Raw genomic sequence first — 72,089 nt, 5'->3', positions numbered from 1 at the left:
AAAGGTGGTGAAACAAGTGTGCAAAGATAAGCTTGAAAGGGGTAAGTGTTTACTTTTGAAGCACAGTAGCAAAATAGCCACTTTCTTGGGTTCAAACAACCTTTTAACAGCTCAAATTAGGCTCCAAGGGACCTCAGCCCAAAGATATGCAACTTTGATGAAGGATGTCTAGGCAAACTAGAAGTGTTTTTCTACTTCTATGCACAAAAGGGCAAGAGAGAGAGAACTCTAGAGAGAGAGGCAGAGATTTTGCTCACAAAATTGTAGAGAGAGAGAGAGATTTTAGAGAGAGAGGCTCCCAAACTTTGTAACCCCCCAATATATGAGATATGGCCTTCATATATAGCAAAAATGAGAGCCTTGGTCAAAATATCTGATTATAGAGACAGCTGGATCATTTGGAAGACAGTTGGAGCAAAATATCTTCAAATTCTGAGCTTTCTGGACATTTCTGGCCGACCGGCCATCTTGGTGGCCAACCTGCTACTTTTTTGCCCGACCAGCTACTAATTTTGGCCAATAAGGGTCACTTTTGGCCGACCTATGGCCGGCAAGCTCCAATTGTGGCCTGCACCCTCCTACAGAGGCCGACAGCAAAAACTAGTCCTTGTCCTTGACTTCAACCAGGCATAACTCCTTCATCTAGGCTCCTTTTCAGGTCATTCTTGAGCCTAAACTGTAGCCCCAGAAGTCTTCTTTCCAATGGTGCAGGATAACATCAAAATTCCAAGTGTCCTAAGAGATATCCCTCTTTTAGTGAAGACTGCTCAGTTTCGGTCTGATCGGATTGATGCCTAACTTCAACCAGCCATATCTCCCTCATCTGGCCTTGGCTTTAGGAGATTCTTAAGTGCAAAATGAAGCCCCAGAAGTCCACTTTCCAACGGTAGTGGTCTCATAGCTGAAATCCAAGTGTACAAATGGATAGGCCCGATTTAGCGAGAGCTGCTTGACTCTCTCTTAACAATTCATGCCCAACTTCTCTCCCAACTTGCTTTCTTCTCTCCTCTCCTCTTTTCTTCAAATTCAAACCCCTAACCAAGATGCTTTGAAATATTTTTCAAAAATTTCACCTCTCTTTCATTCATTTCCACTTTGCCCTTGCTCGGTTTACCGAAAAGTGCAACATTTTAACGAAATACGAGTCTCGGAACATCGTAGGAACTTTTTTCAAAAATGTTTTGAAAGAGAGGGTTTTAAGGTCTAAAATATTTTTGGTCAAAATCATTTTGGTCCAAAAATGGGGTGTGAGGTTAGGATTTAGAGCTCTCTTTGCCGAAGAAATCGAACCTTTGCACTGCACACCTTTCATCACCAAGTAAACAATTAGTAGCGCCCAAGTCTTAAGGGCAGTAAAAAAATGGGGTGTACAGCATCTAACAATTTTAACACCTTTTTTTTTTTACTACCTCTTTCATATTGAGATTAAGCCTCTGTTGCATTTCACGAGAAGATTTGGCATCCTTCTCTAGATGTATAGGATGCATGCACACAGAGGAATCTATCCCTCTCAAATCAGCCACCAACCACCCTATAGCACTTCAATGTGCCACGAGAACACTCATTAATTGATTTTCTTGCTCTACAATTAAGTCAGATGCAATTATGACTGGTAAAGTGTCCTGAGGCCCTAAAAATGCATACTTAGGTGTGGCTGGGATTGGCTTCAACTCAAGTGTAGGCGGTGTGACTAAGGATGGTACGGCGGGATCTCTTTAGTCTTGGTTTTCATTCAATCTCATCAACAATCTTTTTCAGAAATTCATCTTCTAGCAATTTTTTTTTTAAAACTTTTTCAATGATTGCTGGCTATGCAGAAATGACAGCTAAAATTCGACCATGTTCATGTAAGACAATCTCAATTTTATTTCTTCCCAGCTCATACAACAATTCCTTATGATCGGTGAGCAAACATGCCAAATTCCCAATTGCCTTTCTACTTAAAGCATCTATAACTATATTTGCCTTTCGCGGATGGTAAAAAATATGCAAGTCATAGTCTTTAATCAGTTCCAACCATCTTCTTTATCTCATATTCAGTTCTTTCTGAGTGAAGAAATATTTCAGACTCTTGTGGTCCTTGTACACTTCACAAGTTGTTCCATACATATAATGGTGCTAGATTTTCAGTGCGAACACTACAGGTGCAAGTTCAAGGTCATGGGTCGGATAATTCTTCTCGTGAGGTCGAAGTTGTCGAGAAACATAGGCAACTACCTTACCGTTTTGCATTAGCACACACCCCAATCCTTTATGTGAAACATCACTATAGATTTGGAATCCATCTGGAGTCACTAATCTAGTTTTCAATTCTTGGAAGGCAGACTCTCTTTGGTCATTCCAATCAAACGGTGCATTTTCTGTGTTATATGAGTCAATGGCATAGAAAGTTTAGAGAAGTATTTCACAAGTCTTCTGTATTAACTGGCAAGCCCTAGAATGCTTTTAACTTTTGTCACAGTAGTCGGTCTTGGCTAATTCAAAATAGCTTCTATTTTCTATGGATCAACTGATATACCAACTTTGTTGATTACATGTCCCAGAAAAGTCACACATTCAAGCCAAAATTCACATTTGGACAGTTTGGTGTACAATTTTTTTTCTCTCAAGGTTTGCAATGCGGCTCTCAAATGATTTTCATTCTCTTCCCTGCTTTTAGAATAAATCAGTCTATTATCAATAAACATAACAAAAAATTCATCCAAATTTGGTTTGAAAACCCTATTCATTAGGTCCATGAAGGCGGCAGGTGCGTTGGTTACCCCAAACGGCATTACCAAAAATTCATAGTGCCCCGTATCTAGTTTGGTATGCAATTTTCTCTATGTCTTCTGCCTTAACTTTTAACTGGTGATACCCGGACCTAAGGTCAATTATAGAAAATACTTGGGCTCCTTCGAGTTGATCAATCAAGTCATCTATTCGGGGTAGTGGATATTTGTTCTTCACAGTTACTTTGTTCAATTCTTTATAATCTATACGTAACCTTAAGGTTCCGTCCTTCTTCTTGACAAACAAAATTGAAGCACCCTAAGGTGAAGTGCTCAGCCGAATAAACTTCTTGTCTAATAGTTCTTGAAGTTGAATTTTGAATTCTTTCAATTCAGAGGTTGACATTCGGTATGGGGTTTTGAAAATTGGTTGTGTTCCGGGTACCACTTCAATAGTAAATTCGATTTCCCTATTAATCAAATCACCGGGTAGGTCATTTGGAAACACATCGGGAAATTCATTGACTACAAGAATGTTCTCTACATTAGTGCTATATGTGGGCACAGTCAATACACAACACAAATAACCCCGACACCCATTTTTCAATAGTTTATTAGCTTTCATTGAAGAGATCAAATACGGGGGAGGAAGTACCCCATTCCTAGCAAACACAAACTCAGGCACTCCCAGTGGCCAAAACGCAATAGATTTAGCAACACAATCAATAATAGCATGATACTTGGTCAACCAATCCATACCCAAGATGCAATCAAAATGATCAACAACTATAGGCCTCAAGTCAACATATAACAATACATCACCAATCATAATGTCACACGCAGGATATACATATGCACACAATGTAGAATCCCCAGATGGTGTTGATATAGATAACAAATAATTCATTCGTTCTAGAGGTCTAGTTAGTTTTCGTGAGAAAGCATGTGACACAAACGAGTGGGTAGAATCTATCAAAACATATGCATATTGGGTACAGATAAGAAGTATACTTGACACCACAGACTCGGTGTTCTGGATATCACCAGGTACAAGTGCGAATACAGAACCTTGCCTTAAGGTTTCTTTCGCAGTGTTAGCTCTCGTATTTGTTCTTGGTGCAGAAGCGGATCTGGCTGAACTTGTGGCAAGGCGGTTGGCATTTTCGAACCCGATCGGACAATCTTTCATCATGTGGGCCACACCGAAAACAAGCACCCGTTGCATGGTAACATACACCCTTATGCTTCCTTCCACACTCTGAACATGCAGGTGCAAATCCACTACTTTGACTTGAACTACTAGTCGATCCCGTATTTTGCTTCTTGTTCATCGAGAATGAACGACCCTTTCTGAAATTGAACCCAGATCTTTTGCCTCTCAATTTGATTTTTGGAGCTTTGTTCTGTTTCATTGCTACCAAGTTAGCTTTAGTCATTAAAGCTCGGCCAAGCACATCCATACACATAGGCAATTTTAACACACCAATCTGATCAAATACATTCAGGTTAAGGCCTTCTTCAAACTTTTGAGCTTTCTTATAGTATAAATCTACCATGTGTGGAGCAAATCGGGCTAACTCAGTAAATTTGGCTTCATATTCAGCTACAAACATGTTGCCTTGCTTCAATTGTTCGAATTCTGACGCTTTTCTGTCTTAGAAGCACTAAGGGAAATACTTCTCATAAAAGATTTCTTTGAATTGACTCCATGTCATAGCCATATTGTTGTTTCGTATCAACATCCACTAATGTTGAGCTTCTTTTTTCAGAGTGTAGGTTACTAGAAAAACCTTTTAAGTTTCAGAGCACGAAAATACTTCAAATAATTTCTCCATTTCTAGCATCCACGTTTTATCCTTCAATGGTTTAATGCCACCCAGAAATGTCAGTGGTTTCATTTTGTTGAATGTGTAAGTCAAACTGATAATGTCATTGTTCATTGACTCAAATTGTACCGGAAAAGGTGGACAAGATAATGGTTGTTGTCTTTGTTTTTGTCTTAGGGATTCGGTTAAGGCCTCAAGCATTCTTTCCATTCGGTCCATTCGAGCATCGGAGGACTCAGTTACATCATCACTTCTTGTTCTCTCCATTTTCTATAAGTAAACAAACGATAATAAAAATAGGCAAATAAATCTTTTCACAATGTTCATAGTGTTCAGTTTCATTCATTTCATGTTACACATATTCAGATATGTTCACATGATTAATACACACACTCATACATGCTGATGCAATGTCCCTATTTCTTTTCTAGAACATCCTATAGCTCATGTGGACTAGTGTGTGGTATAACATGTGCTCTGATGCCACTCTATCACAACCTAAACCCACCCCTATTGGTTTAGCATCGTAACCGGCCAGTAATCCTGGGATTATCGAAGGCCTTTGAAATAGATTAGCAAAATAAAGGGGCTAGCAGAAGCAAATAATAATATACAATGTCCATAGAGCTATGCAGACGTATATGGGATAGAAATTTTAAACTTATATACATATACGTGATGTCATATATATACACTAATCCATCGTCACCTTCATATACAGATTAAACAAAATGGGACTTAGCCCAATATACAGAGTATGAAAAAGCTTGTTTGGACATAAACAAAACAAAATGAAAATCTTAAACTTAATTCACAAATTCGACCACTCGAAGTATTTCGGGAACCTCCTCGAAAGGTACATAGGTTGGTTTACACAAAATAGATCCGGGCAGCAATTTAGGCCTGATCACGTGCCTGATCATCTACATATATAAATAATATAGTGAGCTGGGGCCTAGTAAATAATAACAGAGTAAAGGTTTTATGAATGATGTCCATAATAGATTCAGAAATCAGAATTCAGAATTCAGATTAGAAACAGATTCATATACATATTCAGATTTTGCATATAGCTATATGTGGTACATCCAATGACACTAACAAATGACTCATGATTACATGAGATAGTACATATGACCCATAAAGGGACCAGATAACCCATAAAAGGGACATATACAAAGCAGACATACGGTTATGCATAACCAACCCTGGTACCAGGTACAGATAACAAATATCACGTGATGGTAAGAATGCCACAAATATATTTCAGAAAATTGGACATTCATTCATGAATTACAAAATAGCATTTCAAAAAATAGATCATATCATATCAGTCGGAAAATACTTATAGTCAAACATAGCTTTATAGAGTTATTACTTACAGGTGGCTCCAAACGCAGAACAAACGAATTAGACAGATTTGATGGTCTATGACGCGTGACCTACACAAATACATAACAGATACTCATTGAACACACATCTCACAGATGCTTAACTTAACATTCTTCTTTCTTAGTGTGTGTTTCTAACTCTTATCCTCATTATTGCGTCTTAATTATAGCTTAGGAATGCCTATGATGCAATGACGATGTCAAAATATACTTGAAAGCACTTTGCCAAATTTTGGAAAAATAGGGCGGTTCGTTCGAGCAACAGCTCGAGCGCAACTTCTGTCGCTCGAGCGGACCCCTTGGTCTGCAAAAGTACTGAGAGCTCTCATTTTACGCTCTAGCCAACTTTTGGTCGTTCAATACAAGACTGAAAACAAATGGTGCCTACTTGAGCGCAGCTTTTGCTGCTCAAGCTAAGGTTCATGTTTGCAAAGCTTCTGGGAGCTTGTATTCTTCGCTCAAGCGAAGCTTTCACCGCTTGAGCGAAGAGTGCGAATTCTGGAATTTCTCTATTGCTCTCCAAGCTTTCAAAACTCATTTAATGCAACAGAAACACACTCTTTTGGGCCCAAAACTTAAGGAAAACACTTGTGCCTCATAATTAATCATGAATTGAAAACCATTTTGCAAAATTAAGTCCAAAAGCATTGTCAATTTTCCAAAATTAAACTTGAAATTATACATATATTACATGCATGTATTGACATAAATTCAAAACTTCCAAAACATGTAGAAATGAAGTGTTTTCATGTAAAATCATGGCGAGCCCTCAAAATTTAGCAACAGTATACACTTGCATGTAAGAATTTGTGGAAAATGAAACTTAAAAGCTATGTATTATGCATGCAATGCATGAATGATCTTCCATTCCATAATTTTAGTCTAATTAAAGTGTGTAATCACTAAATTCCCTTGAATCTCATGCAAATGTTTCTATACAACTCATGAATTCTTCTCCTACAATGAATAAGCACAAGAATTATGGATTATGATCTTACCTAGAGTTCAAATTCAAGATGTAAAAGCTTAATTCTCTTTGTTTCTTCCCAAATCTCTTTTTCTTTCAATGTTGGCTTCAAACTCTCTCTTCTCTCTCTCTTTCTCTCCCCTTAAGTTTGTATGCTCAAGAGGATGAAGAAGTGTAAGTGTAAGGATGATTCTAGAGTTCCATTAGCCTTATATAGGTTAGATTAAATTAAGTTAATTAAGTGTAATTTATTCTAATTATTTCGTTCCAAATCAAATTTCAATTAAGCATACCATAAAATTCTAAAAATTCCAAATAACACATTGGCCAAGTCAATTTCATGTTCGAATGCTAACAAGGCCTTAAATTTGCATACCGAAACAGAATTTTCGATAGATATTTCTACAATGAACAAATATAAACACAAAACATGCACTTAATGCACAACTAACTCATAATTTCATCTTTGTTACTTACTAGGCATTCTTAATCATGGTTTATTAGTTAATCACGGATCGGGGTTATTACATCAAATTAAATATTTTCTATGCAAAATTGTTTGTTTTGAATTTTTCATAAATATTGTTTATTTTAGGTTGAGATTATTGCCATGGATCATTTAAAAATCTCTTTTTATTCGAAAATCACTATTTTTGGAAAGGGATTTTTAGCTGTAACTCCTTCATAAAGCCTGTTTTTCTTGAAAAAGGACAAACTCTAATATTTTGGCTCATAAACTCCTCCAAAATAAAGAAATCTTGTAAGAAGGTCAAAAAATTTTAGATTTATATTTTGTGTGACTAATTTACCCTTCACACACACACACACACACACACACACACACTCTCTCTCTCTCTCTCTCTCTATCTATCTATCTCTCTATCTTTCTCTTCATTCTCTTCCAGAGTCTGTCTCAACTTTCTTTCTCTCTCTCTCACTCTCTCTCTATCTCTCTATTTTTCTCTTCATTCTCTTCCTCTGTCTGTCTCAACTTTCTCTCTCTCTCTCTCTCTCTCTCAGCTCTTTTTATTTCTATCTCTCTCTAAGAGCTCTCTCTACTATCACCACCACCACCACTACCACTATCCACGACTACGACCACTGCCGTTTCCACCACCTCCACCATCTCCACCATCACAGTCTCAACCACCGGCTTTGTTCGTCACCACCTCCACCACTACCACCAACGCCATTCAATGCCACTATACCACCAGCAAGCACCATCATCATCTTTCATCTCCAAGACCATAGATCTGAGATTGACGACCTCATATTTGAGATCTATAATCTCAAATCTATATTCTCTCTCTCTCTTTCTCTTTGTCTCCTCATAATACTCTGTTTTCAGACAACAAAATTTTACTTTGGTTTAAACAAGATTTGAGGCAATATATGTGCTCTCTCTATCTTTCTATTTCTCTATCTTTTTTCCCTCTCTCTCTCTCTCTTTCTCTCTCTCTCTATATATATATATAAATTTTTATTTTACTGCATTTTTTTGTTATTATCAGTTTGAATATTGAATTTGAGATCTCAAATGAAAATGTTATTTTAGTACGTTCAGTTAACGTCACCAATTCAATGTTTTGACTGATTTCTCATTTAATAGCTATATGAATAATGATAATAATTATAGTAATTGTTACTCCATGTGTTATATATTTGAGCTTTCCATCTCATTTGTTTGTGAATATTGGTTGCATGGAAGGTGGTAGAAAAGAGGTGGTAAATAGTGTACAGGTTTAGGTAGAGAGTCAGTTTTGAGGATAATGTATTAATGTGTTGTTGTGGTACCCACGTAGGGAGTTAAGGTGCCCAATTGCCCTATCTTGAGCTTATCGCCAAACGAATGTAGGAAAAATGTTTTAGGGTGTCCACTGGTCGTGTCGTATAATAGTCGACAAAAGTAGAAAAATGGATGATTTTAGGTGCCCACCACTTGCCGTATTAATAGCCGGCAAATGTGGGGATAGTTTTAGTTATTAATCCATACGTATATGTAGGATGGGACTCCTACGAGGGATGCATGGCATATTTACCCCCCTCTTTGGTGTTGAGAAGAGTTTTCTAGGGAATGGAAATGCATCTCTTTTCTTACTCCTATTACTTTTGAAGTTAAACTTTTCATTGTGTTGGGTTGTGATAGTGCCATGTAAATTGTTCAAATAACTAGATACTCTGTTAAATGTATCTCTACTAGGCATATAGCTCATCCCTATCTAACATTTCAGGAATTGATGAAGTACCACCTCCTCCGTGAAATGAAGCATACTCATTTGGTTTTGATTGGAGTGCCAAGGCTCATGGATGCATAGATATGGAAGCTTAGGGCTTGTGTGTTTGGGACCATGAGTCCATCATTGTTATAACAAGGACAAGCCTTGAACTTTTGTAAGCCATTAAGGCAATTTCTTTTGTTTATCCTCTAATTTGTTGAACTTTGTCATTTATGTGAATTGTATTTAATATGTCAAATACAAAATTGTAACTGCAAGCCATAGTTCAATAAGAAAGAGGATCTTTTGATGTGGATTATGTATTGATGGATGTTGTGTCATTAAATAATTTGAGGACGTTACAATTTGGTATCAAAGCTAGCCGGGTTTGAATACCTTGGGCTCTTGGGAAGTGACGTATGTCACCATAGGTTTAATAGTCTAGGATGGGACGCTTACGTGCTTTGCATGCTCAATGTGTTTATGTGGTTATGTGGGTATGGGGTTAAGCTTCTAGGATATGACTAGTGTCCATTGCATTCATTGAAATCCATTTGGAAAGGCACCTGATCAATGCATTTTCCACTTGGAGGTCCTTGAGCGCCATGGGACTAGTTGGTATCCTAGGAGAGTGACTCGTATGTGCTCTATGTGACTATGTGTTTATGTGATTTTCCTTATGTAGAAGTAGATACATGCATAAGCATATGTCTAAACTGTGTGTAGTGTATTAGATCTTTAGCGGAGTATTTAATTATGAGAGGTGAGTCTTGAATTTAATTTTATCTCTATTCCTTATAGGATGTCTGGGCGTGTTAGAGGCCGTGGCAGACCTCGTTGGGAAGGCCGAAATATTCTAACCCAACCAGAGATCCCTCCACAAGAAGAATGATTGGGTTAGAACAATGTAGTTGCTCCATCGGCCTAAGATGCAATGGGGGCTTTGGCCTAGGAGATGGTAGGGGCTCTTAGAGAGTCCATGGAAATACTGAGAGCCGAGCAAGCAGCTAGGATAGTCGAAAGAGAAACTCAAGCCTCCTCTTTGAAAAATGAATTCTTTCGTTCAAATCCTGCCAAGCTCAGTGGTGGGCCTAACCTTATGAAAGCTGATGAGTGGTTGGAGCAAATTGCCAAATCATTTGAGATTTTGGATATTTGTGAGGATGAGTTACAGGTAGCGTTAGCAACTTACCAATTGAAAGGAGAGATCGTGCAATGGTGGAAATATGTCAAAAATCATGATGAACACACTTGGGAGGCACTCACGCACGCCTTACAAGAGAAATTTCTCCCTTCTACTGCTAGGGAACGATTGACGAGACAATTTGAAGAACTATTGCAGCTCGATACACTTGTGGCAGAGTTTGAAGCCACATTTACAAGCTTATCCTGCTTTGCACCTGAGTTGGTAGCAGCTGAAGAACGCCGATGCTTAGAATTTGAGCAGAGGTTGAGACCAAAAATTTTAATGAAGGTAGTGGGTAATATGATTAGGGATTATGACCGACTTGTGTAAGCCGCTACTCATGTAAAAATCGTGGTGGAGGCGGAGGAAGCTAGACAAAGATCCAAGAGGCTGGGGTATCAGGAGTTTAGAGGCAATTCGGGGTCTTCAAAAAAGACTAGGAGTTCATCGTCCTATCAGTCATCACCATAACAAGTTAAGTTTTCCGATTCAATGACGATTGGTAGTTTAGGGAAGACGGGTCAAACTGGTGGTGCTTGTTTTATATGTGGCCAACTGGATCATAAAGCTTCAAAGTGTGGTATGAGAGTAGGGGCTCAAACACAATTAGCTCGTTCTCATATCCCACCCCAACCTAGGGCCCAAACACCGTCTTGTTAGTAGTGCGGTCAACCAGGGCATTTAAAGAAGTTTTGTCCACAGCAAGCAGGGTCAGCCGGAGTATCAGGATCTCGCTAGTCAGGAGGTTTTCAGACGGACCAAGGGCAAAAACAGTCTCATCAACCAGCCCAATAAGGTCAGTCATCTAGGGCAGTACACGGGTCTACATCTTTACAATCTATACAACATGCTTGTGTTTCGAGAGGCGATTTGAGAGAACAGAGGTCACAGGGAAGGGTGTATGCTATCACCACATCAGAGTAGTCTTCAGGACCATCTGTTGTGAGAGGTACATATCTTATCTTCAATACCTGGGCCAGTTTGTTGATAGATATTGAGGCATCTCATTCATTCATACCAACCGCATTTGCATCCTTGTTGGGGTTAGAAAGTAAACGACTAGAGTCTCTGCTTATAGTAAAATCACCTGTTGGGAGTAAAGTTGTCTTGAATCGGGGATGTCTTGAGTGTATAATTGAAGTCGCTGGTCGACAACTTCCTTTGAATTTTGTATTGTTAGATATGTCAGGCTTTGATGTTTTCCTCGGCATGGACTGGTTGTCCTCTTACCGAGCTATCATTGACTAATATCGTAGGAAAGTTATAGTATGTACATCGGGTGGTGACTGTTTTTCGTTTCTGGGGGATAGGATTGATAGATTCCTACCGTCGTTGTATCACCCATGTGGGCGAGGCGAATTTAGCTCTCTTTTGGCAGCATTTTTAGACGATGGGAGTGGTAAGGTTTGAAATGGGTTTCCTAGAGTAGTTTATGAGTACTGAGATGTCTTTCTCGAGGATCTCACTGAATTACCTTCTCTTTGGGAGGTTGAATTTTCCATAGACTTGGTGCCGGTACAACACCTATCTCCATGTTGCCATACAAATTTGTGGTAACTGAGTTGGTTGTTCTGAAGGAACAGTTACAAGAATTGCTAAATAAGGGCTTCATATGCCCCAACACCTCACTGTGGGGAGCTTCAACTCTGTTTACTAAAAAGAAAGATGGCTTGTTGAGATTGTGTATAGATTATTGCAAAGTGAATCAAGTTACGGTTAAGAATAAATATCCCTTACCTAGAATAGATGATCTTTTTGACCAATTTAAGGGTTCACGTTGTTTTTCAAAAATAGATCTGAGGTCGGGTTACCATCAGATGCGAGTTAGGGAGGAGGATATTCCCAAGACAACCTTTTGTACTAGATACGTCATTATGAGTTCCTCATTATGCCATTTGGTTTGACCAATGCACTAGCTACATTTATGGACTTGGTGAACTGAATTTTCCAGGAGTTTCTTGACAAATTTGTAGTCGTCTTTTGTAGACGACATTCTCATCTACTTGCCTTCCGAGAAGGAGCATGAGGGATACCTCCACACTATCTTACAACTCCTTAGGGAACATCGTTTGTATGCAAAATATGAAAAGTGTGAGTTTTGGCTCCCAGAAGTGAAGTTTTTTGGCCATGTAGTCTCTGGGGATAGGGTTACAGTGGATTCCTCAAAAATCGAAGTTGTATAGAATTCAGAGCAACCTAAAAATGCCTCTAAAATTCATAGTTTCCTAGGCCTAACTGGTTATTATCGCCGGTTTGTTTGAAATTTCTCTTCCATAGAATCACCTCTAACTAGGTTAACTCGTAAGGGAGTAAAGTTTGTTTGGAGTGACGCTTGTGAGAAATCCTTCCAGGAAATAAGGCTTACGTTGACTACTACTCCTATTCTCATTATTCTAGAACGTGGCTTGGGGTATACGATGTATTGTGAAGCTTCTAAGGAAGGATTAGGGTGTGTTTTGATGCAGGTGGGTAGGGTGGTAGCATACAGTTCTCGAAAATTAAAAACTTATGAGAGAAATTACCTGACGCATGACCTAGAGCTTGTCGCTGTTGTTTTTGCTTTGAAACTTTGGAGACATTATCTATATGGTCAGAAATTTGAAGTATTCTCCGACCATAAGAGTCTTAAATACTTATTTTCTCAAAAAGATTTGAACTTGCGTCAGCGGAGATGGATTGAGTTTTGGAGGATTACGACTTTGAATTACACTATCATCTCGGAAAAGCCAATGTTGTGGCTGATGCTTTAAGTAGAAAATCTGTAAATGACATAACTAGTCTAACAGTGAGGGAATGGAAGATGATGGGGATATTATTGAATTTGACTTAGAACTTCATGAGCCTTCTGAGCTGGTTACTCTGTTCATCGTCGTTGCATGACCTACACTTGTTACACGAGTTGTGGAAGCACAATAGGGTGACCTAAAAGTGGAGACTATTCGGGAGAGAATCTCCAAGGGAAAGAAGAGAAGGGTTTGAATATTTATGCCAACGAAAGTGTTCGTTATTTTGACCAGTTGTTTGTACCTAAACCTATGAGAGATGAAGTTCTTCAGAAATGCCACAACTTACGTCTTGCACATCCGAGAGGCACCAAAATGTACCATGACTTGAGCTGTCAGTTTCGGTGGAGGGGTATGAAGAAGGATGTAGCTTCATTTGTGACTAAGTGCCTAACCTGCCAATAAGTCAAAGCCAAACATCAAAGACCTGTGGGATTATTACAACCTCTTCCAATTGCCGAGTGGAAGTGAAAACATGTCAACATGGACTTTGTTACAAGCCTCCCATAGGTTAGGATCATAACTGGCCAGTAATCATGAGATTACGTACGACCTCAGAAAGAAATCAAATCATATTTAATAATAGGGATGAGCTGTGCATATATGGCATAACAAAAACATTTCATTTATATATAATAACTCACGTAACAGATAGTTATGGAGTTCTTGTTTCAATTCAAGGACCACTCAAACGTTTCTTAAGATACAACTTAAAGCTTACAATATTTATATATATGGTCAAGCGACCAACAAAAGGAAACAGGAAGTCAAAAGATTAAAAGACCAAAAGCCTCATTCGTAAGGTGTTTGGGGCTGACTTCACAAAATCTGGCATTTCTCACAGCTCCCCTAGGGCTGGGATTGGACATCCCACTATTCACCTATATATATATATATAAATGTAGAGTGACCTAACGCTCAGTAAATAATACCAAAGTAAAGGGGTTGAGTGAATGAGCCACTTTTTAACAGATAAGCATATACATATCAATAAGAATTTTGTATCGGAACGACCTTGGGTCCAAAGTATGGCAGAACGACCTTAGATCTAATAGATAGCAGATATACGGTACAGTTTCAATCATTTCCAACAGAACAACCTTGGACCCAATAGTTAACAGAACTACCTCAGGTCCAACAATTAACAAATACATAGATCAGATTCAATCATCTTTTATGGAACGACCTTGGATCTAATCATTTACAATAGTATAATGGCCATTCAATCATTTCATATTAGTCAATTAGACTTATCAAAAATTTAGAACGACCTTGGGTCCACCTTATGAAATATACAAAATGACCTTAGGCCCAATTCAGATACACTGAACGACCTCGGGCCCATTATTCAATGCTACATAATGACCTTGGGTCCACAATTTGATTATACAGATAGATCTTGGGTCCATTGTTCATATTCATATCACATTATTCACTTGTATGGATATCGAATTGTTTAGACAGATGGAAACTCATTCACACTTGCAAAATCATAGTTTTAGAAAAGCTTACCGTATATGGACAATTAGAAACTAGAGTATAACGAAAATATGTATAGTAAGATATTACTCACAGTGTTCGGTTGGTTGATTCGTTGTGGTCGCTCCTACACAATTCATACACAATTCGGATCACAATGTTATTCCATCTGTTCCTAAACTTGTTTAATTTTCTTTGGATTTTTTTTTAATTCTTTAATTCATTTAGAATGCCCAATGTATGCCTAAGAATACTAAAAAATGAAAGAGAATGGAAATCGAAATAGAATATGGCATTTCAAAAGTTCTTGAAACAAGACAGTTTGCTCGAATGTAACATTGGTGGCTCGAGCGGACTATTTGGTCTGCAAAAGTACTGGATGGTCTCAATCTAGGCTCGACGTTCGCTCGAGCCAACAATTAATATCAAAGAAGGTCGCTCGAGCATTAACTCGATCACTCGAGCCAACCTTCAATGCCAACAAAAATATTGAGAGCTCGTAATGCGCGCTCGAGCCACCATGTGGTCACTCGAGCGGTCTGTCAAATTTTTGGAATTTTCATAATTCTATTTGAGCTTCAAAACACATATTCAAAGGGTGTAACTTGCATGATATGTTCTATACTTTAGCTATACCACTACAAACATGAATATATCAACCAATTTACAAGAATTGAAGCTCAAACATGAATAATTCACCATGCATGTCTTATTTTGACCCAAATTCTTTTCCAACACTTTAAATACATGACATTCACCCTCAAGGCTTTTTGAATCATGCATGCATGTGCAATATAGCTTCTAATTTCACCTTAAATGGTATGAATGATGCTAAAAAACATGAAACTTTACAAAATCATGCATTCATGTATGAAATTGACTTCAATTCCTTCATTCTAGTTCATTTCTTATACTTATTCACAACTTCCTCTTGAATTCACAAACTAAATGTCAAGCCCCCAACCCGCCCCTAAAAGTTTGGGCATGACCTATACGGAAACGGACACATACACTAGCATACATAGTATACGGGGCCTTAACGGAAGCATTAGAACTAAAATAATATACCAAACTCCATTGAGCTACCTCTAATATGCCAGGATTACATGCATCAAGAACATTAGAACGAGCAGTTACAAGCCAAAATTATACATTAAGTGTCAGTTACATACATACGTATACAGTCCCAACCCTAAGGAAGGGCAATTACAAAAACATTTAAGTCATGTTCAATCAACCTTAATGAGTAGTTAAAATACAAGTTAACATCTTAGCGAAGCTTCACAAAAATGAGTAATCTCGTCGAATGCCCGGACTCAGAAAGGTTGACAAAAAGAATGGACGTCCTGGGTTAGGGCTGACCTCCTGGTTGGTTACCTACAGAAACAGACATATAAAAAAAAAGGGTGAGCCAAGCTCAGTGAATAGTAATACATAACTAAAGTAATGCCTAACTTGAATCATAGTAAAAGAATACATATAGATTCGTAGCTTGTCGACACTTATTGATCCACAAATCATGTCTAAAATACTTTGGAAAGAGATGTGAACATAAACATGAACTAAATGCAACTTCCTAAATGATTTTGAAAATGGATCCCCGCTCGAGCGTCCATTTTGCCGCTCGAGCGGACTGTATAATTTAATAAAAATGCTGGGAGGTTGATTTTTACGCTCGAGCGGGAATTCCTCCGCTCGAGCAGACAGCGAAATGTCTGAAAACTGCTGAGAGGTTAATTTTCACGCTCGAGCGGACCGTGCAATTTCTGAAATTTTAAAATTCTAATTAAAGTTCCAACCTGATATTCAAAGCTTCAAACATGTACTTTCGTATACTAATACAACATTCATATAGCGAGTCTAAATCTGTACTTATTCATAATGGTCTTCGAACTTATCTTGGGACATATTGGCTTGGACATAATATTTTGGCTTAAAGCCCTTGTCTAGTGTGGCACAAACTCTTAATCATGGTGGCACGAAGCCCGTAAACATAGTGGCGCAAGGCCCTTGAATAAATTGGCATGGAGCCCTTGAATCATTTGGCATTAAGCCCTTGTAAATTGACATTGAGCCCTTGTAAAGTGGCATTGAGCCCTTGAATCATTTGACATTAAACTCTTGTACATTCTTGTATGAACTCAAGAGGTGTCTCACACGGGTTCTAGCGGTGACTCACATTGTAGCACTCAATCTCGTGTAGCACTTTGTTTCATATCGTAGTTACTTATACCGTATGGCCAAAGGCCCATAATTTTAAAGAATGGAATCACTTCATCTTCCCCATTTCTTTGTATACCCATATCAAAACATGAACATAATTACATATCGTCTGTGAACAAGATGCTAATGACAATCATTAGCTATACATATGAAACATATAATGGTACTACTACTCATAGTGGTGTTGAGATGACGTGCTACTTCCTCCCGGAGTGTGTCCTGTACACAATCAAAACTTGCATATTAGTTCTTCTTTTTCCTTGGTAAATTAGGTCCTGATTCGTTACGCTTCCAGTGAATTTATAACTATCTTAAGATCATCAAAACATAATCTAAAAATAGCAGAGGGTCGAGCACACAAAACAGAACAAATAATTTTTCTTCTTCTCCGCTCGAGCGGCCGTGACTCTGCTCGGGCGGTTGTGCCCCTGTTTTGGCAGTTCGAAGTTTAACCAAAAAAACCAGCAATACCAACACATTTTACATGCAAAACAAGGAGGAATTTATGCAATACATTGACCTAACCTTACTATAACATGAATTATCATCTAAACCACACAAAGTGAACATGTTAGAAGCTTCATCACTTTTGCAATGTCCTTATATTCATAAAACATAACATCTTGTATATATATACCTTCATGGGGTTAGCATAAAACTAAAGATTGAAGTGTAACTTTCACATAACACCTAAATTAGGTGACAAAACAGCCAATTGATAAGAAACCTCTTTTAATCAACCATAATTCATACATAATACAAACCCTAAGTTGTCAAAACAAGAAATCATCCTTCCTTGAGTCCAAGTGAAGGTTAAATGGGTTGGATGGAGCTTACCTTGATTTAAATCCCACAACTTCCCTCAATTTGGCAATCCCTTTTGTTGAATTTCGTTTCCCCCAATTCTTCTTCTCCACACTCTCTATTTCCTCTCCCAGGAGATGTTGAATGGAGAAGTTCTTAAGTCTTAACTCAATAATATACATAGAGACATATATAGTCATATATAAAGAAAACATATATAAGGGCATATAAGACAAAATCCAATCGTTTAATCATTCCGAAATTGAAATTTTGTGGCCATGCTTAATATTACATAAAAATTATGCTGATCACATATATAAAATCAATATCAGATAATTAAGCCCCTAAGGCTTCCAATTTCTGATTCAAATATTCTAGGTGTAACAGATACGATTCTTGGAGAACAGATAGACATCCTTAACTATGGATTTCACTTACATACCCTTAATTTCTCTTGGAATTTTACAATAAACGTTTAAAAGCATAAAACAAGAACTGAAAATATATCAGAAAACATGTACGAGGGTCAGGTTATTACACTAAATGACTTAATTTCATAAATTGAAGTTCAAATGCTTACCTAAAGCCTTCAATTACAACAATTCTTGCAAGAACTTGAGTTAATCTTCACAATCCTTTAAGCCTTAAAGCTCAATTCTCCAAATTCACACACCTCTCACTCTTCTAAGCTATCTCAGTAGATTTTGTTGAAGGAGAGCTCAAATATTTGAGCCTAAGCACCATTTAATCATAGATATAGTAGGTGATTAATGTAGACTAATTAAACAAGGACTAAGCTAATCAATTATAACTTATATTAATTGATTTAAATCTAATTAATTAAGTCTAAATCAAATTTTATCAAACCTCACAGTAGGCTCTAAAAATTATGCCCATCACAATGGTCTAACCAATTTCGGTTTCTGTCACCTCTACGGCACTCAATTTTAGATTATAGCTGATATTGTGATAGATATTTCTACAATCAATAGATAGGCATCCAAAAATCACAATAAACTCATAACTAGGATTCAAATTCACATATAACACATAAACACATGTATAATTAGAGATTATAAACATAACACGGAACAAGGTTGTCACATTGAACAACAATTACTAAAAGTGTATCTAGGATTTGAGTAAAGCGAATTAAATCAAAGCCAAGTCTGGGAGAAGCTTGCAACCAAGGCATTCTCGCCTTTTTGTTTGCTTTCTGTTTGATAATCAAACTATCAGGGTACAAATCTTGTTCTTATTTAATTTCAGTATTAGCTTTTAATTCATGTTTTCCTTAGATGATCATGATTAGGGTGTTAGTTTAGTTCAAAGCATCGTGTAGGATAGCTATCTTACATGTTTTAGTTTCTTTCTTTTTTCCTTTTTTTTTTTTTGCATGTTTTAATTATTTATATGTTAGGATTAGTTTAATCTTCATGTAATGTAGCCCAGTTCATGCATCACTAATATTTCAGCATGTTAGATTTGTATATGTTAGTTGCTTTTTGTACATTAAAACATGATAGTACCCTTAAATTGGTCTTAAGTTTGTATTTTGTATGATTAGTAGCATATTTAGGATCATATGTACTATTTTATTCATATTTTGCATGGTTGGACGCTTTGTAGTGTAATCGGGGTAAGTTTCCTCCTCTTCATAGCATGACTACTTGTTTGATACATTGTTTGTTAAATAATGCAAGTTATATGCTTTTCGTGCTCAATTGATTGTTTTGGATGATTTTTTGAATATTGCTTGATATGGGTTATGTTTGTAGTCATGTGTGTAGAAAGCTAATTTTATGGAAAAGATATGGCTATATTCATTTAATCCAAATTAATTGGTATTTTCTTTATTCAAATCACCTAGTTTTATGTTTAGTAAACACTACTATAAATGGCACTTTTGGTGACTAAATTTTTAGTCGCCAAAAGTCAATATTTAGTCGCCGAAAGTTTTTGCTGACTAAATTATTTGATTGCCTGCTTAGTCGTTGAACATTTGTTAGGAAAAGTAAACGGCGACTAAATGTTTTTTAGTAGCCAAAAGTCATCTAGTCGCCAAAAGTTTTCAAATAAAATTAATTTTAGTTTTCAGTGACTAAAACTTTTAGCCATGGATAAATTTTAGTTACAATAGTATTACATTTAGGAACCAAAGAATTTAGTTGCCAAAAAAATTATTTTTCATTTTATTTTATTTTTTGCTACAATCCATTTAGTTGCCAAAAAAAAAATATTTTTTATCTTATTTTTTTTAGCTACTAAACTATTGAGTCGCCTAAAGTCTCATTTATTTTTGATTACTAAATATTTAGTTGCCAAAAAAAAATTATTTTCATCTTATTTTTTTTAGCTACTAAACTATTTAATCGCCTAAAGTCTTATTTATTTTTAGCTGCTAAATCTTTAATCCCCAAAAATCCTTGGTTTCTTTCTAGCTACCAAATATTTAGTCGCTAAAAATATTGATTTTCTTTTTGACTAGCAATTGGTTAGTCCCATACAACTTCACTTTTTTTTTTTTTTTTAGCTACTAAATGTTTAGTCACCAAAACTTTATTTAGTTTTTTTTATTATTATTAAGTTCTACACAACTTGTATTTATTTCGTGCAACCTGCACCCTGTATTCTATATAAACAAAACAATACATATACTTGTTTCTATTTCACTTTCAACCATCCAAAAATTTCTTTTAATGTCAAATTCCATACAAACCAAATATAATCCAACCTAAAATAATAATTCCATAAAAACAAAGAATCATACCAAAACCATGTTCTCTGTACACAAAAAACAAATATCCACTAGTAATCTATACCATGCCAATAGTAATATGTTTCATGCCAAAAGTAATCTCGACCTCGGATCTAAAGTCTTTGCGTCTCTACCTCTCGTTGTGCTGCAGCATTTGATCTAGAATCGGAGGAAAAGGGTTTTGGGCTAACCCCAAATCCTCTTAAATATCCCTTCTTCCCAAACACCTCTCTTGATATTTCCTCTTGCATCATAGGTGTTCCAGACTGGGAAGACTCATCCCACACCCTCGCCTGAAATCTCCCTGACAGATATAAATATACTAGTAAGATGGCTGCACGCAAGGCACGTCATCTCATGGCTATTGTTGGTGCCCATTATTTGAAATAATAATAATAATAATAATAATAATAATAATAATAATAATAATAATAAAAAAAAATAAAAAAATAAGAAACACAACTATTAAAATTGTTTTCTCATAATTGTTTGTTGTTATTTTTACTAATTTCTTAGTTAAATTCCAAGGGGCTTAACCTTCAATCAAAAGAATATAAAGAAAAAAGGGAAGAAGAAAATTAGGTGACAATCGTAATTTGTAACGAAGTTTTGAGACCGAAGTTTTGAGACCTCCTTGCTCTCTAGAAAGACCTGTTACTCCCTAGTAATTGGCACAACACCAAGGTGGTCTATAAAGAATTGCTCAGATTCCCGAAGATCTACAGGAGACAAAATTAGAGGTCATTCATTCATTCTTAAGGACTATTTCACCTCACACAAAACATTCTTATAAAGTATGATAGTTAATAAAAAAAAATTGAAAATTGCAAAACTAAAATGATAGGATCAAAATTTATCATAACAAAGAATTAAATATTTGTATACAAGTTCAAGTGAAGGTAATATGCTTGATGAAACAAATCAAACATGTAGATATAGATGGCCAAAAACAAAAACAAAAAAATTGGGAAAACTTTTTTTTGCTAAACAATAAAATCATAAAGCATTTACCTTTGTTTGGAACCCCTTTCAATTCCAGAATCTACAGAGACCTTGCTTATTTTAACCGCTTTGCTATATCCATTGGGGAAGCATTCCACAGTCTGTAATAACTTGGTTACTTCATGTCTGGACATTTGTATCAAAACAAGCAGGCAAACAGTAGAACTAAATAAAATTTTACACATTTACTTTTCAAGGTAAGGCAAAGAATACAACCACAATTGAAAATCAACAGAACATATTTTCGATCAACCTGGAATTTTTTTGGGTGTAATTATTAGATCACGTGATTGCACTAACTATAAAAATTTTATTCTAAGAAATCCCCATTTGCTTATAGAAGAATTAATTATAATGATAAACAAAATAAGCAACCTGATAGAGCATAAAGAAAGTAGTTGCCTACCATTCTTCCTTACCAATAAGAAGTGAGCCACATATTAATAATTGTAAATATCAAGCAGAAAAGGAAAAGAAAATAAATTAGATCACTAACAAAAATATGAGACTTGAAAAAGAAAGATGAAGGAAGTAGAGATATGAGTGAGTGAGGAGACATGCCACGATCTAGCGTTGTTACGTTACAAAATTGTCGAAGAAGCTCCGTGAAATGAAATGTTTGTTTATGTACTATAGGGGCAACTTTTGTTGCAATGAAAAAGTGAAAGGAATGGAATACCTATTTCATACATCCCAAACAAAATGGCAATTCAGCCATGTTAGTTGAATAGGAATGACTATTCAGTATTTTTTTTGCTAACCAAATAGTGGAATGATCATTTCATTCCAACATTTATTACCAAGAACAGTACACCACCTAGAAACAAAGACAATAAATGAATATACACAAGCATATCATTCATAGTGATTTATTTGATCTATAGTTCTAAGGAACTCATATGCAAGGAATTCAAGTTTAAAGCATTTAAAATAACAATGTGCAAATATAGAAGAAATTATAAGAATGCCTGCCATTAATTCAGTATATGAGAAAAACAAATTTACAAAACACTCCAACAATCTCTCTGGAACTTCTTTGAAACACTCCAATTTAGAAAATGTTGTGAATTTACCAAATGTTGACCATTAAACCAATAAAGTGTGGTAAGAATTCTTATTCCATAAACCTATATTTATTATTTGTTTTTGCAAATCCATAGTAGACACCACACCAATATAGAGAAGTCATCTGATTAGGCCAAAACTTGTAGTATTGTTGCCATCTGATTTTTTTTATATCTTTTTTATAGCAATTTTAGCACCCAAAAAAAAAAAAAAAAAAAAAAACCAGAACACTACACGACACGACACAACACAACATCAATTGCTTAACCCTTACCTTTACAGAGAAATCAAAACTCCCTTCTCTATTGTTCTCCTGCAAAGAAAATAAAATCATAAAAGCAGTAGGAGAGAATTTTAGCAAGAACGACACAAACAAAAAGGAAAGCAATTTCCAAGTCCATCAAGAGAAGGTAGAGACAATACAAATATATGGGCATATGATAAACAACAAAAAGAAAAAAAAGTCAAAAACACACTTTGAAAGTTAGTACTTTATGTACCGTAGATAGAATGATGCAGCTATTGTAGGTATGACTACGCAAAATACCACCAAATCTACCAAATTCGCTTGAACCGAGCCATTCAAAAGTCAAGAGATTCTATAAAACAAATTTCAGTCAAATGCACTAAAAAACATAAATTTTCTATCAATATTGACACCAAAACCAAAACTCTTTGATGTTTTGAAACACTCAAATATAGGATATGCATCCCCAAGAGCCAATTTGTTACACAAACACATAAAAATAAACTTGTAACCAAGTCCAAAATTTTAGAAAAAACTGATTCAGAAAAGTTAATATGGAGATATGCTTCAAGAGAACTTGAGAAATGGAGTTAAAAATGGTTAAATGTAAGTTTGCAATCATGGGAATAAAGAATTTTTTTTGTGAAAACTTTCATATAACAAAAAACAAATCTTACATTTATGACAAAATTCTAGATGCAAATGTATGAAAATAACTATGATTTCCCCCTCCCCCCCCCCTCAGTAAACTTAGGTATTGTTGTGATATTCTATAGGTTTGGCTAAAAATTGCTTTAAGGGGAGCTCTGTTTACTTGTACTAAATGCATGTGTTACACACACACGTACAAAAAAGAGTATAACCTCTACTTTTTCAACTATCCCTCCATTAATGTAATCAACAAAGCTTCGGGTACAAGTCAATCATCATAAGTAGAAGAAACAACAAAGCTAGTGTAGATCAAGTATGCACCTTTGAAAGTCCAATTTTTTGGTTGGTTAGCATGGAAAAGCAAAGTTAAGACTGCTGATTATCTTCAAAGGATAGGTGTTCTTCAAAGAAATGTCCTAATCCTTTGTGTTTTTTGTAAAAACGAAGATGAATCTATGAGCCATGTACTTTTGCATTGTCCCTTTGCTTGGAGAGTATGGGCTTCAATGTTAAATTGGTGGGATGTACAAGGGGCTTTGCTAGGTACAATTGAAAGTCTATTTTATTGGTAGGAGGGCAATAGGTTTCTTGAAAAAGGAAAGGAAAATTTGGAGGGCTAAACCATTGGCTGTTTTGTGGTCTTTATGGAAGATGAGAAATGAGTGTGTGTTTAATGCTTGTATCCCCAACTTGGTTGAATTGTGTGAGTTGATGAAGATTAGAATTACTCTTTGACTGAATTCAGATTACAAGGAGGTTGTGTAAAAGGAAGTAGAATAGAATGTATGTTGTGTGTGTACTCATAGAAAAAAAAAAGAAAAAAAGAAGAAGAGGTTGTTTATATGTTTATTAATAATTTAAATCATTGAATCAACTTGGAAAACGATCCCAAATCCTTACTCAAATCCATAATCCTTTAAAAATTACCCAAAAAATTAAGTGCATGAATTAGATTTATTTTAAAAGTGGCCTACATGACACTAAGTTTGAGTTTGATTTGCACTAAACATTTTATATTCTTTATCAGCCTAAAACAAACAGAGTCAAAATCTCCAAATATGTAGCTATCTAAAGCTTGGGGATGATCCTAGGTATATTTGGGTTTTTCAAAGCTGGACCTATTTCTTTGTTGAAAGGAGGGAGTAGTAGGCAAGTAGAGGAAAAGGGCTTGGCTATTGGCACCTTGTTATGTTTGATGTGGCTTATGTAGGCCAAGTGTAATCGACAACCTTTGTTGGGTGGAACAACCTCTCTTTAAATTAGAGAGTAAGTTTTTGTTTCTTGTATGGTTGGTTTCAGGGAATTGTGGAACCAATCATGAATTTTGCAGACACTTTGTGGAACCAATCATGAATAAGAGATCTTTTTGTTGTTTTGCTCTATAGTGGTAAATAGGTATACCCTCTTGGTGATTTGTTAATAGATTTTACTTGTCAAAAAGAAAAAAGTAAGACCCACTACTGCTGCTATATATAGTCTATGAAGTGAAAATGAATTAGACAAACACTAGGGGCAGTTAAATAGAACTACAATTTTAGTAATGAGAAAAAATCATTGTTAAATTAGTGCTGGAGTTAATATCAAGAATCGAAAGAAAATTTTGTATAATTAAACTACAATCCATTTTGTTTGTTTAATATATCTTCACCTTGAAATTCAAAAACCCTAAATCATTTCAAAGAATAAATCACCTCATCTATCACACCAATAATTAGTTCAAAAAACCCTAAATCTAGAACAAAAATCAAAACTCATGTACTCATTTCACAGAAATCAAATCCTACAACATCAACATAAAAAAACCCAGAGTTAGAGTGAAATGGGGAAATAGAGGGAGAGAGAGAGAGAGAGAGAGAGAGAGAGAGAGAGACTTGAATGTCGACGGGAGCCGAGGAAGTGAAGAGCGACAGTGACTGACTGACGATGAGGGACTATGAGAGAGGGAGAGCAAGACTCTTTTTGGTGTTTGGTCACTCCTGTTTGGTGTATGTATCTGTGATATAGAGAAATAAAAAAAAAAACTAAAACTAAAATTAAACATAAAACTCAAATTGGGCGGTAATATTTCGTGTTTCCATAAAAAAAAAAAAATTGAGTTTTATTGCTGGCTAAAGTATTTTTTAATTACCGAAAATATATATTTGCTGACCCAATCAAATAGTCGCCATAGATTTAAAGTAAAATTATACTATTTATTTGACTACTAAATTTATTTTAGTCGTCAAAAATTAGTATATAACGACTAAATATTTTTTGGTCATCAAAAATGTATATTTGCCGACCAAATTAGGTGGGCGCCAAAGATTTAAAGTAAAATGATGCTAGTGATTTGGCTATTAAATTTATTTTAGTCGGCAAAAATTAGTATACCAGGACTAAAACAAATTTTAGTAGCCTAACACCTAAATTAACTCTGACCAATATTTTTTTTAGTTGCCTATTGTGGCATATGTAGCGACTAAATTTTTTTTAGTTGCCAATAGTTAATATACAGCTACTAAAAAAATTTAGTAGCTAAAACCTTATACAACGCCGACCAACGCAATTTTTAGTCGCCTATTGTATAACTTTTGGCGACTAAATTCCTTTTAGTCGGGCAAAGTGTAAATCAGAGTTAATAATGAATTTTGTGGAATAATTCAATCATTTAAATCTCATAGAATAAAAGGTTATTAGTGGCCAAACAATTGATTGGGCTAGAGGGGGTGCATCACGTAATGACCTTCCCCTCTTGTAGAATAATTTGGTTATGATGGATCGGTCCTTTGTTTAGTTTTAATTTTTAAAGGTTTCTCAATTTTTCAAAAAAATTAAGTGACGACTCTATTAATGTGGGAAATCAAGTTGGTACAACATAGTATGGAAACACGTCTAATACCCAAAAAGGCACGATGTCCATAGTTGATGACTCTGTTGGGGAGTAAGAGAACTTGACTTGAAAATTTTTATTTTATGATATTTAATTGGCTAATTGTTCATTGCATTTGCATCATTGTGAGCTTGATTTAAACAGCTTCGTTGCTCAATATCCTGAATGGCTTGCCACTCGCCGGGCTATGTTGATGTCAATAAGCAAGCATCAGACTTTGGCTATCCTATACCATTTGATCATCCCCTTGGACATTCAAGGCGGTTTCTAGAGGTATATAGGCAATCATAGCTGATGTACCCTTTGACTAAACCTACCTCTTTGCATATAGTAAGCTATAGAACTTTCCAAATTAGGACAGGAAACTTAACAAATTCAAGATTATTTAACGTCCATTTTGTATGATTTAGTGAAACCCTAGATCTACTTTTGTATGATCTACGGTTTGTTTTTAAAGCTCGGTTGCGCTCCACTTGCACTTCGGTGATAGTTCTACTTGCAAAGACTCTGCACACTTAGCAACGCTAAAATATAAAATCTTAAACTAAAAATTAAAATAAGAATGTAACTTTAGATTAATTAGTTTCGCCAAAGTCCCTTGGCAACGACACCAAAATTTGATGGGTTATTTCACACACCAAAAATAAACACTAAACTGTATCAAATTCCTTAGAATAATGGTAAGTTTAAGTATCAATCCACAGGGACAAAAGGGAAATGAAACTAATTTAATTGTTAAATTCCTAAATTAATTTTGATAAAAAGATTGAGGGATATTATGATTAAACGAGAATTAAATGAAATTGAGAAAATTGAATTGACAATTAAAATTAGAGTTTGAGATACTAATTTTTGGGAAAATCCTAGGGCAAAAAATTCACTACTAACTACATAAATAAGACTTAACATCGGCCATCAATTGCACTCCGGTTTAAACTATCCAATATTTCACAACTACAAGTTTGAAACATTGATCAAGAGGATTGTTGTGTTCAACGTACAGGCACGAGTCATCTCAAGTAGCACGAGGCGTTTGCTCTAAACTATAGTAGCAGCACGACCCGTCTCTCGTAGCATGACTCGTCTCATACTTTGAACATGAACACAAAAAAAACTAATGTATGCCAAGCATTAAACAATCACAGGGAGTAAAACACTTGAAGATATGAAAATGAAAATTATTATAAACTTCTAAAAGATCCATACATTTATTCAAATCGTTTCACAATCAATGCTTAAGAAAAATCCCTTTACATGGCTATGGTTTCATCAAAACCCTAAAAAGATGAGCCTAGCCACTCATTGAGGAGTGGGAAGAAGAGGAGGAAGAAGAACCCTTCATGAAAATTTCCTTTGAAGCTTGAAAATCACCTTTTCCCAAACCCTAGCCTCTTCTCTCTCTTCGAATTTTTCAGAACCCTAATCCAACCTATTTTCTATCTTTTTATACCTCTGCTGTCTTTTAAATAGGTTTAAAATAGCGGCACGATTTTTGAGGTATGGCTACACGTGCGGAAAGGGTTCCGCCCTTGCGAAAAAACTCTCCGCACGTGCGGGAAGCTTGGGCCCTATTTGGCTGCGAGGTAAAGGTTGCACGTTCGGGAACAGGCCTTCGCACATGGGGAAGCAATTTTCTCTGCATTTTTGCTCATTTGTTGCTCCTACTGTGTACTAACCTGATTAACATTAATCAAACATAAAATGTATAGTTTGATAAGTAAGTAAAGTTAAGAGATCCTAATTAACGGCCTCAATGTTGTATAATTCAGCCTTAATCAGGCAACTCTAACCTCCATAGACATTGGATGCAAATTTTGTGCTTATTGTGCGACACTTATGTGGTATTATGTAACAACTGAAATAACAGAGTTGAGGTTTTGGTGAATCAATAGTCATACAGTTTGAGTAGAGTTGATTTTCTATAGACAGTAGCGTAGACACCTGTAGACTCGACTTTCTTTGCACCCCATTTCGGAGAGCTCGAATTGGTCTTACAGTTCGGACTTCTGTCACGGTTCTAAATCTAATCTCATAAAGTGCAATGTGAAACTGATAAACACCAAAGAGTCCAATCTAGCAAATCATTTTGGAAAATTGATTTTAAATCAAATAATGCCAAAATTGGACTGTTTTGCCAGATTACAGAATCGCCACCTAAATATTTTATTTTAGGGAAATTTAGGAAACCCTGACTCGTGCCAAAGGCCACGTGTCCGTCATTACCAAAGTTGCCTCAGCTCGGGAACTTGGGTACGAGAGGGGAAGGTCTTGAAATGAGCACCCCTGCTCGCTCAATCAAAGATCGGCCTCTACTATCATGATATATTGTTTTATAAACCTCGTGTGTTCTTATTCCAGTTATTAGCTAACTTTATTATGTGACGCACACAAGCAAGTATAGACTAAAATTGCAAGAATTGGAACGAATTCACTTCATGTTTGGTTTTGAAAATGGTTTGAATTTGCCACCCTCAAGTGGGCTTAAAACATGATTTGCCACTTCGCAAAGTGGGCTTAAAACTCATACTCGTTGAATTGTTCCAATTCAAGCAATCAAGCCTTAATCTACAGGCATTCATGCAGTTAATCATTTAAGCAAATAACCTCATGGCAAGCATGCGAAACATGGTAATATAGCAATCACACTCATGCAAGCATGCTAAAGCATAAAAGCTTACCGAGTACTCCAAGCCAAAAAAAAAGCTATTTAGAAAGAATGCATGATCCTAACTATGTTAAATGACTAATGCAACACATGCAATAATGCGACTAAATAGGCTTGGCTACTTAATTATGGTATTTGCAACACTTTGATTGCATGCTTTGAAACACGTATTCAAATAAGTATTGAATTGACAATGCAGTTTGAATGATGCGCTGAGCTTCAGTACATGCAAGACAAATGAATGGATGCAAACATGCAAGCATAAGGTATGCTAATCGAAACATGATCCCTAATTTAACCATCGAAAGCAATTAAATAAAAGGGAGAAAGACGTGGGGTTGGAAGACATGCACACACGCACGCATACTTATTACAACATTACGCCCTCTCGAAGGAGGGTCCGAATGAATAAGCTAAGCTACACTAAGCTAAGCTAATTATTACAAAAAGAATTAATTAACTATTCTAGTTAACTAATTATAACAACACAATTGAATAACTAGCTATGCTAATCTAATTAAAGCAATTAAACTAATTAACTATCTAAGCTAATTAAATAATTACAATACCTGAAGGAATGAATTAGCTATTTCTAACTAATTAAACAAAAGCAAGTAAATGGCCTCAAAGGCGAGGGACGCATGCATGCTCAATTGCTTCCTCCCGAAAATGCCCTTGCCTTGCCATCGGATGCGTCTGTTTGCACTCGCTTTGATCACTGAAAATTGTACCAATTTCCAGATTGTTTCTGCTCCAACACTGGAACACTTTTGCACTGAAATTCATTGGTGGCCGGTCGGCCACAAAAAGTGGCTGTCGGCCACCTTAACTGGTCGGTCGGCTAGTTTAAGTGGCCGGTCGGCCACCCCCATTTTCTGGACTTCTGATTTTTCTACAACAGAGAGTAACAGAGGCAAAACAAAGCACTTTCAAGGAATGTGTGTACTGCTACACTCCTTATCATTTCTCAAGCTCAAAGGAGTGTAGCTCTTGGCTCTCAAGCGATCAACCAAGCATTCTCAATGTATGATGGCTAGAGAACCAAGCTTGTACAAGGTCAATGAATGCACAAATAAGACCAAAACAACCACTACCCTATCATGCATGATCAAGGGTGACGATGACCAAGAAAAGTGGCACGTTTCATCACTTTGAGTATGAAACGTCCCATTTTTCTTGTGTTTGGATTAACGTCCGATCCAAACACATGCAATGCAACACAACATGCTTATCTTGTTCATGTTTTACTTGTCCAATTTTATTTACTCATTTTACATTATTGATTAGTCCTTTAACCGGCTAAGTCCAAGGAGAGTGTCCTCTAATGAGAGAGGGGTCAACCAAAGGATGACTTAAGACATGAGAGAGATCATGCCGTTGGTTAGTAGAAACCCTCAAAAAAGGATTAAAACCATTAAGTACAAGTCTCAATCTCAAGCTGAAACACAACCTTAAGGCTAACCAACCCCAAAGAAAATGGAAAAGTGAAGAAATGAGGGAGGTGGCAGATATTTCAGTGCTGAAATGACATGCAAAATGATACTACAACATGCAAGCAACTCATGCACAACATGTTTAAAAGCCAAAAGCATCAAACTAGTGAAGATCACAACATTATAAGCATGCAACACAAAGCTCAACTGACCAAACCAGCTTTGGACAGAGTTAAAACATGCCAAAATAGTGGCTAAAACATGTTGAGATTGAAGCACAAAAGGCTAGAAAAACATGCTCACATGGTAGCTCGCAAATAAGACTCAAGACACAACTCTTAAAAGCAATGAAAGAGTGAAACAAATGAACATGTGACAGAGCTATATATGCTGAAATTACATGTTAAAAGATGCTACAACATGCAACCATCTCATGCAAAACATGTTAGAGGCCTTAAAACAATGAGCTAGTGAAGGCCATTTGCACTACAACTATACAAAAACAAAGCCCACATGACCAAGACAGCCCAAAACAGAGCTAAATCATGCCAAATCAAAGGCAAATACATGCTGAAAATAAGCTAAGTTAAGGCGCAAAAAACATGCTATCATGTGATGCTAACTAGACATGCAAGTGAGACACAAGGAGGGGAGGCCAACTTCTCCATTTTTGGACTTCAAAACATGATTTTTACCACTGAAATAACTCTGAATTTCAGTGGTTTAAAGGCCCAAAAATTTTGGTTTGAAAGCCTAGAAAGATGGCACAAAATGCTATACAAGCTAAGGAACAAAAAGAGGAGACAACCCCCAAACTCAAAAAGGCCTTAAACCACCATTTTTAGGGCTGAAAAATAGAGGTTTTACAGTTGAAAACCAGCTCAAAAACAATGCAAAAGATAGTAACACAAGTTGTGCAAGACAAGTTCTAAAGATGAGTCTTATACCTCTTGAAGCACAAGACAATTTCATGCACAAATTCAAGCTCAAAACCCTTTCTAAAGCTCAAAGGAGGCTCCAAGAGAGGTTCAAGCAACCTCAGCCCAAAGATGAACCACTTTGGTTAAGGGTTGATAGGTTAAAGTTGGAAGTATACAAGCTTCTCAGCACAAAAGCTCAAATGAGAGAAATCTAGAGAGAGAGGATTATAGAGAGAGAGATTTTAGAGAGAGAGGCTCCCAAACTTTCTAACCTTGAAAACAATAGAGAATGGCCTCTATATATAGAAATACAAGAGCTCAAGTCAAAAATGTCAATTCAGAAATATCTGGAGCAGTGTGGGAGACAACTGAAGGATAATATCTGGAAAATTTGAGCTTTTTTCACAAATGGCTGACGGCCAGAAGTAGTGGCTGGTCGTCCACTTGTGGTGGTCGGTCGGCCACTGATGGTGGCCAGTCGGCCACCAAAAATATGCTTCTAGGCCTGATTTCAAATTGGAATATCTCCTTCATCTGGACTCCTTTGTAGGTCATTCTTGGGCCTAAATTGAAGCCCCGTAAATCTTCTTTACAATGGTGGCAGCCTCACATCAAAATTCCAAGTGTGTTAAGAGATATTCCTATTTTAGTGAAGACTGCTCAGTTTCGGTCCAACCAGATTGATGCCTAACTTCAACCAGCCATATCTTCTTCATCTGGCCTCGGCTTGAGGAGATTCTTGAATGTAAAATGAAGACCTGGAAGTCTACTTTCCAACTATGGTGGTGTCATAGTTGAAATCCAAGTGTACAAATGGATAGGCCCGATTTAGCGAGGGCTGCTTGACTTTCTCTTAACGATTCATGCCTAACTTCTTCCCTAACTAGGTTTCTTCCCTCTCCTCCAATTTTCTTCAACTCCAAACCACTAAATAAGGTGTTTTGGAATATTTTTCAAAAATTTCACATCTTTTTCATGCATTTCTACTTTGTCCTTGCTCGGTTTATCGAAAAGCACAACATTTAATGAAATGCGAGCCTCGGAACATCGTAGTAACTTTTTTTCAAAAATATTTTGAAAGAGAGGGTTTAAGGTCTAAAATCATTTTGGTCAAAATGGTTTTGGTCCAAAAAGGGGTTGTGGGTTGGGATTTGACGCTCTCGTTGCCGAAGAAATCAAACCTTTGCATAAGATAGCCTACACCATCAAGTAAGCAATTAGTGGCGCCCAAGTCTACAACACCCCATTTTGACTAACCATAAGACTTCGAGTGCTTGCAAGCTTCCCGATGATGAAATGGTAATTATTTCACCTAGGAAGTATTTGAAAGTTGTTACGAGTTGTTGTATTACCCTGTTAGACAAAGACTAACTTTTTGTTAAAAAATGATCATTTTACCCCTGGACTCGTTTTTAGCCAAAACCTAACTCTTTAGTCCTGGGGAAGAGAGGAAGGTTTGGTTAAGTCTTAGTCAATAATATTTTCCAAAATTAATAGCTGGGTTTATCCAAAAACACTGATTGAGAGGTAACTAGGCTTACTTGGGCCACAAGTGAGCCAAAAGTACGGAACCCCACACTTTTGCATGCATAGATGGCACACATCCCAAGGCAATACGTGTGCCTGCACGTGCCATGTGCACACACACCTACCTTGTGTGGTCGCACATTGGTTGTGCGCCTACACATACAATTTGTGGTCGTACGTCCCTGTGCAATCCAGTTCAGTTGGGCAACTAGATAATGGTGTGATTTGCTCGGGAGGCGCAAGAGGGAAACAATGCTCAACGCTAGCATGCCCCTTTTGTTTGTTTTCCAATTCCCCTTTGCCGATAAAAGCAACCCGTCCCCCCTTCCCCTTTCAAAAGATTCAAACTTTGAGCAATTTTTGTGAGTTTTGAGTGAAAAACACTTGCATCCTCTCACCCTAAATCCTAAGCTCTAAAAATAACACACCCTACAACAACTTTAACAACTTAAAAAGCATCTAATGTTTGAAGAACTTGAACTTAATCAGAATCTAAGTGTCACGACCCAACCCCTGCCCCAAGGGATTAGAGAAGTGACTGGCCAGTAATCCAAGATTACCAAAGTCCTGCTTAATAGTAATACAATAATAGGGGCTGCTGAAAGCCTATAAAGAATAAAATATAACGTCCAATGAGCTATGAAGACTTAAATGACCAAAACAAGCTTAACCGGTAGGAACCTCGAAGTGAGGCACATAAATTGGCTTGACAAAACAGAGTTCAGGTTGACGCCACTAAGTCCGATCTTGCACTTGATCACCTACATACATATATAAAAGGGTGAGCTAAAGCCCAATAAATAACAACTATGTAAAGGGGTTATGAACGATGTCCTTACAGTAATTTAAAATGATTAGTTTTCATTAGTGAATCAGTTTCTCAAATCAGTATCTCATAACATATCAGATCATATTGACATCATAATAGTCATACGTGGTACATCCATTAGTAGAACAGTATAGTAGGTCTTGAAAAGACCGAATCAACCATGTATAATGGTCATCAACTTAGTAACAGTAGTTCCAAGAATTGGAATTAATAGAGATCTCTGTAATAGTAACAGTAACAGTAACAGTAACAGTAACAGATACTATAGATGCCACGATTACATTTCACAAATAAGACAATCATTCAGTTAAACAGAAAGTATCATTTCAGATATAGAACATTTATAATTTCAGAAAATACGTATAGTTCGAACATATCTTAACAAGGTTGTTACTCACAATTGGCTCCCTGAATCACGTGATCAAAATGCGACGTCTGACCTACTCAAACACATTCAAGCACAACATCTCAAAATATGTTCAATTCACTCCATTGGTTCTTAAACCTATTTGGGTCATTTGTTACTTATTCGTTTAGTTATTTCTATTCATTCTTTAATTTCTTTTGTGTTCATGATATGCATGTGAATTTGAAATACACGTGAAAACCATGCAAATGGATGCCTCGAAATCAGGAAAACGGAGAGAAAATGAAACCATGATTGCCTTGAAAACTGCACGTGCGGAGGGCCTAGCCACACGTTCGAAACCATCACCACACGTACGCTCCACACGTGTAATTAAAACAATGTTGAAGCCTTGTTGTGCTCTGTTGTCCTCACGTGTGGGGCTCCAAATCGCACATGCGGTTCTGGCTTAAAGAGTGCCCGAAAATCTACTTCAATCTGATCCTCTAAACTTAGTTACCTTCCTCCGGGAAGAACATGGTATCTAATGCAAAGAGTTCAGGATATCTTTTCTTCATATCATCTTCCCTTTCCCAAGTCGCATAAATCCCACCATGGTTTTGCCAATCTACCTTCACTAACGTAGCGTCTTTGTTCCTTAACTTTTTGATCCTACTATTGACAATTTTAATAGGCCGTTCTTCATATGTATAATCATCACTCAAAAGAACATGAGTAGGCTCAATGACATGAAAAGGATCCTAGATATAATCCCACAACATTGAAACATGAAATACATTATGCATATGTTCCATATCATGAGAGAGCTACTTGATACGCCACTGGATTAATTTTCTCAATAATCTCATACTGTCCAATGTACCGAGGTGCTAACTTGCCCTTCTTTCCAAAATGAGTCTGCCTTTTCATTGGTGTCACTTTAATAAAGACATGATCACCCACTTCAGATTCCCTATCTCATTTTCGAACATTCGTGTAGCTTTTCTGCCAACTTTGTGTTGTTTTCAACCGTTGCTGAATTAACTTCAATTTTTCTGTCGTTTCTTGCACAATTTCGGGTCCAAGCAAAGCTATATCTCCAACTTTAGTCTAACAAATCGGTGATCAACTTTTTCTACCATATAAAGCCTTGTAAGGTGCAATGCCAATACTTGAATGGAAACTGTTATAGTATGCAAATTCGGCTACAAGTAGATGGATTTCCCAATTCCCTTGAAAGTCCAACACACACATACGCAACATATCTTCCAGAGTTTGTATTGTTCTTTCTGACTGCCCATCGGTCTGTGGATAATATGCACTGCTTAATCTCAATTCAGTTCCCAATGCCTTTTTCAAACTTTGCCAAAACCTCGAAGTGAATTTCGGATCCCTATCAGAAACAATTGACACAGGCACTCCATGCAATCTTACAATCTCATTAATATAAATTGTTGCTAACTTATCTACATTATAGAATGTTTTGACAGGTAAGAAATTAGCAGATTTAGTCAAACGGTCAACAATAACCCAAATCGAGTCCATGCCTCTAGTGGAGCGAGGTAGTCTCACAATGAAATCCATGGTAGTATGCTCTCATTTCCACTCCAGTATTGGTAGTGGCTGAAGCAATCCTGCAGGTTATTGACGTTCGACTTTGACTTATTGGCATTATAGACACTTAGACACAAATTCAACAATTTCTTTCTTCATTCCCAGCCATCAAAAATTTTACTTCAAGTCTTGGTACATTTTTGTATTCCCCGGATAGATGGAAAATTTTGAACTATGTGCTTCTCGCAGAACTCGCTTCTTTAATTCAACATCATTCGATTCACATAACATTCCTTGAAATTTTAACACATCATTCTTAAAAATAAAACCTGATCTCGGTTTGCATTCTCTTTCTTCAACAACCTTCTTCAGAAACTCATCTTCTTGCTATTTTTGTTTAGGGTAAATTACAAATACACCCCCTGAGGTTTGATTAAAATATGAATCGCCCCCTATAATTTTGGAAATTACATTTCACCCCTAAGGTTTCTAATTTCATAACAAATTGTCCCTTTTATTAATAAATCAGCAAGTCAATTAACAGTTTTTAATGATGTTAGAAATATGTTTCAATTAATAATTTAAGTAATTTTATTATTGTATAGGAGAACAATTATGAATTTCATTTTTTTCGTTAATTTTGTTAAATAAAAAATACTAACAAGAAGGTATTTGTAATTTTTTAAACCATAGGAGGCAATATGTACTTTAAGCAAACCTCAGGGGGTGTATTTGTAATTTACCCTTTTCTTTAATCTCTTTAAGTATTGCTGGTCAAGTAGAAATATCAGCCAAAGTCCTGCATTGTTCTATTCTCAAGTGATGTTCATGTTCCTCTTTACTTTTAGAATAGACCAAGATATAATCTATAAACACTACGACAAATTCATCTGGGAGTGGCTTGAAAATTTTATTCATTAGATCCATAAAAGCAGCTAGTGCATTAGTTACTTCGAAAGGCATAACAAGAAATTCGTAATGTCTGTATCTTGTTCGGAAAACAGTCTTTTCTATGTCCTCAGCTTTGACTTTCAGTTAATGGTATCCGGATCTAAGATCAATTTTGGAGAAGACTTGAAGCCCTTGCAACTGATCGAATAAATTGTCGATATGAGGTAACAGATACTTGTTCTTCATGGTCACCTTGTTTAACTCGCGGTAATCAATGCAAAGCCTCAATGAATCATCCTTCTTTTTCACAAATACGACTGGAGCGCCCACGATGAAGTACTAGGTCGGATGAAATTTTTGTCCAACAACTCTTGTAATTAAACTTTCAATTCTTTCAATTCAGTAATTGACATTCGATACGGAGTTTTGGAAATCGACTATGTGCCCGGTATTACCTTAATAGTGAACTTAATTTCCCTATCAATCAAATTCTTGGCAAATCATCTAGAAAAACATTTGGGAACTCTCTGACCATAGGAATACTGTCTACATTAGCTTTATCAACAATTGGCACATTCAGTATACACCACAAATATTCTCTACAACCTTTCCTAATCAATTTGCACGCTTTCATAGATGAAATCAAGTACGGGGAGGGTACAACACCAATTCCATTAAATGTAAATTCAGGCAACCCAGGTGGTCGGAACACAACTTGTTGGTTACACAATCAATAGTGGCATGATATTTCGTTAACCAATCCTTCCCCAAAATTATGTCGAAATGATCAGTATTCAGAAACAACAAATCAACATATAAAATCATATCCCAAATTATAATTTCACATGCAGGATATACATAGGTGCAAGTTATAGACCCCCTAGATGGTGATGACACAGCTAATAAATAATTCATAAGTTCCAATGGTCTAGTTAATTTGTTCGAAAAAGCATGCGATACAAATGAGTGTGTAGACTCCGAGTCAATCAAAATATAAGCATTTTGAGCACAAATAAGGAGTATACTTAACCCTACTGCCTCGGTATTTTGTGCATCACCAAGTACAAGCGGAAAAACCTATCCTTGCCTTAAAGTTTCTTTCCTTGAAGTAGCTTTAGGATTTGGTTTTAGTGTAGAGGATAATGCCGCTGAACTTGCTATAAGTCAATTAGCGCCTTGGGGTAGGAGAGGACAATCTTTCATCAACTAAAGCATGCCCCGAAAATCTTAAAACAAACACCTTTATGTCTTCTACCACGTTCTGGACAAGGCGGTGTAGAACTATTCCCTTGAATGGAACTATTCGATGACCCTATATTATGTTTCTTATTCTATGAGTTGTTCCGGTCCTTCTTGAAAATAAGCCCTTGCCTTTTACTATTCCACTCAGTCACTGGTGTCTTGGCCTACTTTAATGCTGCAATATTTGCCTCAGACATAAGAGCTCTAGCAAGAACATCTACATATTTTGTCAATTTGAGGACATTAACCCGATCGAGTACTTCAACATTAAGTCCACTCTCAAATTTTCTGGCTTTCTTAAAGTCAAAATCTACCATGTGCGGTGCATATCAAGCAAGCTCCGTGAATTTAGCTTTATATTCGACCACAAACATAGTGTCTTGCTTCAACTGCTCAAATTCAAACACTTTGCTGTCACGGACACACTGGGGAAAATATTTTTCATAAAATGCCTCTTTAAACTGAGCCCAAGTCATAGAACCGTTGTTGTCTCGAATGAGTATCTACAACCGTCTTGCTTCCTCTTGTAAAGTAAAGATTGCCAGTAGAACCTTTTGTGCCTTAGTGCACGGGAAAACCTCAAATAATTTTTCAGTCTCTAAAATCCACGCCTCAGCTTTCAAATGCCTCCCTGGAAGGTTGACGGTTTCATTTTATTGAACTTCTATGTTGGAGCTATTATGTCGTCATTGTTGTTTGGCTCAACTTGCACTGGTGGCAGAGGAGGAGGTGGGAGTTGTTGACTTTGTTATTGTTGTCTCAGAGATTCTGTCAATAATTCAACCATTCTTTCTAACCAGTCTATTCTAGCATCCGAAGATTCTGACTCATCTGCATTTCTTGTTCTCTCCATTGGTCTATATAAAACATGGTAATAATAAACATAGGAAATACAATTCTCCCATTCACATTTACATTAAGTATGCACGTAACAATTCCACACACTCACACATGTTGATGTAATGCCCTAATTTCTTTTTTAGGACATCCTATAGCTCATTTGGATGCGTGTGTGCGGTATAACTTGTGCTCTAATACCACTCTATCATGACCCAACCCCCGCCCCAAGGGATTTAGAGAAGTGACCGGCCAGTAATCCGAGATTACCAAAGGCCTGCTTAATAGTAATACAATAATAGAGGCTGGCAGAAGCCTATAAATATTAAAATATAACGTCCAATGAGCTATGAAGACTTAAACGACCAAAACAAACTATTATATCTAAACACACATAAGTCCAAACATTAAGATTATGTACAAAAACACCAACATAATTCAAGGATTAAATCCCAATAACAAACCAGTCTTAACAAAAGTTTTAAAAACATTCACAACACTTGTTCACAAAAATCCAAAAGGGTGAATTCTAAACCACCCATGTAGATTTGAAGCTTGACTGGTAGGAACCTCGAAGTGAGGCACAGAAGTTGGCTTGACAAAATGAAGTTCAGGTCGGCACCGCTAAGTCCAGTCTTGCACTTGATCACCTAAATACATATATAAAAGGGTGAGTTGGAGCCTAGTAAATAACAACTATGTAAAAGGGTTATGGATGATGTCCTTATAGTAATTTAAAACAATCAGTTTTCATCATTGAATCAATTTCTCAAATCAATATCTCATAACATATAAAATCATATGGAAATCATAACAGCCATACGTGGTATATCCATTAGCAGAACAGTATAATAGGTTTTGAAAAGACCGAATCAACCATGTATGATGGTCATCAACTCAGTAACAATAGTTCCAAGAATTGGAATTGACAGAGATCTTTGTAATAGTAGCAGTGACAGTAACAGTAATAGATGCTATGGATGCCATGATTACATTTCACAAATAAGACAATCATTCAGTTAAACAGAAAGTATCATTTCAGATATAGAACATTTATAATTTCAGAAAATACTTATAGTTCAAACAGATCTTTACAAGGTTTTTACTCACAGTTGGCTCCCTAAATCATGTGATCAAAATGCAACGTTTAACCTACACAAACACATTCAAGCACAACATCTCAAAATATGTTCAATTCACTATGTCAGTTCTTAAACCTATTTGGGTCATTCGTTACTTATTCGTTCAGTTATTTCTATTCATTCTTTAATTTCTTTCGTGTTCATGATAAGCATATGAATTTGAAATACACGTGAAAACCATGCAAATGAAGGCCCGAAAATCAGAAAAACGGAGAGAAAATGAAACTGGGACTGCCCTGAAAACCGCACGTGCATAGGGCCTTGCCACACGTTTGGAACCATCACCACACGTGCGCTCCACACGTGCAATTAAAACAGTGTTGAAGCCTTGCTGTGCTCTGTTTTCCTTACGTGCGGGGCTCCAAACCACACGTGCAATTCTGGGTTGAAGAGTGTCCGAAAATCTACTTCAATTTGGAACTCAATTCTTTGCAATCTCAAATTCAATTTTATGCATTGCAAGGACCAAAACTCTTGAAAACATCTTGGATTTAACATATCTAACTTTAAACAAAAATCTTAACTTCAAATCAATATTCAATTTTTGTGCAAAAGATCAAATTCTAGAATAAAAATGTAAAATCGTAAAACATGTAAGTTTGAGTTCCAAATGTTGAAGATTTGCTTAGTTCTTCTTCTTCATCTTCTTTTCTTCTTGAGTTCTCTAGAACTCCCTCTGTCAAGTTGTATAACTCCAACATAATGCATTAAGTCTCTCTGTTTCCCTCAAACTCTTTTCGTCTAAACTTAATTTTGTTGACTAAGATTAGGACATCTCTAATTATGTTATTTAATTTTAGGTTAGATTAATTAGTCACATTGGATTAAATTGCATTAATCAAATACTTAATTAAATTATCATTCTAAAATTTAAATTACGCTAAATTTAATCATACTAATGTGAATTAGGCTCTAATTGCCTATCCAAATATTTTATTCTAACCTTATATAAATTACTGATTCAAACAGGTTCAAGTCATATCCTATACACATATCTGTTAACCATATCACAATTCAATTCACACATGGCACATAATAACACATAAACACATAATCAATATAAATCATCTAATTAGCTTAATTAATCAAGGAGGTGGTTGTCACACTAAGCTTGAGGGAAGCTTGCAAACAAGAGAACTTACCTTTTTTCTTGTGTTTTCTTCAGTTTAACTCAAACCAGCGAGTAAGTGCTTTGTTTTCTTTATTTTCAGTACCTTTTTTAGTCCATTTTTTAGTATGTAATCATGTTAGGGTATTAGTTTATCACAATCATCATGTAAATCATTAGTTTTGCGTATTTTTTGCTTTGTTTTCGCATGTTTTGTTTAGTTTATTTAAACAGCATGTTTAGGGTAGTTTAATATTCATATAATTATGCATTTCTAGCATATTTTTGTTTTTTATTTGTTTAAGTGTTGCTTTTGTTTATAATCATGTTAGTAGTCTTAAATTGGGTTTAGGTTCATACTTGCATGATTAATTGCATATTTAGGTTCATGTTTATTTTATGCAATGCATGTAATACACTAGCAATGGAATCCGGGTAAGTCTTCTTTCATTTTTGTTATATTGCTTGCTTGTTGCATTGTTTTTCCATAAATCAAGTTATGTGTTTTTTTAGTGCAAAATTGGTGTTTTGGATTTTTATTTTTTATTTTTTTATGAATATTGCTTATTTTAGATTAAAGTTTATGACCATGTAATTTTAAAAAAGAAATCTATTTTTATTGAAAAACAATTATTTTATGAAAAACATGGCTTTATTTTTTTTATTTTTTTTATTGTCATTGGGGTGTCCGGATCAAAGCCCGTGTAATCTCCACAGGTGTATAGACCCTCAGGAAGGAGTTTTCTGCAAGTATACCACGGTTAATTCAAGGGTTTTCTGCCCATCTGATAGCCCCAAGGAATTGTTAGCATCTAAGAGATTTTGATCCCTGAACCTTGGAGGGAACACACCCCCAAGACCCAAGGCCTTGCCACCACCAGACCAACTCCTTGGGGTTTATGAAAAACGTGGCTTTATTCTTTTAAATCTAAATTATGTGTATTTATTTTATTCAAATCACTTAGTTTTAGGGTAGTAAAGGTTTTAGGGTTTAATAATGGATTTTATGAAATAATTAATTATTAATCTCATAAAATAGAATGTTAGTAGATGCCAATCAATTCATTTGGTGAAAGGGGGTGCATCATTCAATGACCTTCCCTTTTTCTACCCACTTTGTGAAATAATCAATGGCAATTAGAATAAACTCAGGCCCATTTGAACCTTTCGGTGTGACAGCCCCAATGACATCTACGCCCCATATTGAGAATGACATTTGTGACATCTTCGAATGAAGTCGATATTGTCCTTTTCCGTTGTTAACAAATAATACCCTTGCTGAAGGATTTTTTTGGCAAGCATGACTCCATTCATGTGTGCTCCACACTCACTGCTATGAATTGCTTCCATGATGCGCTTCGCTTTTTCTTTGTTCACACACGGCTTGTGCATTCCTAAATAATCTCTTATGTATAATTTTCCTCCACAAATGATGAATTGAATGGCTAGATGCCATATCCCTCTCTTGTCTTTTGCAGTTGCCCCTTGTGGGAATGTTTCATTCTCCAGAAAGTTCCAGATATCATGATACCAAGGGTTCTCATCCTAAACCTCCTCAAATAGTGCTATTATCTCATATGCAGGTACATATATTAGTTATATGATTATCGGGCACATCTTGACTCCCACTGGTATATCCACTAGTGAAGCTAAAGTCTCTAAGGCATCCGCAAACCGATTATTTTCTCGTAGTAGATGTGTGAATGTTAGCTTTTTGAATCTCAATATGAAGATATCCAAAGTTTGATGGTAGATCATCATCTCTTCATTCACTATTCAATCTCCCCAAGCCTGAGAAACAACCAAATTCAAATCTCCTATCACTTTTAGCCTTTTTGCCCCTAATTCAAGGGCTATACTTCCAATCCAATGATACATGTTTCATACTCGGCTTGATTATTAAATACTTTGAAACAGAGTTTGAAAGCTAAGTGTATGTGGGAATCATTGGGAGTGATGATCAACACTCCTATCTCGTAACCTATCTAGTTGGCTACTCCGTCAAAGTATAACTTCAAGATATTTTTCTCGTGAGTTTTCAATTGTCGTGAACCATTGGCCAAAACATTCCCTTCATGCATCAACACACACCCTAACCCATCCCGAGACGCATCACAATAAACAGTGTAACCCAATCCCCTCTCCGAAATAATCAAGACCTGTGCGGTGGCAAGTATAGTCTTAAGTTCTTAGTAGGATTTCTCACAAGCTTCACTCCATACAAACTTTATGTCCTTTCTTGTCAACATAGTCAATAGTGATTATAGCCTAGAGAAGTCTTTCACAGAACTCCGATAATACAAGACTAATTCCAAGAAACTTCGGATCTCAAATGCATTTTTAGTTTGTTCTCAATCTTGCACGACATCTATTTTAGAAGAGTCAACAGTCACTCCTCCCGACATAACATAGCCTAGAAACTTGAGTTCCAAAAGCCAAAACTCACACTACTCAAATTTAGCATACAATTTGTCTACCCTAAATAAGTCAAGTACTATCCTTAAGTTATCCTCGTGTTCCTTCTCGAAAGGTGAATAAATCAAGATGTCATCCACGAAGACAACCACAAATTGGTCTAAGAACTCTTAGAAGACTCAATTCATCAAGTCTTTGAAAGAAACCGGTGTGTTGGTTAACCCAAATGGCATAACTAAGACTTCATAATGGCCATAATGCGTGCAAAAGGCCATTTTCTGAACATGCTTCTCATTCATTCACAATTGATGATACCTTAACCTCAAGTCAATCTTTGAGAAGTAGTGAGACCCCTTAACTTGGTCAAACAAACCATTTATTCTGGGTAATGGGTATTTGTTTGTGATAACCACATCATGCATATTATAATTGCATTTATTTAATTATGTGGAATTTGAATTTTAATTATGTGCTTTGAGTTTAATTTGTATGTCTCTGTTTGATTTGAGAATTATCTATTAGGAATTCAATTCTAAATTTGAAATTTAAAGTCTAGATGAGTTAAGAAACTGAAATTGACAAGCTTATGTAGTTCCATTAATAATTAGAGCCTTTTGGATAGTTTAATTAAAATTTGATTCAATTTAGTAAAATTAAGGTTAGTTTAATTAACCTTAAGTCTTGATTATTTATCCTAATGAGAACATGAACTCATTGTATCATTTTTGCTGGAAAAGTTATATATATATATATATATATATATATATAGAGAGAGAGAGAGAGAGAGAGTTCAATTTTAGATAGAGAATTGAAGAATTAACAAGAGAAGGTCAAGATTTTTCAAGAACAAGCTAAATTCAAGACCTTAGGTAAGGTTTTGACCTTTAATTCATGTAGTTAATCCATCTAGCTAATATATTCATGAAGTATTTGAGATCAATTACAAGTAATTTAAAAGAAATTAGTTTAAGTTCATGATAATTGAACTAAATGTATATGCATGGCTATGTTTGTAAGGTTTCATCATTTTGAACATGATTTCTATCATCATTGTGGAATTTAAGAACTAAATTGTGCATGCGTCTCTGATTTACAATATTGTGAAGTTTAATTTCATGTTTTGGGAGTTATGGGAAAAGAGTTTGAAACTAATTCATACTTGCATGAAGTTTTGAGTATCAATTTTGAAGAATTCATGAAGTTTTGAGCAAAGGGTTTGCCAATGATCATGTATTTCTATTTATTGGAAAGTTTTCAAGCTTTAAAGTAAGCCATGCATGAATTTTAGCCTTTGAAATTGAGTTTGGAGCATTTTTCATTCAGTTTTAAGAATTCAGAATTCAACCTCATCGCTCGAGCAATGAAGTTGTTGCTTGAGCACATATTTCTATTAACCAGTACTATTACAAAGTTTTGCGTACCACTTGAGCCACCAATAGTTAGCTCGAGCAAACTTAGTTATTTCATGCATTCTACTTGAATGATCAAGTCTTCGCTCGAGCCTACTTTGAGACCATCCAGTACTTTTGCAAACCATGTAGACCGCTCGAGAGACCAAAAGTCCGCTCAAGCAAATAGCCCTATTCTAGTATATTTTGAAAAGTTGCATTCTGTCCATATTTCTATTCTCATGTCTCTCCGAGCATTCTTAAGCAAAAACTAAACCTCATTAATGATTTAATAAGTTACAAATAGACTTAAAGGAAATGAATAGAAAAGAATGATTCGATTTAGCTATGTGTTTCAATGTGTGTATGTTCATGTGATATGTGTAGGTTGATCCACAGAGCAGTGACAACCAATCTAATTGCTGTGAATAATATCTTAGTAAAGATATTTTCATATAATCTATTTTCTAAATGTTCCATTGTGGTAAGCTTTTCTGAACTCATGATTTTGTGAATATGAATGAGCTTTCATCCGTCTCAACAATACAGTATGTGCAAATGAAATTGATGAAGTACAAATGCGTATGATGGACCCAAGGTAGTTCTGTAAATCTGTTATGTGCTAGACCAAAGGGTCAGCTTATGTATATCTTTAATGTGTTTGACCAAATGGTTATTATATTGTTCTAATACAACTGTAATGAATTGGACTGAAGGTCGCTCTGATAAGTTATGTTCTGTTTTATACATGTGTCTACTATTATTTGGGTAAAACACAATATTTGGTACCTTTGAAAGGTTCAATGATTTTCTGTAAGATATGCTTCTGTTTTGATTCTGATACAAGAATGAACTACTTCTGTTCTGAATCTACTATGAGCATGATTTGAAATCCGATTTGAATGTTTATGTTTAACATTCAAACTCATTCATTAAATCCCGTACCTTGATGTTACTCATTGGGCTCTAGCTCATCCCCTTTCCCCATATATACGAGTGAGCAGCAGGATGTCTAACCCTAGAGTTTGCCTAGAAGATCACCCATGTTTTGTGTAGTCAACCGAGGAGAGCCTCTTTGTTGAGGCTTTTACTTTTGTTTTTGTTTGACCATGTTATGTATATAAGTTTTGAGTTTTGGTAAGACTTTGAATTGTACTCCATTTTTAAGTATTTGTATATGAATCTATATATGTAAGTGTGTTTGGATGTGGGTTATTAACGTACAAGTTTTCTGTTTATGCCATTACGCATAGCTCATTAGACAATTTTATTATTAATGTATTATTTTGCTTCCACTCCAGACCTTATATTTTGAAATTCGATCTGAGGTCGTAGGTAATCTCATGATTACTGGCTGGTTATGGTCCAAACCTCTAGGGACGGATTCGAGTTGTGACATTGTTCTTCACTATAACATGATTCAACTTGCGATTGTCAATGCACAACCACAATGAGTCATTCTTGTTATTTGCAAAGAGATTTGATGCTCCCCAAGCCAATGTGCTTAGGCAAATGAAGCCCTTATTTAACAATTCTTGAAGTTGCATCTTCAATTCTCATGCAACTCGGTAGGTGCAAATCTATACAGCACCACAAAATCACTATCGTGCCTAGCTCTAAGTCAATTCAATCTCTCAGTGTGGTGGCAACTCGGTACGATCTTCTGGAAAAACATCTGGATACTATAGCTGGTTTTTTATGCTCCTCAGAGGGGTTTAGTCTCCTCGAGTACGATAGCCTTACAATTCGAACTCCCATGGTTCTGAATCTGGTTTAACAAGCGCAATGTGAAACAGAAAACAAATAAGAGTCCAAATCCAGCAAATCTTAGAAAATCCATTAATCATCAGAGATGTCAAAAATGGACTACATTGCTAGATTTCAGAGTCGCCACCTAAATATTTTTAAAAAATTTAGGAAACCCGTGACTCGTGCCAAAGGCCACTTGCTCATCGAAACTAAAGTTGCCTTGGTTCGGGAACTTAGGTATGAGAGGGGAAGGTCATGAATTGAGCACCCCTCTCACCCGATCAAAGATCGGCCTCTATTAATCATGGTGTGATTTTTATCAACATTATATGCTCTTGTTCTGATTTTATTAAGCTAACTTACTATGTGAGGCCCCATGCTCTCGGAAATGGGAGGGCTACTGAGTGATGTGAGTTTACTATATGAGGGTCGAGTGAATGTAAGCAAACTGAGTGCTTTTCCTAACTGTTTTCTTTTTGTGTAGTAATGAGAAGTGCTTGGAATTCAATGAGGGTTGAGTGTTGTGAGTCCAAATAATGACAATTGACAGAATCGTGGGTTGAGTGATATAGCTACTCACAAATGTTTTATCTAATGTTTATATATATTGTAAGCTTTATGTGCAGGTTATGGTGTGTAATGGTGTGCTGCAATGCTGTGTGGGTTGAGTGATGAGAGCCTATATATTGTGTGCTAAATTCAAAATACTACAGAGTGATGTGAGATTATTGTGGGTTTATTGATGTGAGATATATATTGTGGTACTAGTATTAATGGAATCTGTCCATAATCACTAATGGATTCTTTTCACTCCATGTTGGCAGGTCTTTCTATATTGTCTAGTTGAGGTCTACTACTTGGATTGGTTCTTGGGATATTTGGCTCGAAGCTGGCTGCTGAATGCGCCGCTGGATGTTTCTTCAGGGATATAAGCTGTTTTCCTTATTTGTTTTTAACGATGTTAGTTACTTTACCTATCCTAGTGGGATGTGCTAGGAATTAAGTGGTCCATGTTGACCTGTTTTTGTCTTTACTTTTGCTTTACTGTTTGGTGCTGGTTTTGAATTAGTTTTGCGTCTTGCACCTAGATATGTGTTGCACAGGTTCTGCTTTGTTCACCAAACCTATTTTTCGGTTTTGGTGCCGATGTTTTGTGCTGCTTTGGGGCTTTTTAGTTCTCGGTTTTGAGCTATTCTTTCGCAGTGTTCATTATCCCTATCTCTCTTGATATGGTTGCTGAACAGTGTGTTTTTGGTTTCTCTTTTTGCATTATCTCTTTGGTTTCTTGGTTGCTGATCTTGCTGTATAGTTGTTGTAGGGCCTGGGGTATTCCCCTTGTAATCTTGTATACCCTTTGTCTTTAATTTATGTCTTATTCACCCAAAAAAAAGGCACATAAGTATAGACTGTTTCGCTTGCTTTGGAAATGACTTGATTTTATATGATTTTTGTTAAAAGAGTTTTGGAGTGTACACAACTCAAAAGGAAATAAATAAGCTCGTACATACATTTAATAAAAATCATCCCCAATGCAAGTAAAATAGCCTTCATCCACAGGCATTCAAATAGTTTATTTTGAGTAAGTGCTCAGCCTTATGGTAAGATGCTAAGCGTGGCAACAATCACACACATGAATATGGTAAAGCCAAAAATACTCACCTAGCACTTTGAGGTAAGCCAAAGAAAAAGAAAGTAATTAGAAAAAAAAATGCATGACCCTAACAATGCATATGACTAATGCAACACATACAAGAATGTAAATACTAGGTTCGACTATTTAACATGTCGTATGGATTAACTCAAAGCATGCGATAACGTATGTATTCAACAAAATAGGAAATGACAATAATATTCAAGAATGATGAATCGAACCTTATGTATGCAAAAATGGCTACAAAGAATGGCAGTGATATGAAACGAAAACATGACACAACATGTAACCATAGTAAGCACATAAGTAAAAGGCAGAAAGAAATAGGGGTTGGAAGACCTACAAATATTACAAATTTTCCCTTACACAAGAGGATCCATATGAATATCCTAATTAACTAATTATTACAAACACAAATGAATGAATGAATGAATTAACTATTACAAATTCTAATGAAAGTAACTAATTAATTACAAATGAATCTCGAAGCTAATCTAATGGACTTGAACGAGAGGCAAGGAACCACATGTGCGCAACCAAGAACACCCACCAGAAACCTCTCTATTTGCTACCAGAACCTACTCTGTTTACAATCAAAAAATTGTTCTATTTTGGCTTGAGGATCTGTTACGTTCTGTTCTGCTGTAAAATCACCACTATTGTATAAAATGGAAGGCCGGCCAGCCTAGTGAGATGGTCGGCCGTACAGAATGATGGCCGGCCAACCACAGTTTCTAAAGAATACCCTACTACAACAGTGCTGGAACAGAGCAAAATAGAATGTTTCTAGGAGGTGTTTATCCTTTCTGCCCTTCCCTATCATGAAGATGTTCAAGGAAGAGTAGATTCGATTCTCAAATCATCAATCATCGCAAATTTGTTGCATGGTGATCTTTGAAACAATAGGACAAGAGTTTAATAAATGCAACAAAAGATAGACAATTCCTCCTCCCTATCATGGAATTACCTCAAAGAAGGGGTAGACTTGCCTCATGAATCATCGAACATAACTGAAATAGTCTGGGATCATTCTAGAAGCAATAGATTCAGTATAATGTCCGACTGAACCTAACCAAATTTTATTATCTTTTTACCTCTTTTACTCCAATTTTATTAGCCTTTTTACTTTACCTTTCCATTTTCTTATCTTTTTTTCCTTTTTGTCCAAAGGTGATGATTACATCCACTAACTCCAAAGCAATAAATATTAGCAAGCATGACCCGAGAAATGAGCTCTTCGAGCCCTTTTCTACGAGGGAAACTACAAAGGAAGAATCAAACCCATTTACAAGTGATAATGAATTCGGAGCCAATCCAGAAATGAACGATAATGACTCCAAAACCAAACCCAATAACGAGCTATAATGAATCTTTCCTTTATGATTTCCAAGGGTCTAAGTAGAAAATTAGTCCTTTAGAAGTAATGCACCAGCGATAAAGGGAGGTATCGAACAAGAGATTGTGCTCATCATAAGAAAGACGTGATGCCCTGATAATGAACCTCCGAAGTGGTTAAACCATTTACCACGTGGAACCCCTTTCTTATGCCGTAAGAGAAAATATTTTGGTTGATACAACCCTCAATCAAAAGAAACAAATAAAGGAGGGAGGTTGTAGGGTGTGAATGAAAAGTGGATGATTACAATGACATGAATATATACATAAAAGATATGGCAAGGAAAACTATCAACTCAAATGAATTGGTGGCTATGGCTTATACACCAAACCCATGAGGACTTACAACAACACAAGTATGATATTCAAAGAATAAATTAAATAAACACATTAAACTGCCCCTAAACTCAAGAAAACCGTGGCCAAAATCAAAAGAAACAAAGTAGAAAAGGCAAAACAACAAGCTATGGAACAAGGCCTAAGGAAGGGTGGCTAACCCCTCCTTTTTTGTGAGGTTTTAATCACATTTTAAGCTTAAAAAAAAGACTTTGAAATCAGTATGAAAGTACAAGAAAAAGAGAGAGAAAAGATGGTTGAAGAGCTTAAAGATTACCCCTTGAAAGAGAGGATGTTCTTCTTAGTTCACAAACCACAAGCTAAGCACTCTCAAGGAGCTGAAATTATGTTCAAGACCCTCAGCAAAAGATTCAAGTTTAAGCTTGTAAGGTGTATGTTTGGTGTATGTATGTTGCAAGAGAGGAGGGAAGTGTGTTGTGTAAGCTATAGGCTCTTGGCAAATTTTTCTAACCCCAAACCATGAGGGGGGCGCTGTATTTGTAGAAAAATAGGTTCTCACATCAGAAATGTCTGTATCAAAGATAGTTGGCCCAAAGCATGTGCATGGCAGCAGGTGGTTGCTGCAAAATATCTGGCTGAGCTAAACATGTCCGGCAGGCTATGAAGATGTATGACCGACCCATTGAAAATGGCCTGCCGGCCATCTACTGGCCAGCTGTTCTCTAAGTGGTTAAGCTAGAAAAAAAATAAGGTTTTGGTCCAAAGAGGGTGCAAGGTTTAGGTTTTAAAGCTTGAAACCAAATCATTTTGCTAAAGATTTAGAACGATTGCACAGTGTAACATTTCATCATCGAGTGTTCAAAGTGAGGCCCCCAAGTCTTAAGGGCGGTCAAAATGGGGTGTTTATAGTTACCCCTCCTTGATAGAGCTCGAAGTCATGAAATGACGTGAGTGAATGTCAAAGCCCAAAGACGACCCATTTGACAAGGCCGTCAGACTTGGGCAAACAAACAAAATGTGAATGTAATTGGTTGAACTCGAAAGTTGCCTATGTATACCTTTGCAAGAAAGCAAACCAGCGTAGTTCAAGGGCAAGATGCAAATGACATGCTCAAGACTACACTTAGAAGCTGGACTTACGTGCTTCGTGAAGCCAGTTATTTTTGAAAATCCATGATCATGCAAAACAAATGCAATGAGTAATAACAAGATGATACCATATGAATGAAACAAGCCTCAAGCTTAAATCAAAATAAATCCAACTGTGTCTCCCACGAAAAGGAGTAAGCAAACAACAGTTCCGAACATGTTTCACGTAAAAAGAGAAAAGATGGTGTAACCAATAGGCGTATCTAACTGCATCTCATACGGAGAGAGGAAAGGTTTTAATTTACATCAAAACAATATCTTGACGTGTTTCATGCGAAAGGAGAGAAGGGTGGTGTAACCAACAGGCATATCTAATCGTATTTCATACAGAGAGAGAAAATGTTATAAATAGGTAAATCAACAACCTAACGTGTTTCACGCAAAAGGGGGGCAAAGGTGGTGTAACCAACAGACATATCTAACCATATTTCATACGGAGAGAGGGAAGGTTTTAACCAAGTGAATCAACAACCTAATGCGTTTCACGCGAAAGGGATACAAAGGTGGTGTAACCAACAGGCATATCTAACTGTATTTCATACGAAGAGAGGGAAGGTTTTAATCGGGTGAATCAGCAACCTAACACGTTTCATACGAAAGGGCTACAAGATGTGATAATGTCATAACCCAAACCCCCTTATAGGTTTAGTATCGTAATTAGCCAATAATCCTGGAAGGCCTCTGAGATAGATTAACATAATATTAGGGGCTAGGGGAAGCAAATAACAAATATACAACGTCCATTGAGTTGTGCAGACTTAAATGAAACAGAAAATTTTAAACTTTATATATATATATATATATATATCATACATCACCCTTACGTCATCACATATATACAAACTAGACAAAAAGAGACTTAGTCCTAATTACAGAATAAACAAAAACTTAAACGTTAATCATATAGCCTTAAGCACTTGACATTTCTAGAACCTCCACGGGAGACACATAGGTTGGCTGACAAAAACAAATTTCAGGTAAACGTCTTTAAGCCTGGTCATGCGCTTGATCACTTACATACATATATAAACAGTGACCTGAAGCCAGTGAATAACAACAAAGTAAAGGTTTTATGAATGATGTCCAAAATAGATTTCAGATCAGAAAAATATTCATATACTTATTCATATGCAGAATTTATAGCTTGTCATACGTGCAACATCCAATAGTGCTAACAGATGACACATGATTACATGAGACGGTACAGATGATCCATGATTACATAGGATGGTGCAGATGACCCATAAAGGGACCAAATGACCCATAAAGGGACGTATACAGAGCAGATAAACGGTTATGCATAACCAACCCTGGTACAAGGTCACATAACAGATATCACATGATGCTAAGGATGCCACGAATATATTTAAGAGAGTTGGTAAATATTCATTTAATCATAAAATAGCATTTCAGAAAACAGATCATATCATATCATTCAAAAAATACTTAAACTTGAACATAGCATTGTAGAGTCATTGCTCACAGATAGTCCTAGAAGCAGATCAGACAGATTAGACAGATCAAACAAATCAGGCAGACGACAGCGCGACCTACACAAACACATAACATATACACATTGGAACACGATATCACTTCCTTGACCAAACTTGACTTCTCTTGTCTTTTTCTGTCTAAGTAATTTGAAATTCTACTATGTGTATTCTTTCTTTATTCAAATGAATCTAGTTCATATTTCACATATTCTTTCATTACTAAGTCCTTCTTTTCCAAATAGACGGATTTCTTGCTTGGCTTCTTAAACAATTACTACTAGGTCAATGATTTATTCTTTAACGAACTAATTTATGTTGATTGGTAGCTTATTAATCTTTATTGAGCCATACATCATGTCTAGAATGCTTTGGGAGGAGATGAGATGAAAATATAAACAAAGTGCGATTTTTCAAAACATGCTGAAAATAGCCTGACCGCTCGAACCACCACTTGGTCGCTTGAGTGTACTGCATTGTCTATAAAAATACTGGAAGCTCGTAATGTTTGCTCGAGCCACCAATTAGTCGCTCGAGCGGTCTGTAAATTTTCTAAGTTTCAAAACTGTAGTTTGAGCTTCCAAACTTCATTTCAAAACTTAGGCTCATGCTTGACTCATTTTCAATATGTTTCATTAACAAACATGAACCCATGGTTACTTTTAAATTATAATACAAAACCCTTCTTTAATTTGTTAAGATTAAAACTAAAATTTCATAAATACAATGATTTCAAAATATTTCTTTCTTTGTTTATAAAACATAAAATTGAAGCCATAAAGCTCTTTGAAAACAATGTTGCATATATGAAAGCCAAATCAAAATCAAATCAATCCTTGATTCTCAAATATAAATCATAATTTATTTCTTAATTCGTCCAAAGTTAGATTTAGTTCATTTTCTTCATATCAAACCCAATTCCAAACTCATAAATTCTAAAATCACAAATTAAGCTTTCAAAGCCCAGTTTCATGCTCACAACTCATGCAAAAATTCATCAAAACATGAAAATAAATATGAGCCATGACCAATCTTCAACTTATTTAAATCAAAACTTCCTTTAATTGCAAAATCAAACTCTCAAATTTCATGAACTCGTGATTTTTAAAACTTTTTCTTCAAAGTCATTTACATACTCCATTGCATGGATCAAATCTTCAAACAATTCTTGTTGCATGTAATTTATAGAACTCAATTCAAGAATAATTCTCAAAATTGAACTCAAACTTAACAAATTTAAAGAATCATAACTCATATTCTTCATCCTAACATGATTTAACATGCAAAACCCGATTCCTATCAATTTATATAATTAATTTTCAAATTACTTCATCCTTTCCTAATTTCTTTTTATTTACATGAAATTGAACCTAATTATCTCTTAATTTCAACTCCTAAATGATTTATCTACTAGATTTAAGCTTTCATTTCTTACCTAAAACCTTCAATTTGATGAGTTTCTTCACAATTTCTTGAGTCTTTCTTCAATTCTTCACCTTTTCCAAGCTTTTCCCTTGCTTTCCTTCATCATTTCAGTACATAGAGTTGATCTCTCTCTCTCTCTCGGTTTTCTTCTCTTTCTTTCCTTCCCCCCCCCCCCTTTTTTTCTTCCTTCTTCTAGTACAACATATGAATGATCCAACATTCTTAACTCAACATATACACACACATGCCTCTCTTGTTGACCCTACACCAGCACACGTGCACACTTCTTGAACTTCCAACACAACACTCACATGCACACACATACACTCTCAATTCTAGACTCTTCTATAATTCAATTTATGTTTAGGATTAATTTAATTAAGCAACATTTAGTCTTAATGAATATTGATTAACACATCATTGAATTAATCATAACTAATCACAAATTTCACATAATTTAATCAGTCTAATTTGACATCCATTATGGCCAAATTAATTATATTTAAATTCATTAATTTGAATCAGATTTTAAATCAAACTCCCAAAAGGCTCCAAATATCAAATTAAACTTATTTCCATCATCAATTTTGGTTTCCCAAATCTTTAAGGCCTTCAATTTCAGATCAAACTCAAAATTTTCGTCATTAAATTACATATTCAATTGAACACCTCATAAATAAATTTAATTCATCATAATCTTAGTTCCTAATCTTCATAACTTAATTAGTTCCAATTCAGACCCACTTAATAAAATCTCAATTTTACTAAATTATATCGAATATTTAATTAAACTCCCATATGGTCGAAATTAAAATAATTCAATTCATTAATTATACTCTCTTGAGTCATTTAGGCTTTCAATTTCTAATTCTAAAATAAACCCTCAATAGAATTGTATACGAATCAGTCTTCATAACTTTCATAAATCCCAAATTAAATTAGAATAATGGGCAATTAAAATTCAAATCTCCTTAATTAATTAAATTCTAATTATTATATGTGGTGGGGTTGTCATAGCCTTCCCCCCTTAGAAAGTTTGGTCCTCCAAACTTAAGATACTTGTATTGAAAACTAGTTATATAGCTCGGTCTCGTTTCATTTTCTTCCCAAAGTAACTTCCTTTTCTTTGGATTTTCTTCACAAAAATTGGACTTATTTCCCAATTACTTAACGGTTACGAATCCAAATTGGTGATTCATTACTGTCTCTATTGTCATCGATCACATAATTCATATATTTTAATTAATCAATCTATAATTCATATACTCCAAATATTAGAAGATTTATTTCAAGGGATGTTCATAATTCTCCTTACCTTTCAAATAGATCAAAATATTCCGCTATTGACATTTTATATGAGGTCTTTAAATTAAATTTAATATTCAATGCATCACTAATAACAAATACAAGTTCTTAGTCTTTCAATTCTATTGACTAGAATAGTCTCGACACATTTTTTTTTTCTTCTACGCAATTCGTATTTCATTATTTCCCAAAAGAACGATCGTTTAACCTTCATTGATCGTGTCAGAAGGTTTTAAGTCATATATAGAATATAGTATTCCCAATTAAGGTTTCACATGCTAATCTATAACAGAAAATTCCAAATTATATGGAAATATAATCACGTATTAATGGTCTCAGTTTCAACAAGCATCTTGGATACTAATAATGATGGTAATTCCGAAACAAAGGGGCACATCGGATTCAGAACAGAAGCGTATCAGAGTGTTGACAGAAGCATATTTTTACATAAATTCATTGAGTCTTTTTGAAAATGACAGATGTTAGGTTGCATTCAAATAGCGTTAGAAAGACATACAGATCAGAGAAGAACTTATATACTTTCGTTAAATTAAGATTACCATTTTTTTAACAATCTTTTTCATACTATCATTTCAAAGTGGTGATTCAATTTCACAACAGGTCTACGTTTTACGTGATCTTGTTAGCTTCCTTATTTACTTTTGGTAACTAAGATTATACTCATATAAGTAATTCAAATTATATTGTCTTCATGCTTATTCCTACTCTTAGACCTATATAGATATATTCATTGACTTTGATCAATTGTCACATGGTAACTTAGGGCAAAACTTTTAACTTTCTCAAATCATTACAATTAGCCAACAAAAATTCTTATGTTCCCAAAGGTTCTTTAAGAAATATACGTTTATCATTCTAATGAAATTCATTTTCTTATTTCCCACTATGCTTTACTTCTTCCGTTTAACACTAGAGTTGAATTTCTTTACAATGAGTTAGGCTTTCTAAGTTAGGATTCAAGATCTAAATTCAATTATGTATCTATAATATCATAATATCTTCCCTTTCCAACGACTATTCGGATATGAAATTTTCATGTCTATTTTCTTAAAGGTCTATATATATATATTTGGACTTTATAACTTAAGTAAATCACAAGTGTTGCTCTTTTAATGTTATCAATATGATCTTAATTGATATGTTTTTCAAATTATTTTAAGTCTTGAACTTATCCTTCTAATTCAGACAATTTTGGATTAAGTTTCAATTATCCAAGCAATGGATCCTAACTTTATCATTTGCTTATGATATGTTTTCTGTCACTATTGTTCACGTATGAAAATTATTATGTCCCCTCCCCCCTTTTTTTATGAGGGGGGAAAATGGTGATCCTTTCAGGTTCATAATTCAATATGTCACAAAATTGTCACTTTCAATGTTTTCAAATGGTTCCATAGCAATATGATTTCAGTAAATTAAGTCATACTTATTCGGACACTAAGTAGGGAAATTTTCATTGGCTTAACTTTATCAACCATCTTTTTGCGTTCAACCCTTCTCTTCTGCCATTAGGAAAAAAATGGTGAAAGGTATGAATGAAGTGGAGGTTGAGTCCTTATCAAAACGATTAGATACAGTAGAAGAAGTGCTAGAGAATATGGTGAAGGCTATGCAATGCTATAATACTTGACAAGATCAAAATAAAAAGAAAAAAAAAGTTAGGCGTGGGAGCAAAAGGTAGACCAAGGAAGAAGACTAAGAATTTTATGGTAAGAGAGACGAGTAATTCTAAGCAAGGTTATAAGGGTAGTAAGTTTGTCCCAGTATGTTCAATATGTCACAAGCTTCATCGGGGATTGTGTCATCAAATTATCAGAGCTTGTTTCAAGTATGGGAAGATGGGGCGTCACATAATTGATTGTTCCGAAGTCTAAGGAAGGCTCGAGTAATTTAATTGGTCAAAGGTTGGTATTTAACTAAAAACTAGGAAATTGGTAGGAATGTTTTAAACACATGTATAGAAATCTGAAGTTAAAATTTTATATATGTGTGACTTTATTTGAATTGGTCCTAATTAAATTATAACACAAAGCACATACCATATACAAGTAGACATACACATACAGACATATAAGAACATTGGTAGGGTAACCTATTCATTCCCATGGAATTTACCAAGAATTTTCGATTTGAAGCTACGCTGGCCAAACGTGATTCCAATTGGACTTTCAAGGTCATTCAACAAAGGCTATGACTCTACGGTTCAACATTTCACATAATAGGTTTCCTACCAAATTATATGCCATCTTACATATCAAATAATCTTTCTCGCCTTCAATTACCATAGTTCCATATACTTCATTGATCATCAAATTCCTCGATTTCCCAAATATTCTCATAGTCTAATTAGACATATAATCCATATAGCTTTCATGACTTCCATTAAAGTTTCTAACTCCTCATAACACCGTGTTTCCACAAATCAACATACTTGTACTCACCAATGCTTTAGTCAAAAATTATGATTTCCTTATAACATTAGAAATTCCACAATAATTCGTAGCTTTTAGCCTCATTGCTAAACTCATTAAACACATTCCAATTTCCTTATAATTATCAAAATTTCATAATTGCTCTTAATTCTTAGTTTCAATACTTAAACGCATTAGACAAACATATATATATATATATATGTATAAATGCACAACTTCTTACTTACTTACTTACTATATGCATGAAACTTAAATTTTCTAGACATTCTAATTCTTAATGGATAAGTGTGTGAGATATTAACTCGTGCTCTGATATCACTTTGTCACGGCCCAAACCCGCCCATATAGGTTTAGTATCATAGCCGGTCAGTAATCCTGGGATTACCGAAGGCTTCTAAGACAAATTAACTTAATATTAGAGGCTAGCAGAAGCAAATAACAAATATACAACGTCCATTGAGCTATACAACCTTATATGAGACAAAAAAAAAAAATTAAACTTTTTATATACATATATCATACATCACCCTTACGTCATCACATATATACATACTAAACAAAAAGGGACTTAATCCTAATTACAAAATAAGCAAAAACTTAAACTATAATCACATAGCCTTGACCACTTAACATGTGCGGAACCTCCACGGGAGGCACATAGGTTGGCTGACAAAAACAGATTCTAGGCGTCTTTAAGCCTGGTCACACGCTTGATCACTTACACACATAAATAAATAGTGAGCTGAAGCCCGGTGAATAACAACAAAGTAAAGGTTTTTTGAATGATGTTTAAAACAGATTTAGAAAATAGATTTCATATCAGAAATAGATTCATATACTTATTCATGTGTCATTCTATTTTTGGGTCCGCTCGAGTGGGGAATCCGTCGCTCGAGCGTGGATTTGTTGCCCCCAACACTTTGTTGCATTTTAGGCGTGTCCGCTCGAGCATGGGATGTCACTCTCGAGTGTAAAATGCTAGTATCCAGTAATTACACTGTAGCTCTACAGAAACCTCTGAGACTCTTCTTTCTCTGCTCGAGCGGGGGAGTCGTCGCTCGAGGGGGCCTTCTTGATCGTGTTTGGATGCTCGAGCGTGGGAAGTCACGCTCAAGCGGGGAACGCGATGACAACTTTTAAGCATAGCAATTCTAAATCATTCTCACATCTTCCTTTTTCTATTCTTGATCTCCTCTTTCCCTCCTCTTGGAAACCCTAAATTCCTATCATCTACCACCTCTCCTACCATAGAAATCCGCCCAAAATCACTTGCTAGGAGCGAAATACACTTAAGGATCATCGTTTTCTACCGATTAGATCATGGGCTTGTGGTAGAACCGTGAAGGAGCTTAGGCTTGTCATTTGAGGTAGGGATGCTTTTATCCTTGTATTTCTTCTTTATTGGTGGGATTTCATGGCAATGTATGTAATGTGTTAATAAATTTGGGGATTCCATTGGCTTAAACCTTTATTACCTATATCTAAGCCCTTGTTTTCCAATTTGTTTGAAATCTCTCAATTTTCTTCTCTAAACACAAGTGCAAATGTTGATAAGACCTAGGTTGTTGACAAGAGAGAGAAAACCCCCAAAATTTATAAAACCCTAAGTTCTATTTGAATAGGAATTACTTGATACAATGAACTTTTCCTTGATTCATGGAAATTGAGGAAGAATGGAGAGAAGAAAGGTGGGGATTGATATAGTTAAAGAAATGGTTACTGAAATGTTATTGTTTGTTAGGTTTTGTGTGATGGCTATTTATGAGAATGTTGAATGTTGTACTGCGAGACTAGAATGTGATTGAATTGTCGAGAATGCATGAGTCCATGTGTGAGTTGGTGATGTCTAAGAGTGGTGTTGTGTTAGTACCCGCGCGGGGAGTTTAAACAGGTGCCCAAATGCCCTGTCTAGGCTTATCGCCGGACGAATGTGGGAAAATGTTTTTGGGTGTCCACACAGTCCTGCCGTATAGTAGTCGACGAAAGTGGAAAAACGGATGATTTTCTTAGGGCGCCCACTTCCCGCCATATAGTAGTCGGCGAATGTGGGGGTTGTCTTCAAAGAGTAAAAGGTTGTTTTCATTTGGATTCATGTAAAGAAATGTGTGGTTTGATTTCCATAATTGTAGATACTAAATTGTTGTGCATGATGATACAAGTTACACCAGCCTCATCGTATTTTGTGTTTTCTTATGAATTATTAACGATCTATAATGAAAGCAAACTTCTCTATAATGTTTTATCACATAAATGCCATAATCTTATTCAAAGGATTAGACACTTGGATAAATGTATTCCTACTAGGCATATAGCTCAACCCTAACTTGTTTTTCAGGAGTCGAAGAAGGTCAACCTCATTGAAGGATTGGAGCAAGCACCAACCCTATTTCTTTTGGAGAGCTAATTGAAGTCAAGGGCTATTAGTTGTTTTGCATTTATTTTGGAATTTATGTAACATAACTATCTTTTGTATTTGTAATGTTGTACGCCCAAGGGGGTTTTTTTTTTTTTTTTTGTTAAGTTATCTAGCTCCCCGAACTGAGAGAAGACTTTGAACGTCTTGGGAATGTTCGATATGAAGTGTAAACACTCAACTTTTAGTTCAATGGGAAAGATGACCCTTTTGGGGATTGTATGATCATATTTTTAGTGTGTATAACAGGGTGAATTTGTAGGGTGTTACAAGTTGGTATTAGAACCATAGGCTAGAATACTTTGGGCTAGTGGGAAGTGACGTTAGTCACAATAGGGTCCTTAGGTTATATGGATTAACCCACTGTGTTATGTGTTTCTATGTGATTATATGGATATGGGTTAGAATCCTAGGATGTGGCTTCGTTCGTTGCATTCTTCGAAATCCTCTTGGAAAGACACTTGATCACTGTTCTTTCCACCTGGAGGTCCTTGATTGCCATGGAATTAACTAACACCTAGGGAGGATAACTCAGGTGTGTTTTTATGTACATGTTGAGTATTTATTTGATTATGATGTTTTCTGAAGAAGTGAGTAAGGGGCACTTAGGTGCTGAAAATTGTTATTAAATTTAATCCTTGTCCCTATTTCTTATAGATGTCTGGGCGTGCTAGAGCACGGGGTAGGCCCCAACGGGGTGGTTGGAACATCCCAGCTCAACCTGAGATTCGTCGGCAAGAGGAGGCAGTGGGTCAAAACAACATACCAGCTGCACCGGCCCAAGGAGCTATGGGGATATTAGCTAGGGAGATGACAGGGGCTTTGCGGGAGTCCATGGAGATGTTGAGAGCCGAGCGGGCGGCTAGAACCATTGAGGGGGAAACGAGAGCTTCCTTTTTGAAAAAGGAGTTCTTTCATTCCAACCCTGCCGAGTATAGTGGCGAGCCTGATCCAATGAAAGCCGATGAGTGGTTGGAACAGATAATCAATTCCTTTGAGATCTTAGACATCAAGGAGAATGAGTTGCGACTGGCGTTGGCGGCTTATCAACTGAAGGGGGAGGCCGGGCAATGGTGGAAGTTCGTTAAGCATAGGGTTGATCATACTTGGGCAGCATTTGTGCAAGCTTTTCAGGACAAATTCCTCCCTCCCACAGCTAGAGAACGATTGAGGAAATAGTTTGAGCAACTATTACAGTTAGATACACCGGTGGTGGAATATGAAGCAAAATTCACTAGCTTATCTCATTTTGCACCCGAATTGGTAGCTACGGAAGAAAGGAAGTGCCTTGAATTTGAGAAAAGGCTAAGATCGAAGATCTTGATGAAGGTGGTTGGTAACATGATCCGTGACTATGACCGCTTAGTTGAAGCTGCAACTCATGTAGAAATCACAGTAGAGGCCGAGGAGGCAAGACAATGATCAAAGAGAACACGATAGTCTGACACTAGAAGTGACACGGGTTCTTCCAAGAGGCCTAGGGGTTTGTCATCATCTTGGTAATCACCCCTACAACAAACTAAGTCTTCAAGCCATGTTTCGAGTGGGAGTTCGGGAAACATGCCCGAGTTACCAGTGCATGTTATAGGTGTGGCCAGATGGGTCACAAGGCTACAGAGTGTGGGCAGATGGGTAGAGCACGATCTCAGCCGGCGAGCTCACAGGGTCAACCTCAAAGTAGGAACCAGCAACAATCTTGTTATCAATGTGGCCAACCTAGACATGTGAAGAAGTTCTGCCCACAAAAAGTAGGGGTTTTGGAGATAGCGGGGTCTAGGCAGTCTGGAGGCCCACAAGTGAGTCAGGGACAAAGAGAATCATATCAGTCGACTCAATCAGGACAAGCATCCGGGACAGTTCATGAAGCCTCATCTGCTCAGTCTACACAACAAACTTATGTTCAAAGGGGTGATGTAAAGGAGCAGAGGTCACAGGGAAGGGTGTATGCGGTTACTACTTCTGAGCAAGCTACAAGGTCATTAGTTGTGCGAGGTACATTTCTCATCTTCAATACATAGGCTAAGGTGTTGATAGATACTGGGGCTTCGCATTCTTTTATTGCCACGTCATTTGCATCATTGTTGGGATTAGAGAGTAGACAACTACAGGCCCCACTCATAGTAGAATCACCAATAGAGGGAAAGGTCAATCTGACTCGGGAATGTAAGGGGTGTGTAATCGAGGTAGCAGGTCGACAGCTTCCTTTTAATTTTGTTGTGTTGGAAATGTCGGGTTTTGACATTATTCTCGGAATGGATTGGTTATTTACATATCGGGTGACAATAGATTGTCATCGGGAGAGGGTTACGGTGTGTACTGCAAACAGTGATTGTTTCACGTTTCTGGGGGATAGATGTGACAAATCTTTACCCTCCTCGTACTATCCATGTGGCCGGGGGTCAATTTAATTTCCTTTTGGCAACCCTTTGGGAGGACGGAAACGATGTAGCTCGGAATGAATTCCCAAGAGTAGTGTGTGAATACCTGACATTTTTTCATAAGATCTCACAGAGTTACCACCTTGTAGGGAGTAGAGTTCACTATAGATTTGCTTCCGGGTACGACACCAATTTCATTGTAACCATATAGGTTTTCTCTAGCTGAACTAGTGGTTTTGAAGGAACAGTTGCAAGAACTACTTAATAAGGGCTTCATACGCCCTAGCACGTCACCATGGGGAGCCTCGGCTTTATTTGCAAAGAAGAAGGATGGGTCCTTGAGATTGTGCATAGATTATTGGAAATTGAACCAAGCTACAGTTAAAAATAAATACCCCTTGCCTAGAATAGACGACCTCTTTGATCAACTAAAGGGCTCTCGTTGTTTCTCCAAAATAGATTTGAGGTTGGGTTACCACCAAATTCGAGTTAGAGAAGAGGACATTCCCAAAACCGTTTTTCGTACTCGATATGGTCATTATGAGTTCTTGGTTATGCCTTTTGGGCTGACCAACGCCCCAGCTACATTCATGGACCTAATGAACCGAATCTTTAGAGAATTCCTTGATACATTTGTAATGGTCTTTGTAGATGATATTCTTATCTATTCACATTTCGAAGAAAAGCATGAAGGGCATCTTCGTATAATCTTGCAGCTTCTTAGGGGCACCGGCTTTATGCTAAGTATGAAAAATGTGAATTTTGGCTTACGGAAGTAAAGTTCTTGAGTCACGTGGTTTTAGGGGATGGAGTTATGGTGGATTCTTCAAAAATAAAAGTTGTGTTAAATTGGGAACAGCCTAAGAATGTCTCTGAAATTCGAAGCTTTTTGGGTTTGGTCAGTTACTATCGCCGTTTTGTGAAGAACTTTTCTTCTTTAGCATCACCGTTGACCAGATTAACCCGTAACGGAATAAAGTTTGTTTGAGCGAAGCATATGAAAACTCTTTCCAAGAATTGAAGTTCAGATTAACCACCGCACCCATCCTTATCATTTCGGAACAAGGATTAGGTTATACGGTGTATTGCGATGCCTCTAGGGAGGGATTGGGGTGTGTCCTTATGCAAGAAGGAAGGGAAGTAGCATATGGCTCGCGTCAACTAAAGACTCGTGAAGGAAACTACCCTACTTACGATCTAGAACTCACCGCCGTTGTTTTCGCTTTGAAGTTGTGGAGACACTACCTCTACGGTGAGAAATTTGAAGTCTTTTCTGACCACAAAAGCCTCAAATACCTATTTTCCCAAAAGGACTTAAACCTACAGCAGTGGAGGTGGATAGAGTACCTGGAAGACTATGATTTTGAGATACACTACCATCCCGGTAAGGCCAATGTGGTAGCGGATGCTTTGAGTAGAAAGTCGAGGGGTACAATAGCCAACTTGGCAATGAACGAATGGAAGATATTGGGAGATGTCAACGAGTATTCTCTGCGGTTCAATGAATCTTTGGAACAAGCAACCCTTTTTACCACCATCGCACAACCAACTCTTGTTGCAAGAGTAATTGAAGCTCAACTGGGTGATCCAGAAGTGGAGACCATTAAAGGGAGAATTCAACTCGAAAAGGAAGAGAGGGGTTTAAATGTTCATAAAGACTCTAGTGTTCGTTACCTCGACCGATTGTTCATGCCTGAATCCATGAGAAATGAAGTTTTGAAAGACGTTCATCATTCTTGTTTTGCGGTGCACCCGGGGGGCACCAAAATGTATCATGATCTAAGCTGCCAATTTTGGTGGAGGGTTATGAAGAAGGACGTAGCCTCTTTTGTGTCCAAGTGTTTATCCTGTCAACAAGTTAAAGCGGAACACCAAAGACCGGCTGGACTATTGCAACCCCTTCCAGTTGCCGAATGGAAGTGGGAATACGTCAACATGGATTTTGTTTCTGGTCTCCCTAGGACTCAGAGAAGTAACGATGCAGTGTGGGTGATTGTTGACAGACTTACTAAATTAGCCCATTTCCTCGCCATGAGTATGGGCACTCTGTAGAATTTTTAGCCGAACTTTATATTCGTGAGATTGTTTGCCTCTATGGAGTACCAATCAGTATAGTATCTGATAGAGACCCTCATTTTACAGCCAGATTGTGGTAAAGTCTTCAAAGCACCTTGGGAACTCAACTGAACTTTAGTACTGCATATCACCCCCAAATCGATGGGCACTCCGAACGTGTTATTCAGATTTTAGAAGATATGTTGAGGGCTTGCGCGTTAGATTTTAAAGGGTCATGGGAGAAGTATTTACCCCTGGTTGAATTTGCGTATAATAACAGCTTCCAAGCAAGTATTGGAATGGCACCCTTCGAGGCATTGTACGGGCGTCCGTGTAGGTCACCGGTATATTGGATTGAAGTGGGAGATTCACCTTTGTTAGGCCCATATCTAGTCCGTGAAACCACCAAGAAAATAGCCCTTATTCGAAAAAGGTTAGTCACTGCTCAAGGCCGACAAAAGAATTATGCAAACAGGAGGAGACGACCCTTATCCTTTGAGATCGGCGATCATGTGTTTCTGAAAATCTTCCCTAGAAAATGGCTGATGAGGTTTGGCCGAAGTGGAAAATTATCACCAAGGTTTATTGGTCCCTTTGATGTCATCGAACGAGTTGGGGAAGTGGCGTACCATCTTGTATTACCTCCTCAGCTCTCAGAAGTTCATAATGTATTTCATGTGTCTATGCTTCGTAAGTATGAACCCGCCCCCTCTCATGTGTTAGATTGGACAAAAATTGAAGTAAACGATGACGCCACGAGAACTAGTGTTGAGAGGTAAGACGATTCCACTAGTGAAAGTATTGTGGTATCATCATGGCATGGAGGAAGCGACATGGGAATCAGAAGCCAAAGTCTGTGAAAAACACCCTGAATTGTTCTCAAACCTATGATGTATTAATTTTCTTACTTTTCTTGGGTATTTAGTGGGTTAAGCGTGAGCTATAAGTTGTTATATTCCATTTGTTCTTGACCTTGGGTTGAACTAACCTCATGTTTGAATTAGAGATTGTGGTGGAATTATAAATGTATTAGCAATGCCTTGATTAGTGAATGTATGGAAAGTAAGCAAATTCTTGTGGGTATTTTTCTACTATTAGTTATGTGTCCAAGTGGAGGTGTATGTATATGTTCATGCGTGTTGAAAGCCTGAATATGTGCACTTTTATATGTTTTGTTGATATTTCCATTTGTTGCATCAGGTAGGAGGCAGAAAATAATTTCGGGGGCGAAATTTCCTAAGGGGGAGAGATTGTGACATTCTATTTTTGGGTCCGCTCGAGCGGGGAATCTGCCACTCGAGCGTGGATTTGTTGCTCCCAGCACTTTGTTGCATTTTAGGCGTGTCCGCTCGAGCTTGGGATGTCACGCTTCAGTGTAAAATGCTAGCATCCAGTAATTACATTGTAGCGCTACAGAAACCTCGAAGACTCTTCTTTCTCCACTCGAGCGGGGGAGTCGTCGCTTGAGCAGGCCTTCTTGATCGTGTCTGGACGCTCGAGCGTGGGAAGTCACGCTCGAGCGGGGAATGCGATGACAGCCTTTAAGCACAGCAATTCTAGATCATTCTTACATCTTCCTTTTTCTATTCTTGATCTCCTTTTTCCCCCCTCTTGGAAACCCTAAATTCCTATCATCTAACACCTCTCTTACCATAGAAATCCACCCGAAATCACTTGCTAGGAGCGAAATACACTTAAGGATCATCGTTTTCTACCGATTAGATCGTGGGTTTGTGGTAGAATCGTAAAGGAGCTTAGGTCTTGGCTTGTCATTTGAGGTAGGGATGCTTTTATCTTTGTATTTCTTCTTTGTTGGTGGGATTTCATGGCAATGTATGTAATGTGTTAACAAATTTGGGGATTCCATTGGCTTAAACCTTTATTACCTATATCTAAGCCCTTGTTTTACAATTTGATTGAAATCTCTCAATTTTCTTCTCTAAACACAAGTGTAAATGTTGATAAGACCTAGATTGTTGACAAGAGAGAGAAAGCCCCCAAAATTTATAAAACCCTAAGTTCTATTTGAATAGGAATTACTTGATACAATGAACTTTTCCTTGATTCATGGAAATTGAGGAAGAATGGAGAGAAGATAGGTGGGGATTGATATAGTTAAAGAAATTGTTACTAAAATGTTATTGTTTGTTAGGTTTTGTGTGATGGCTATTTATGAGAATGTTGAATGTTGTACTGTGGGACTGGAATGTGATTGAATTGTCGAGAATGCATGAGTCCATGTGTGAGTTGGTGATATCTAAGAGTGGTGTTGTGTTAGTACCCGCGCGGGGAGTTTAAAAAGGTGCCCAAATGCCTTGTCTGGGCTTATCGCTGGACGAATGTGGGAAAATATTTTTGGGTGTCCACACAGTCCCGCCGTATAGTAGCCGACGAATGTGGGGTTGTCTTCAAAGAGTAAAAGGATGTTTTCATTTGGATCCATGTAGAGAAATATGTGGTTTGATTTCCATAATTGTAGATACTAAATTGTTGTGCATGATGATATGAGTCACACCAGCCTCATCGTATTTTGTGTTTTCTTATGAATTGTTAACGATCTATAATGATAGCAAACTTCTCTATAATGTTTTATCACATAAATGCCATAATCTTATTAAGAGGATTAGATACTTGGATAAGTGTATTCCTACTGGGCATATAGCTCAACCCTAACTTGTTTTTCAGGAGTCGAAGAAGGTCAACCTCGTTGAAGGATTGGCGTAAGCACCAACCCTATTTCTTTTGGAGAGCTAATTGAAGTCAAGGGCTATTAGTTGTTTTGCATTTATTTTGGAATTTATGTAACAGAACTATCTTTTGTATTTGTAATATTGTACGCCCAAGGGGCTTATGATTTTTTTGTTAAGTTACCTAGCTCCCCGAACTGAGAGAAGACTTTGAATGTCTTGGGAATGTTCTATATGAAGTGTAAACACTCAAGTTTTAGTTCAATGGGAAAGACGACCCTTTTGGGGATTTTATGATCATATTTTTAATGTGTATAACAAGGTGAATTTGCACGGTGTTACAATTCATATGCAGAATTTAGAGCTTGTGATATGTGTTACATCCAATAGCACTAATAGATGACTCATGATTACATGAGATGGTACAGATGACCCATGATTACATGGGACGGTGCAGATGACCTATAAAGGGACATATACAAAGCAGATAAATGGTTATGCATAACCAACCATGGTACCAGGCCACATAGCAGATATCACATGATTCTAAGGATGCCACGAATAAATTTTAGAAAGTTGGACAATCATTCATTTAATCATAAAATAGCATTTCAGAAAACTGATCATGTCATATCATTCAAAAAATACTTAAAGTTGAACATAGCTTTACAGAGTTATTACTCACAAATAGCTCCAGAAGCAAATTAGACAGATTAGACAAATCAGGTAGACGATAGCGGATGACCTACACAAACACATAACATATACACATTAGAACACAATATCACTTCCTTGATCAAACTTTACTTCTCTTGTCTTTTTCTGTCTAATTAATCTGAAGTTCTACTACACGTATTCTTTCTTTATTCAGATGAATCAGGTTCACATTTAACATATTCTTTCATTACTAAGTCCTTCTTTTCCAAATAGACTGATTTCTTGCTTGGCTTCTTAAACAATTACTACTAGGTCAATGATTTATTCTTTAACTAACTAATTTATGTTGATTGGTAGCTTATTAATCTTTATTGAGCCAAGCATCATGTCTAGAATGCTTTGGGAGGAGATGAGATGAAAATATAAACAAAGTGCTATTTTTTAAAGCATACTGAAAATAGCCTGACCGCTCGAGCCACCACTTGGTCGATCGAGTGGACTGCATTGTCTGTAAAAATACTGGAAGCTCGTAATGTTCGCTCAAGCCACCAATTGGTCGCTTGAGCGATCTGTAAATTTTTTGTAGTTTATGCTTCCAAACTTCATCTCAAATATAAATCATAATTTGCTTCTTAATTCGTTCGAAGTTAGATTTAGTTTATTTTCTTCATATCAAACCCAATTCCACGCTCATAAATTCTAAAATCATAAATTAAGCTTTCAAAACCCAGTTTCATGCTCACAACTCATGCAAAAATTCATCAAAACATGAAAATAAATATGAGCCATGACCAATCTTCAACTTATTTAAATCAAAACTTCCTTTAATTGCAAAATCAAACTCTCAAATTTCATGAACTCGTGATTTTTAAAACTTTTTCTTCAAAGTCATTTACATACTCCATTGCATGGATCAAATCTTCAAACAATTCTTGTTGCATGTAATTTATAGAACTCAATTCAAGAATAATTCTCAAAATTGAACTCAAACTTAACAAATCTAAAGAATCATAACTCATATTCTTCATCCTAACATGATTTAACATGCAAAACCCGATTCCTATCAATTTATATAATTAATTTTCAAATTACTTCATCCTTTCCTATTTTTTATATTTTTATTTACATGAAATTGAACCTAATTATCTCTTAATTTCAGCTTCTAAATGATTTATCTACAAGATTTGAGCTTTCATTTCTTACCTAAAACCTTCAATTTGATGAATTTCTTCACAATTTCTTGAGTCTCTCTTCAATTCTTCACCTTTTCCAAGCTTTTCCCTCGCTTTCCTTCACCATTTCAGCACGTAGAGTTGATCTCTCTCTCTCTCTCTCTCTCTCTCGATTTTCTTCTCTTTCTTTCTTTCCTTCCTTTTTTTTTTCCCTTTCTTCTTCCAGTACAACAAATGAATGATCCAACACTCTTAACTCAACATACACACACACATGCCTTTCTTATTGACCCTACACCAGCACACGTGCACACTTCTTGAGCTTCCAACACAACACTCGAATGCACACACATACACTCTCAATGCTAGATTCTTCTATAATTCAATCTATGTTTAGGATAATTTATTTAAGTAACACTTAATCTTAATAAATCTTGATTAACACATAATTAAATTAATCATAACTAATCACAAATCCTACATAATTGAATCAATCTAATTTGACTTCCATTATAGCCCAATTAATTATATTTAAATTTATCAATCTGAATTAGATTTTAAATCAAACTCCCAAAAGGCTCCAAATATCAAATTAAACTTATTTCTATCATCAATTTTGGTTTCCCAAATCTTTAAGGACTTCAATTTCAAATCAAACTCAAAATCTCCGTCATTAAATTACATATTCAATTGAACACCTCATAAATAAATTTAATTCATCATAATCTTAATTCCTAATCTTCATAACTTAAGTAGCTCCAATTCGGACCCACTTAATATAATCTCAATTTTACTAAGTTGTATCAAATATTTAATTACACTCTCATATGGTCCGATACTCGAAATTCAAATAATTCAATTCACCAATTATACTCTCTTGAGCCATTTAGGCTTTCAATTTATAATTCCAAAATAAATCCTCAATTGAATTGTATACGAATCAGTCTCCATAATTTTTATAAATCCCAGATTAAATTAGAATAATGGGCAATTAAAATTCAAATCTCCTTAATTAATTAAATGCTAAGTATTATACGTGGTAGCTAATGTTACAAATTCTTTAGCAAGATGTTTGAACTTTGGCCTCAATTCCAACCTTACAACCATTTTGGCCAAAACATTTTAGACCAAATTAAAGCCCTTTTTCAAAGTACATTTGGTTGTGCAGTTTCAAACATTTCTACAATGTCCTGAGGCTCGCCTTTTCAAACTCCAAACATTGAGCGATGTTGGGTATACCTCCTTATTGGAGTGTGGGACCCAATTGGTTTTGGAAAAAGAGTTTAATTTGGTTTAGTATTAATTATAACATATTTTTATATATTATATTTAATTTGTGGAGATCCAATCCAATTTGAAAACAACTAAGGTTTTGATAAAAAAAACCCTAGATTCACAATATAATTAATTATATTGTTATAATTATGTTATAATTAATTATAACATATTTTTATATATTATATTTAATTTGTGGAGATCCAATCCAATTTGAAAACAACTAAGGTTTTGATAAAAAAAAACCCTAGATTCACAATATAATTTTTTGGGCGTATTGTTTTTTCCAAGAGACAAGTACGGCAGCAGCATATACTTTTTCTTGGTGAGATAGTGCTTTGGGTTTATTGATTTGTGGAGCAGAAACAAATTGATTTGGTGCATTTTTGTTTGGGTGCTTTGGTGAAGCTGATTTGGGTTATTATTTTGGATATTCTTCAACTCTGGTTCTGAAGATTTTGGTTCATCTATTTGGTGAGATCTTTCCTCTTGTTTATTTATGATTATTTGGAATTCACGGTGATTTTGTGAGACCATTAGTGTCTCGTTTGTAATCGTTTGGAACTTATTTGGTTGATAGTGGAATCGGATTTCTATCCCGTGGACGTACCTCACATTGAGGGAACCACGTAAAAATTCTTGTGTTGCCTTTGATTTAATTTTTCCGCATTAGTTTTTATTCCCATTGATTGATTTACTTGTGGGAAATCACATATTTTCCCTAACAAGCGAATGATATAGTGGAAATGAATGGAAATGGTGAAATCCTCTAAAATACTTGTTTCTCCTTTCAAATCATGCTAGCTTTACCCTATTTATCTAACCGTGTATTTTTCATCTAGACGTACAGCATCTCATGGCCGGATTAAAAATGTAGTCGACTGGATGAATAATGGTACGACCGGCTAAAATATCCGGGTACAGTGTATTTTTAGGAATTTTATCTTCTTCTTTTTTTTTGCGAATTTTTCACAAATATCTTAGATATTTTGACCCCTAAATTCTATAAATACATGACTAGACTTCTTTCTCAAGGGTTACAAATTTTCAAAGGCCAAGAGACTTGTTTTTGAGATCTCTCACACACTAACCACCTAAACTCCATTAAGGCTTAACTCCAAGTTTCTTGCTGAGGATTCTAAGAACTCTAAGCTATATCTAAAGAACCTTGAGGGTGCCAAGAAGGAGTTTGACAATCAAAAAACACACTTTTTTTTAAGAGGAGATACATTTGAACTTTTCTCACTTTCTTCGTCTTTAAGTTTTGAATTTCATCATTAGCTTGTTGAAATCATGTGATGAGTCCTCGCGGGCATGGAAGGAAGTAGAAAGTAGTCACCCATCTATTGAGTTGATTGTTTCCTTTATTTTTAATATTTTGTACTCTTTTCATGCTTTCTAGAGGTATAATTCATTGTGGTTGTATATAGATGTGTTGATGGGAACTGTGTGGATGTGAAGGGAGTTAGCAAATAGCCACCCATCTACAAGTTTCATTAAGTAGAATAGTTTCTTTCATATCTGTGCACTTTCTCATCACCTATCTAATTATTCAAGCATGTTGGCTCGTGTGCTTCAATCCATACTCAATCTTGATGAGTGGATGTGGTTGGTGCATGGAGCTATTTTAATGATCCTTGAGATTTGATGTTGAGAAAGTTGTTAGCTTTTATTTTGATCGATTTTTTTTTTTTTTTGGAATTAAAGTAAGAAGTTTTTGGTTAAAGATGTTAAAAACTCTCTACTCAATCTATGTTGAACCTGGAAAGGGATGAAAACATCCTTATTCCATGGGTGAAAGAGAAGTTTTCCATATTCTTTGATGAATCTCTTACTTTGAAAGCAAAGCTTCCACTAAGAAATAGTGGGCATTAATCTAGTCTCTCCAGTTGATAGCATGAATTTGGGTATTAATCTACTCTTATTCACAAAGAGATTATTGTAGGTTTCCATTTATTTCTTGGGCTTGAATTTTTTTCCAACCCTAATTCATTTCATTTAATTAATTGTTGTAAATATCTTTTGTGTTGTTAAAATAAGGGTTGAATGTTTTCTGCAAGAGA

The 72,089-nt window shown here is 36.1% G+C and overlaps 2 protein-coding genes and 2 long non-coding RNA genes across 5 annotated transcripts; 1 reads left to right on the top strand and 3 right to left on the bottom strand.

The window, feature by feature from the left end:
- Positions 1-3,030: 3,030 nt before the first annotated feature.
- LOC145799641 (uncharacterized) lies at positions 3,031-3,936 on the bottom strand. The gene has a single exon (XM_082889243.1). It carries the CDS (start codon positions 3,934-3,936, stop codon positions 3,031-3,033), a length of 906 nt encoding a protein of 301 aa, XP_082745369.1.
- A 6,130-nt stretch (positions 3,937-10,066) lies between these two features.
- LOC114291034 (uncharacterized) lies at positions 10,067-10,627 on the top strand. The gene has a single exon (XM_028235027.2). It carries the CDS (start codon positions 10,067-10,069, stop codon positions 10,625-10,627), a length of 561 nt encoding a protein of 186 aa, XP_028090828.2.
- Positions 10,628-20,511: 9,884 nt separating this feature from the next.
- LOC114291051 (uncharacterized) lies at positions 20,512-25,307 on the bottom strand. 2 transcript variants are annotated; one of them, XR_014340121.1, is made up of 4 exons: positions 25,181-25,307; positions 22,686-22,724; positions 21,356-21,472; positions 20,512-20,648 (listed from the first exon to the last, which is right to left on the bottom strand). It is a non-coding gene; the product is annotated as an uncharacterized LOC114291051 (long non-coding RNA). The 2 variants fall into 2 exon arrangements; XR_014340122.1 differs by lacking the exon at positions 22,686-22,724 and having other exon boundaries at positions 25,181-25,257.
- Positions 25,308-38,826: 13,519 nt separating this feature from the next.
- Positions 38,827-69,070, bottom strand: LOC145799148 (uncharacterized). The gene is made up of 3 exons (XR_014341160.1): positions 68,783-69,070; positions 67,608-67,667; positions 38,827-39,072 (listed from the first exon to the last, which is right to left on the bottom strand). It is a non-coding gene; the product is annotated as an uncharacterized LOC145799148 (long non-coding RNA).
- Between the last annotated feature and the right edge of the window lie 3,019 nt (positions 69,071-72,089).

This window comes from Camellia sinensis, chromosome 9 (genome assembly GCF_055761805.1).
Source record: "Camellia sinensis isolate YWXY chromosome 9, ASM5576180v1, whole genome shotgun sequence".
Taxonomy (NCBI): domain Eukaryota; kingdom Viridiplantae; phylum Streptophyta; class Magnoliopsida; order Ericales; family Theaceae; genus Camellia; species Camellia sinensis.
Note: the sequence above shows the minus strand (reverse complement) of the source record. Positions and strands in the feature narration are given on the sequence as shown.

Excerpts from the sequence above, each read along its gene's own strand:
- LOC145799641 (XM_082889243.1), bottom strand. The coding sequence starts at position 3,936 with ATGCAACGGGTGCTTGTTTTCGGTGTGGCCCACATGATGAAAGATTGT.
- LOC114291034 (XM_028235027.2), top strand. The coding sequence starts at position 10,067 with ATGGTAGGGGCTCTTAGAGAGTCCATGGAAATACTGAGAGCCGAGCAA.